The 72,089-nt window shown below is 41.3% G+C and overlaps 1 long non-coding RNA gene across 1 annotated transcript; it reads right to left on the bottom strand.

Annotated features, from left to right (window-relative positions):
• Positions 1-23,896: 23,896 nt before the first annotated feature.
• LOC139038080 (uncharacterized) lies at positions 23,897-47,762 on the bottom strand. Its single transcript, XR_011491019.1, has 3 exons — positions 47,502-47,762; positions 43,677-43,780; positions 23,897-24,432 (listed from the first exon to the last, which is right to left on the bottom strand). It is a non-coding gene; the product is annotated as an uncharacterized lncRNA (long non-coding RNA).
• Positions 47,763-72,089: the final 24,327 nt, after the last annotated feature.

The raw sequence follows: 72,089 nt of genomic DNA, 5'->3' as shown, positions 1-72,089 counted from the left end.
GTGCTGGGATTTTTTTTTTTTTTTCTTCTTTCCCTGCAACTTTCAATTGCTTGTGCAATGTAGCATAAAATGTAGAGGTCTCCCTTTTCTTTTCTCTCTTTTTTTAAAGGGGCCATAAAATTAATTACAATAAGTAGGCAACGGGCAGGGGCAGGGGGTTAACTGATGGTTCTAATGAGCTGCGGAGCTTTGGGAAAGCTGGGCCACTCATGCTGTTTGTTGGCTGTGAGGGGCCGTGGCTTCCAACAGGAGCACAGTGTAAAGAGGCCCTTTGGACTGATTCTGTCTTCATGGCAACCAAAGTAGCTTTGCTGAGCTTCGAACAAAAGGAGCCTTCCTTTCGGAAGGTGGGGACACTCTGGAATTGTTTCCTTACCATTAAGCAAGAAAAGACCCTCAAAAGGCCATTCCGTGATACACTCCCACCCCCAAACTCCTGTTTTTTACACAATTTGTGAGTGGGAAAGTTAGAGGAAAACTTGGACCTACTCTGTATTCTGAAGACCTTTCCCTTCTCAAAGGGTCTTTCATGACCCGTCCTGTACCATATTGATTTATTTCAAATGTGAATCAAAAACGTTTAGACTAGGCTCCTCTTGGAAACTAAATCGTCCTGTTAGTTTATACTATTCGGCTGACTATATCCCTTTGACACAATGAAAAGAGCTTTTGTCTGCAGGCTGGAGGGCGAGAGGTGGAAGCCACACTTGTAATTTGCTCTGTAAATTTTATTTTGCAGTGTTTCCTATCACAGGAAGAAGGGAGTGCTCAACCTGGTGAGGGGAACTGACAAAATCTTTAAAGGTAAATGAAACGGTTGGAAATAGAAAAGTTACCCCCCAAACAGCACTGTGCTATATTTCAGATGTTCCTAAGTTCCTACTTTAAAAAAGCAACATGATGGGCTTCCCTTGTGGCTCAGCTGGTAAAGAAAAAAGCAACATGATCCACATAAGAAGCACATGGGCTTTGAAGGCAGAGAGACAAACCTGGGCTTCTTCCCTGATTCAGTCACTTCTGTGCTCTGTGAAGTCACTTGTTCTCTCTAATAATCTCTTTACTTTTAACATGGAGACACTAAAGTCTACTTTGGAGGCATATCCTAAGGGTTAGCGATAATGTCAGAGCCTAGCATAGGGCCTAGCTTTAATAAGCACTCACAGATAGTATCTATAATGCAAAACTGGCTTCCTAAAAACCAGGGAGGGTCACTCAGCCTTGTTTTGTTGTCTGAGGCCAGGCAGTTCGGAAGAAAGTGTCGTTGTATTGCACACGGGGCCAGCCTCGAGGGCATACAACCTGCACAGTGACACAGTGCCTGGCATTCAGAAAGACCCCGCCGTCGCTGTCTTGAAATGCATAATTTTTGAACAGAGGACCCTGCATTTTCATTTTGCACTGGGTCCTGCAAATTATGTGGCCCATCCTGATGGCACATTCCCCTTGGCTAATGCTGTCTCTGCCAATCTTGGTCTCTTGAAGAGTCTCCTTATATGAGGTCATGTCTGTGTTGGTGGCGCACTGCTTTCACACTTATAAATCACATTCTTTCTGCCTCTTCCACAAATTAGAACCAGAGGTTTAGCCTCTCCATTCCTTTGGGCCCAGGGCCTGACTGCCATGAAAAACTATTCAAGAGCACATGCTAGTGGCCGAAGGTCAGAACGGCACCTTTGCAGTCCCATCACGGACCCACTGAGAGAGCTCCTGTCTCTTAGAGGATGGAGGCCTGAGCCAATGGATGACAATGAGGACCGAGCATCCCTTTGTTAATTCAGCATTCTTGTGGTGGATCATTTTCACTGTTAATGACATACGAGTTGAGTCCCAGGTAATTTTTTTCAAAGCAACCAGTTGTGAAATATCTTGAGAAAACACTGCCAATTTTCAATCCTAATGACAGAGACACTGAAGGTAAATAAGATGAATATTTATGGGATACCTGATTGCCTAAATGAGTTCCCTAAGGTATGAATAATTGAATGTATGGTAATTAATTGGGAAAAGCCAGTAGGTAACTCTTTTTTTATTTACGTTAGCCTCGTTTTATTTCAATTCTTAGAACTATTACAGTTCCCATTTTTTTCCTATGCTTCAGTAAAGTTGAGTGTCACTGAGAGAATTTTTAATAGACATCATGAGTCTTAATTTCAATAAATGTATAAGCTAAGGTAGAATACGTAATGATAGTTCTTAGGACATAGTTACTTGGGTTTTCCTAACAAAAGCTATTTGTTCATTGGTGCCTCATGCTAGCTAGCTTTTTGCATATGTCTCCTGACTTAAATCCTTATACTAATCCTATAAGGTTAGATATTGTACAATTGTCTCCATTTTACAGATGTGGAAACTGTGATAACAGTTAAGCGAGCTGCTCATGGCTATGTGACTATAAGTATTAGAGCGCAGATTCAAATTTGGCCTGCTTCAAAGTCAAAAGTCCTTCCAGAACGGGAACACAGACTTTCACCTGGAACAGAAGGTTTGGAAAACACAGGTTTGAAAAACATGTCATAAACATGATCCATGAAGACTTCACCCTAATGACTGATATTGTTCTCAAAGAGCCACTAAAGTCAAATCAGTCAAAGTGACTAATTTTTTTTTATAGTCTAGACTTTTAAAACAGCTTTTATTTTAAAACAGTTTTAGGTTTATTTTTAAAAATACACAGAAGGTGCAAACAGATCTTACGCCCCCCTCTTTCCGCATCCAGGTTTTCCAATTAACGTGTTGCATTCCTGTGGTGTATCTAATTGGAGAGCCGCTATTGATATACTATTACTAAGTAAAGTCCATAGAGTTCACTTTTGCCTTGTACTTTATGTGGGTTTTGACAAAGGCAAGTCCTATATCCATCATTATGGTGTCATATTGGAATAGTTATACTGCTTTTACTCCATCTATTCATTCCTCCACCCACTTTCCCACCATCCCCGCATCTGACATCCTGGCAACCACTGATCTTTTTACTGTCTCTGTAATTTTGCCTTTTCCAGAATGTCAGTTGGAATCATACACATACAGTCTTCTCCAACTGTCTTTATTCACTTAGTAAAATGCATTTGTTTCCTCCATGGTTTTCCGTGGCTTGATAGCTCATTTCTTTTTATTTCTCAATAATATTTCACTGTATGGATTATCACAGATTATTTATCTATTCACCTATCAAAGGACATCTTGGTTGCTTCCAAGCTTTGGCAATTATGAATAAAGTTGCTATAAACATTCATACACATGTTTTGTGTGGACATAAGTTTTCACCTCATTTGAGTAAATACCTGGGAGCCTGATTGCTAGATCCTGCAATAATACTATGTTCAGTTTTGTTAAAAATTGTCAAACTGTCTTCCAAAGTCTTCCAAAATGTCTTCTACCATTTTGCATTCTCGTCAGCAATAAATGAGAGTTCCTTAGCTCTGCATCTTTCACCAGCATTTCCTGTTGTCTTTGTTTCAGATTTTAGCATTCTAATGGGTATTAATAGTAGTAGTATCTCATTGTTGTTTTGATCAGCCATTTGTTCTTATTCAATTAAAAGTAAGCAGCTGTCTCCCAAGTAGGATGTGTATATTCTATCATTTGCAAAAGATAATGCATTGAAATACACAGAGAAAAATGGCAACCACATCTTTTTCATTCATTTTGTGAAATTTTATATTCTTTGCATATATTCTTAATGTATATATTTTATTAGCATAGAAATTCTGTATATTAATATTTTATAAATTAAAAATTCTTATATTGTTAAGATTCATGTCCTCTCATTTTTTTTTAAATTGACAGAAGTGTTCTGTTAAAAGAGGACCCCACTGCCATAGAGAACCCTGGATCTCTGAAGACATCAAAGATAGAGACCTAATATTTCTCTCAAAAAGTGAACCTTGATTTCCATTCAATATTGAATTTGATTTTTAAAAATTCTGAAGTATGTCAGAGCTGAAGTTTATCTATGCTATTTTGTATTGGATACATCTACTAGTGTGACAAATTAGGTGTTTTCCCAGAGTAGCAGTTTGTCTGAATTCATCTGCAGGAAGGATACATACAGGTGTGTTTTCAGAATATTGTCAGAGTGGTCTTAGCTCTTCAAAGCAGTTTCTCCTATACCATTTTCTTAGGGGAAGCACACTGATTGAAACTGCCCACCCTGGCCAGGCACCACAGTAACCACTTGCATGAGTTGTTTTATGACAGGAGGTCCTGGTAAGGAATACGGAACTAATAAGCCACCACCAACCAGAAGAGTTCAGGAAAGGTCAAAAGGAGACATCACATGTCGACCACCTCCCAGAATCCTTCTCTCTGGCATCCATCTTGGCTGAACAAGGCGTGCACCACCAGGAAGGACTCTGAGTCAGAAGGATTGGCTAAAGACAACCCGGAAACTAATCCCATCACCGTAAAACCTGCAAGCCATGTGGCAGAGCAGTTCTCCTGGGTTCCCTTATGCTACTGCTCCCCACCCGGGTGCCCTTTCCCAATAAAATCTCTTGCTTTGTCAGCACATGTGTCTCCTCGGACAATTTATTTCCAAATGTTACACAAGAGCCCAGTTTCGGGCCAAGGAAGGTTTCCCTCTTCCTGCAACAGTTTCACTTCACATATTAACAGAATGACTACTGCTGTTTTATTGATAGTTTCCTTTTCAAAACTGATTTTTTTTTTTAAAGAAAGGACCAGTGTGAACTGATAATCCTTATAGAATGAATTCTTTTGTTAATCCCATTTTATAGATGAGGCAACTGAAGCATAGAAAATTTAAATAACCTGCCAAAAGCTTCCAATTTGTAACTGGCAGAACCGTGATTCACACTCAGGTGTAAATGCCAGAGTCCAAGCTCTTACTCATTAGATTATTTTACCTAAAAACATCTATGTGCTTTATGAGGAGGCTTGTGTCTACATAATTTAGAGAAAAACTTGACGAATTTAGCAAAAGGAGAACCAAATTGTGGACTGCACCATCAGTATAGGTCTTTGTTTTTCAAGTGCAAATACACGCTTTTTTCCCAAAGCAATATGTATGCAGGGCAGACACTGGCAAAAATTTTAATCATTACACATCTTGTGTGTTTGATGGGAAATACTAAATATCTTCTGTATATACAGAGAAAATCTAAACCAAAGAGATCATATTTGCAAAAATATCACTTTTCACATCATGAAGGCAGTATGAGAACCTGTCAAAAAAATACTAAGGAACAAGATACAGCCAGTAGAGGAAGAATTCTAACTTCAGAAATTATTAATGGGCCTGATCCTTCAAAATGATATACTGGAAAACACGATCTTCAGTATGACAATTGGACTCCAGAGCGCTTTTAAGAACAAAGATCAAAAATGTTAGGTAGGATTTTCCTCCTGTTGACTAAAATGATGCACAATTTGAGAGTTGTGAGTTAAGTTTTATTTGAGGCAAAATGAGGACTGAAGCCAGGGAGGCAGTACCCCAGATAGCTCTGAAGGACTGCTGTGAAGACGGAGTGGAAGGAAGATCAATACATAAGACTTCAGTAAAGGGGGAGTTCAATACTATGAAGCACTCATTTTACAAAAGGTTTTTAGCTAGTCATGAGGATCTGATGTCACCATGCAGAGATTTAATACTTTTCTAGAAATGAGGAGATGCAAGGATTGAGATCATAAAATCTGACCCTAAAAACATCCAACTATCTAAAGACCTGTCTCACCAGATTCCCAGGAGCACAGAGTGCCCCACTCCACCCTGAATTCCCTCAGTGGGTGTTGAAGGTCAAAGGCTGCAATAGCACAGGATTCAGTCTCCAGAAGTTTCACCTGCAGAGGCAGATGGCAAATGCCCTTGTTCAATCACGGGCAATGCTCTTGGTAAGTGCCATTTGTAGTTGACGCTCCCTTCTTTCTTACTTCTCCCCCTATCTCCCTCCCTTCTTTCTGAAATAAAAGAGGATATTCATTGAGAACTACTGGTTAAGAACAACAGCTCTAAAGAAAGTTAAGGAGGAAAGTAGTTTCATAAAATACAACAGAACCTTTTTTCAACTGGACTGGCCAGAATTTTAGAGTTAGATCCACTCTTGAAACCTCAGTGAACCATGATGATTATGTGGTTGTCAGTCTTTGAGATAGCATTCAACAATCTAGTACCTTCTAATATTCTTTCCTTTCTGTAGTTTCCCTAGAGGTCTGCTAGTGAGACCTTCAAAATGAGGGAAGTGATGGTTTGATTCCCCAGGCTCAGTCACAACAGACATTGAAGCTTCTGACTTGCTCTCTTAGATTTTTTGCTCTGAGAGAAGCCAGTCACTATGCTGTTATGAGACTCAAGATGTCCTATGAAGTGACCTGCATGGAAAGGAACTGAGAACTCCTACCAACAGCCAGTTCCAACTTGTTAGCCATGTGAGCGAGTCACCTTGGAAGAGGATCCTCCAGCCACAGTCAAACCTTCAGATAACTGCAGCCCCAGCTGACATCTGACTGTGACTTCATGAGAGATCCCTAGTATAGCCCAGTCATGCTTCTCCTGCATATCTAACCCACCAAAACAAAGAAATAATAACAATTGATTTTTTACGTTACTTAAATACTAGGGTGATTTATTACGCAGCATTAGGTAACTGATGCTGTCAGAAAGCCTGGATATTTGGCCAGAAATACAAAGGAACTGAGGCTATCACTGAGTTGAAAGAATGCAGGTTGCTAAGCAGAGAACTTTTTGGTGGGGGACTTAAGATACGTGGAGCTTTGACCCTAGAGCAAAAGTATGAAGTAAAGGATGTCCTGAAGGTCGCGAATGAAATCAACTGGATCAAAAACCACATGTCAGCACAAAATTAAAGCTAAAAAGTGCCTAAACTAAAAAGTAAGTGACTAAATTAATGTAAAGGAAATGAATTTTTTTTTCAAATACTCCTTGAAACATGGTCAGTTATCAAATTAGTGAAAACAGAGAAAAAGAAAGAAAAGAAATAGAACATTCTTAGGAATATTTTAGTTTTATCAACCAAGTATTTCTCCAAGTCTGTGTTCTTTAGATAACAGTAATGATAATAAAACTACTAAATTAGTTCAAACACCAAAAATTTCTAAGGTAGAGAAGATGCAAGTTTAACTGAAGATGTTAGAATGAAATAGATACATCTATTGGGCAAGGTATACAGATTATAGTGTCATTCATTTCCCTTCTGGGGCATAGCATGTCCCAAAGATGGCTTGCCAGCATGAGATAACTAGATATAAAGCCAGACTTGACATAAACACTTTCTCCCAGATGTGACCAGAAGGGATGTTAGGTGAAGCCACCTGTTGAAGTAATAGCAGCCACAACAACAATAACAATACTAGGTAGCATTTATTTAATGCTTACTATGTGCACAAGCACTGTTCCAATTCTTTTATGAGTATAAACTCATTATTCATTTAATTAACTTAATAACCCAAACATCTGTCAGTCTGCTGTTATAGCTTCCTTCCTTTGAAGTTTGCTGCATTTCTATGTCTAAAAATATCCCTTTTAGCAAAGGGTTTCATTAATTACCATTATTCACATGCCTACTGTGTGCCAGGAATTGTACTTTACGTTTTACAACAGCATCACCATATGCAATCATCTAGGTTATGCACGTATATATGGTCCCAACTCATATTAGTATATCTCATATTTTTAAAACCTATGTCAGAATTATTATCTTTATTTTACAGAATAGTAAACCTTGACTCAGAAAGATGAACTCACTTAATATGGCCTCAGAGCATATAAATGGCAGAAATAGAATTTAATACCCAAAATTTTTAACCCTAAAATGTATGCCCTTTCCTCTCTGGCATGTGGATTTAACAAGAAAAAGACATATTATATGAGTCTCATTTTAAACAAGGGCTAGTTTTTAAAGTTAGCTACAAAAATGAAAACTGCTTTTAGTCTCAGTTAGATTCATGAAAATATATTAAATTGTTTCATAAATAATGTGGCATTTTCACATGACCATTCTTCTTCTCAGCTCTCCTACAAAAAAAAAATCTTGGTGACTGAAAACAACAACCATTTTTGTTTACTTATGATTCTGCAGTTTGGTTAGGATGTGGGGAAGGCTAATATGTAGTGTTAGTTGAGCTCAATTGGGTAACTTTTTGCTGATGCAGTATAGATTAGTATTATGCATGAAATTGCACTTTGCTGAAGCTAAGCTGGGGAGTCTTAGTGTTCCACTCTATAGCCTGTATTTCCATGTGGTCTCTCACTATTCAGTGACTTAACCTGAGATTCTTTACATGATGGCTGAATTAGAGTTTGCTAGTAGGAGATAGAAGATCTTCTAAGACTGTGGCTTGGTAGTCCAGGAGCAACATTTCAACAGTATTCTAATGATCCAAACAAGTTTAAAAGCCATCCCTGATCGAGGGAGGGGGAAACACACCCCAACTCTAGAAATAAGAATTCATATATATATTCAAGAAAGAGAGCATTTCTTTTTGGCCATTTTTGAAAAAGATCTACCACACTATGAAAGTGAATATGCTAGTCACTCAGTAGCATCCCCCCTTTGCCACCCCATGGAGCCCATCAGGCTCCTCTGTCCATGGAGTATTCAGGCAAGAATACTGAAGTGGGTTGCCATTACCTTGTCTAGGAGATCTTCCCAGCCCAGGGGTTGAACCTGGGTCTCCTGCATTGCAGACGAATTTTTTACCATTTGAGCCACCAGGGAAGCCCCCCTTACCATACTATGCATGTATTCTCAGTAGCTAAGTCATGTCTGACTCTTTGCAATCTCATGAAGCCCACCAGGCTCCTCTGTCGATGGGATTTTCCAGGCAAGAATACTGGAATAAGTTACCATTTCCTTCTCCAGGGGATCTTCCTGACTCAGGGATCAAACCTGCCTCTTCTGCATTTACTGCAATGGCAGGTGGATTCTTGACCACTGCCACCTAACCTCTAATAAAAGCTTTCATGTCTGTCACATTTGAAATACATGCACTCCTCTTTCAAAAATTTCATTCCATTATGATAACAGCTTGAAGTTGAAATCTCATCACTTGCCTCAGATCTGCATGTGTATGAGGCTCCTGTGTGTAACACTCTTGGTCTGGAGATCTGTAGGCTAAAATAATGTTATCTGTCCTCAAATGTTCAACATAAAATGGTAATACATGGATTGAAAAACTGTACAAGAAGCTTTCATTCAAAATAGGAAAAATGAAATGATATCAGCAAAATAGCAAACTAGGAACTTCCAAGCCCTTGTTTTCCCCATGAAAATATTCTAAATAACGGAATAAAGTAAGATAAAACAGAACTGACTGAACAAATATACAAGCTTTAGGAAAGAGTGGAAAATCCACAGCAACCAAATGAGCATCCAAATAAAAGTCCACATTCAAAATGGTAGGAAAATTTGTGACATAGTTATTCAAACTTTCCCTACCCTTTCTATCCGTGGTGTGGTCTTGGTCTAAAGCAAACAGTGACATAATTTCCAATTTTCACCCTTGGACTGGAAGAAGCAGAGTAACTGATACTCATAATATTCTAACCTGTCTGGGGGCTGCCTAAAAAACTGGTCTTTGTCTTATCTAACTCAGATCTTGGATGAGAAAGATCAGCAACTGCTATTTGTGAAAGTTATGCGGGTGGAGGGGGTACTATAGACCCACATATATCTGAGCAAGAGACTGTGTATGGAAACATACAGTAGTCACGTAAAGTCCCAAGGAGAGTCTAGATGAGAATGTTTGAGAAATTAAAGCATTCAAAAGCAGATGTGTGTAAAGGGAATATAGAAAGTCATATATAACCCAGGCAAGATGCATGCTCAGAAAAGACCTGAGAAGAATTTCAGATTGCACTTCAAATTTATACCTACACATAGGGCATGCCCAGCTACTCAATGAATGACTCTCCAAGCACAAAACCAGTCTGCAGATGCTATTCTTACAGATGCCCAATTTTCAACAAAAAATCACATTACAAGGCATGCAGCAAAATGAAAAATCAGAAAACAGAGTTAATTGGTAAATACCATCCATGAAGAAGCACAGACGTCAGACTTACTGGGCAAATACATTGAAAGAGCTGTTTTAAATATGTTCAGAGAGTTAAAGAAAAGACAAATAAGAAAAACTAATGAACTCAGTAAAAAAGAAAAATGAGCACAATCAGAATATCAACAAAGAGATAGAAATTATTGCGATGTGCTTAGTCACTCAGTCATGTCCAACTCTTTGTGACCCCATGGACCATAGCCCACCAGACTCCTCTGTCCATAGGATTTTCCAGGCAAGAATACTGAAGCAAGTTGCCATGCCCTCCTCTAGGGGATCGTCCTAACTCAGGGATCGAACCCAGGAGAAATTAATAAGAGGAACCAGATTCTGATACTGATAAAAAAAAAATAATTGAATTACAATAGTACTTTGCCAACAAAGGTCCGTCTAGTCAAGGCTACGGTTTTTCCAGTAGTCATGTATGGATGTGAGAGTTGGACTATAAAGAAAGCTGAGTGCAGAAGAATTGATGCTTTTGAGCTGTGGTGTTGGAGAAGACTCTTGAGAGTCCCTTGGACTTCAAGGAGATCCAGCCAGTCCATCCTAAAGGAGATCAGTCCTGGGTGTTCATTGGAAGGACTGATGCTGAAGCTGAAACTCCAATACTTTGGAGATCTGACTCATTGGAAAAGACCCTGATGCTAGGATGGATGGGGGCAGGAGGAGAAGGGGACAACAGAGGATGAGACGGCTGGATGGCATCACCGACTCGATGGACATGAGTTTGGGTAAACTCTGGGAGTTGGTGATGGACAAGGAGGCCGGGTGTGCTGCGATTCATGGGGTCGCAAAGTCGGACACGACTGAGTGACTGAACTGAACTGAACTGAACTGATGGCAGTTCTATTTTCATTTATTTTAGAATCCTCCATATTGTTTTCCATAGTGGCTGTACCAATTTACATGCCCATCAGCAATGCACAAGTGTTTCCTTTTCTCCACAGCCTTATCAACACTTGTTACTCATTATCTTTTTGATAGTAGTCATCCTAACAAGTGCAATGTGTTATCTCATTGTGGTTTTGACTTGCATTTCCCTGATGATCAGTGATGTTGAGCATCTACTCCTGTGTCTGTTGACCATCTGTATGACTTCTTTGGAAAAAATGTCTGTTTAGGTCCTCTGCTCATTTTCAATGTTTTGTTTTTACATTGAGTTGTATAAAATCTTTGTATGTTTTAGATCCTATTCCTTGATCAGAGATGTTTTAGTAGGCTGCATTTACATTTTGTTGATAGTTTGCTAACCTGTGAGAAAACTTTTTAGTTTAGTGCAGTCCTATTTGCTTGTTTTGCTTCTGCTTCCATTGCCCGAGGGAATATATCCAAAGATATAGTTAAGACTGGTGTCAGAGAGCCTATTGCCTATGCTTTCTTCTAGGAATTTTATGGTTTTTCAGGTCTTACATTTAAGCTGTAGATCTGTTTTGAGTTTATTTTCTGTATTTGGTATGAGAAAGTAGTCTGGTGTCATTCTTTTGTATATAGCTGTCAAGTTTTCCCAATACCATTCATTAAAGAGTCTTTCTTTACCCATTGTATATATTTGTTTCTTTTGCTATAGATTATGTGTGGCAGTCACTCAGTCGTGTCTGATTCTTTGCAACCCCATGGACTGTAGCCCTCCAGGCTCCTCTGTCCACGGGTTCTCCAGGCAAGAATGCTGGAGTAGGTTGCCAGGCCCACCTCCAGGGGATCTTCTTGACCCATGGATCAAACCCGCATCTTTTGTATTGCAGGTGGATTCTTTACTGCTAAGACACGGGGGAATCCCTGTGATTTTTCTTTAATCACTTACTATTGTTTATTTTTACAAGCTTATTGAAAGAGTTATTTAAGACATATTTACCCAAATTTGTATCAACTATCACTATTGTGCATACAGAAAATAAATAATAAAAGCAAAGCAAATTAGTTAAGGTATTTCCAAAATTTTCTCACATTCAGAGTCTGACTTGAGAGTCAACATTTATGTTTATCCACAGAATATCACCCTTCATGCCATCAAGTGCATATCAAGGCAGCATTTCTTAAAGATTACTCCACTGTTACATCTAGAATTTTCTTCCAAGCTGCTAACATGCATTATTCAAGTTTTGATGCTGATTTTTCTTGATTGCCTAAGAGGTAACTTGAATCAGTTACATTAGCCCTGTGTTGCTTTGAATTTCCTCCAGAGATCTGGCAGTTCTTTTGCTTTGGGTTGTATTGCTTGGACTATGATAAGTAATCCTTTTGCACATATTGCAACTGCAGACTTTTTCACAGCTTCATATGTCTGTGGGTGTCTTCCTTTTTGAGCCTCCATAAAGTACTTGGTCTTCACATTTCAGAAAGATGCAGACTTGTGGCCATTGTCCAATCATATTTGCTTTTCATTCCACTACTTTATTTCCATGTCTTCTGTCTTCACTATAACATTTTGTATCAGTATCAAATCACAGTGTAAAATGTATCTAAATTACAATTAAACTCAATAAATGTAGTGCTAGCGAAGCGCATAACTCAACTGAAGTGATGATAGTGATACAGTGATAACCAAGTTCCTGCTTGTGCAGTTAAAGGCAATTATGTCTTGAATGTTACTTGACTGATGGTGTCAAATGCTATAAATTGTAAAGTGCATCTCAATTTCAAAGATATTTAAGTGTTAAAAAATATGATATTTATTGAGTTTCTCCTGTGTATCCAGTGACGTGATAGGGACTGTCAGATATATTTAAACATTTTAAAAATAGTGCTTGTCTCAAGAAATTTAACAAAGAGAGTTGCTCAGATGAAGTAGATAACCATGACAAATGGCATAGAATAAATTTTAGAGTAAATAGCAGGACATGTTGGAGTTTGAGGGGATGTATTGAATAGTGGAGGCCATATATCATGCCTCTCCACATTTTATCACTTCTTCATATATTTCTCTATTTTCTGTATTTTGGTCATTTTATTATTAATGAAGAGAAATAAATAAATTTTACTATATTTAAAATATTAATATTTGTGAGATGAATTTTTGAAATACCTTGTTCTAGCCTGTGACTTATTTTTAAATTTGTCTAGAAGTCTTTGATCATACAGAAGTCTGCAACTATAGCACAGTAAAATGTATCCATGTTTTTCTCCATGGCATATAATTTTTATCTTATTTTAGAAATAATTCTGGATATTCTCAAATATTTCCTAAAAATTTTTAATTTTGGCTTTTCACACTTAGGTTTTTAACAGCCAGAATTTGGTTTTTGTGTATGGTGTGAGGTAAAGTTTTAATTTTCGCCACATGAATGACCAATTATCCCAAGATTGTCTGTCAAAAGTCAATCCTTCCTCACCCTCCTGATTTGGAGTGCAGTCAATTTAGGGAGTATAGCAGAGGGAATAAAACCCTGACTTGAAAAATAGAATTTTCCTTTGAGAACATAAGCTCAACATCAAATTATTATGTAAGTGCTTAAATATGGATGGAATATACTCTAAAATACTCTGATCAATTTTAATCTTTTAATGTCAGAAATAGGTTCTGATTAAACCTATGAACCTCTCTCTAAAAGGAAAAAAAAAATGCACAAACACATTAAAAATACACTTGAAGCTTGTGCACTGACCTCTTCCCCTCAGTTTAGAGTGGAGAAATTGGGAGAATGTTAATACATTAATCAAGAGCTCACAGGTACTATATGTCATAGCCAGAAAAAGAACCCATATCTCCCGTGTCTCTGATCTGTACCATTCCACATGCATACTTACAGCTGAGCCATGAAAGCAGAACAGGGAAACACCGAAGGTTGTGATCACATACTCAAAAAAATCAAAGAATCGACACCGAAACGGTAACATGAATTTTATTTCTGATCTAAATTTAACAGTTAATTGTACATGACAGGTGAAACTGTATGGTTATAAAGAAGAATTGAATTTGAGAGAAGGATTTAACTTTAATTTGTTCATTGGGTCTGCTCTGCCATTCAATGGGAAGGACTTTAGTAGCAGGTAATTTCTAGATTGATTTATGGCTTTGGCACCATATAAATAATCATTGGAAGACCTAATTTGTTTGCTATATGCAAATTACCTAGGTGAGCTTATTAAAGATAAGGTTGGACTGGTATTGAATTTAATTCAGGAAAAACCAAGAAGGATTAGGGTACTTTGTGATTGATTGAGTTGGGAAGTTGAAAGTCAGCAACTAGACAGATTGATGTGTTCAGCAGGACATTTTGAATCAAGAGCCATCACATACAATGTAGGAAGCTCAGTTAATAAATTAACCAAGAAAAGAATGATCTGACTTTGAAGGGATAGAATGATAGGAACTCCATCTAGGATATTAGAGAAATTTGAAATTGAAGGTGTTTTAAAATTGTAAAAAATTAAAACCTGTGGAAATTAACCCAGTTGGGCAGTAAATGAGGATTGAAGGTTATGACAAATCTACTGGTGGTTTTGGAGATATTGATCTAGGTATTTCTCTACCTTTATCATTCTGGGGGAAGAATCAAACTACTCAGTTCTTAGCTGAGTCCAAACTGCCAAACCCACAAAGTTCTAATTCCCATCCAAGCTGGATTGATGTGAAGTGAACCTATACCTTGAGAAGCCCTTGACCTCCATAATCCCTGAAACAGTTCCAAATTATTCCAATGAAACTGAATCACTGAAAGAATAAAGCTACATCTCTGAAGAAGTGGTTTTGTAGACTTACAACCCTGCTTCTTTGAGCCATTTGTCAGACTTGTTCATAGGCAAACAGCTTCTCCACCTTTTATAAGACTGAGGCGTTAAATGTCTTCCCACCCATGGGAATAAATTGTATTACATCATTTTTTGTGTAACACATTTTTTCTTTATGTCAGTTTAATTTCTTTTATTCCTAGCATTCTACCCCATCAGGGAATGAATCTCAGTCCCCCTTTCTTTCTCTTTCCCTCCCACAGTATTTTTTTCTCCTCCAGCTTTATTCTTTCTCTCTCAGAATTCTCCCTCTACCTGTTTTCAATACCACTACTTAATAATCCTCTTATCCCCGTTTTTTTAGAAAGTTCTGCTCACATTTTCTGCGTTTCACTTTTTTAGACACTAGCCCTTTTTAGACCTTCTTTAGAGGCCTTTTTAGACACTAGCAGTAAAGTAGTGCTGAAGTGGCAGTAGTAAAAATGGTGGTGGTGGAGTGGGTGTGTGTTAGTTGCTCAGTCCGACTGTTTGTGACCCCCCCATGGACTGTAGCCCACCAGGCTCCTCTGTCCATGGAACTCTCCAGGTGAGAATATTGGAGTGGGTAGCCATTTCCTTCTCCAGGGGATTTTCCTCTCCCAGGAATTGAACCCAGGGTCTCCTGCTTTGCAGGCAGATTGTTTACCATCTAAGCCACTGGGATCTTGTGTGTGTGTTTGTGTGTGGGTGTGTTTATGTGTGTGGATGTGCATGTGCACGCAATTGCTCAGTAGTTTCCGGCTCTTTACAACCCTATGGACTGAAGCCCACCAGGTTCCTCTGTCCATGGGAATTTTTCAGGAAAGAATACGGAACTGAATTACCATTTCCTCCTCCATGGGATCTTTCCGACCCAGGGATCAGACCTGCCTCTCCTGTGTCTCCTGCATTGGCAGGCAGATTCTTTACCCCTGAGCCGCTTGGGAAGCCTGTGTAGTAGGAATAGTAATGGTATTTGTTATTTTTATAGAAGTGCTGCAGCAGTAACATCACATTCTTGTAAAAGCGTTCAACACACTTTCCCATTGTTAACCCTTTAATCTTGCCAAAACCTACCCTCACAAATCTTTAGACAGTTAGCCATCACTAACGAAACCACATTTATTCCCCATTTAAGTCATTGGGGAGCCCATAGAAGTATAAACTGAGGTCTCCAACCAGAAAGAGCTCCCACATAGCTCAGTAAAAAGCCAGTGGACTAATAACCATGTAAGTGAACAGACCTCAGTGCTATAAAATTTTAGAGCAGGTAGATACAATGCCCGGAGGTGGTCAGGAGAGGTGTCTAAGAGGTGCCAATCTCTGCCAGGCACTGAGCTGGAACTGGGCATTCCTAATAATGGGAACACAGTCAGAAAACACACAGATATGGGGAAAGGGCCAGGGAAAACGAAGAAGACATATTAAAAATCTAGTCCTGTTATTAGTGGCAATTATGAAGATATGATAAGAAAATGAGCTCTTTGCTAATAAAGCCACAATTACATATGTGAGTTAAGTGAAGTAAGGCAGTGGAACCTACACAAATCTAACTCAGACTTCTTGCTTTCCATGGACCACTCTCTTGCTTGCACTTGGCAAGGATCCTACCTGTGGTACTGTTCAGGTTGATGTTTGTGTTCTATTGAGACAGATGTGTACAGTATCATTATGACAAGGGATAGGCACTAACTTGCAGGCAGTTGACACGATGGCTGTAGGGTACCATTTACAGAAGGATTTCAGTACTCCTTATTAATAAAGTCCCATTTGTAAGCCTAATTACACCCTTGCCAAATAATAGAGTTGACTTTTGTGCCATTTCCTCTTTGGTCTAAAATGGACATATCCTTTATTGATAGATTTGAAAAGTCAGCCAAATTTGTGTTCTGGGCTCCTGCGGCACAATTGTATATACTTGTTCCGTCTTTCCAGCACTGTTCTTTTGCCTCACCCCGTTATCCTTCCAGATTCAGTGGCTACAGAGGATCAAGGATCCCTCTGAAGGGAGAAAGTCACTCACATGTAGGTGGAACTCTTTGAAGACAGTTTTATTGTCTAGTCGTCTTGTAGGAACGTGCTCTTATGAAGAGGATACTGGTCAAAGTCATGCTTGGCTCTCCACATGCCTGCAATGCACAGCCAGCCATCCTACCCCACTCCACAGCAAGAATTATCCAGTCCAAAATGTCCATAGTGCCAAAGTTGAGAAACCCTGCTCTAACCAAAAGAATGTTCTATAAGACTATTTTTGGTTTTTTATTCATTTATTCAACAAATATTTACTGAGTGTGTACTATGTAGCCAGTGGTCTTCCTTGGAGGCTCAGCAGGAAAGAATTCACCTGCAATGCAGGAGATGAAGGTTTCATCTCAGGTTGGGGAAGATTCCCTGCAGAAGGAAATGGCAACCTACCCAGTATTCTTGCCTGGAAAATCCCATGGACAGAGGAGCCTGGAGCACCACAGGCCATGAGGTTGCAAAAGAGTCAGACATGACTTAGCGACTAAATAACCACAGCAACAATGTACCAGGCATGTATGGAGTTTTATACACATGTCGTTAATGCACACAAAAGATCACAACATGGATGTTATCATTACCCCCATTTTACAGATAAAAAAATCTGAAGTCCAAAAAGGTTAATTTACCTGGAATCATCCAACTGTGGTGAAAAGGGAAATTTTAGTAGCAAAGGGGGATTTTTAATGCAGTGCTTGACAAGTACCCTCTACTTTGATATACAAGGATGTTAATGGAAAAAGTAGCATTCTGAAGCCAGCCAGACCTGCACTGAAATGTTGGTGCTTCTACTTACTTGCATATTTACTGGAGACAAGACTACCTTCTCTGAAAGAGCTGTGAGGATTGAAATAGGTGCTGAAAGCATTGTATGACAGAGCCTGTAATAGTGGGTGCAACCAAAATGCTAGTTTCAATTATTTCATTTTCAGCCTGTAATGTTGGGGACATCTGGAAACCACCTCACTCAGCCACATGCTAGAATTCTTGAGTGCTGAAATGAAAGAAGGAGGGGTGGGGAGTGATTTTTCCACTGAAACATGAGCAGGTTTTCTTGAGTATTTCAGGCCCAGGGGACAATGTGGCTTCTTTGCCAGGTGGCAGGACACCTTCCCTAAAGTGGACTCTAGGGTGAGGAGAAGGCTGCTTTCTGTGGAGGGCCTTCTCACGTCTCTCCAGCGCTTCCTCCTGCAGAATTGCTGGGCAGGGATTAACCCAGGAGTGACAGACTGTCAGCCAACCCTGCTGCAAAGACTCCCACCAAGCACTCGCAACTGTCAAGAAGGTTTTCTCCTGACGGGAGAACACAATTTCACATTTTCAGAGTTAAGGGTTAAACGCACCAGGCAGCTGGAAATGCAGAGCCTGCTGCCCTCAGAGCGGAACTTCACAAAGCATCAGTAGACAGGACACTCTACCTGACTTTAAGCAGCACACTTTTGTTTTTCTTTTTTTCTTAGTCTCTTTTATTTCTCTTTTTGCCCCAAGGCTTGACACTTTACAAAGTCTATTGCCTTGGCTATATTCTTACTGGGAAAACAAAACAGCTTTTTTGGCTCTGGGATAATTAGAGCATCACAACCTGGCCTCCAGTTTGAAGAGGGAGAATTCACCAGGGCTTTTCTCCTCGGCTCAGCTCTGCATCACTCCTCAAGTTTTCCCCCTCCTCTGAAGGTCCTTTCTTTTCTCACCCACACCATAATCATTCAATCTTCTACTACAGATCTCTGTGCTTAATTCAAAATTAAAAAAGAACACCAAGGATCAGCAGATATTTGAGAAAACCAACAATAGAGATGGAAAGGATTAGAGAATACTAGGCTTCACAGGAAAGGGAAGTTTTTTTTTTTTTTCCATTTATTTTTATTAGTTGGAGGCTAATTACTTTACAACATTGCAGTGGTTTTTGTCATACATTGAAATGAATTAGCCATGGATTTACATGTATTCCCCATCCCGGTCCCCCCTCCCACCTCCCTCTCCACCCGATCCCTCTGGGTCTTCCCAGTGCACCAGGCCCGAGCACTTGTCTCATGCAAATATCCGCAGACTGAAAGGGAAGTTTTAAGAATAATATGCTCAAAGGAATTTGCAAAACAAGAGTAGCTTACAACTAAACAGGAGCAATAAAATTTTATTTCAAGTAAGTTTCAAAATTAAAAATAAGATGGCCTAAATAAAAACATACCCAAGTATTAAAAGAATTTATATCAGAAACCTGCTCAGAAAAGAACTGCCAAAGAACAAGGAAATAGAAATCTGAGATTTAAAAAAGGTAAGAAGCATAGAGAAATAATGCAGGAAGTCATCACTCTCTAGTTAGGTGTTACAGGTTAAAAAGAAAAGAGAACATGAGGGGGAGAAAATAGCCAGTGAAAGAACAAAGGATAAATTTTCCAGACCTAAGAAAAGATATTGAATCAAGATTGACTGGATACTGGGGGATAACAGAGCAATTTTTTCAACGTTCTGAAGAAAAATTATATTGAGACTCAAATTCTATACCCAGAAAAACTATCAAAAAGAGAGTGAAGATAGGTATTCTCAAGTCTTCCCTAGCGACTCAGCAGTTGAGAATCCACCTGCAATGCAGGAGACACAAGTCCAATCGCAGGGTCAGGAAGATCCCCTGGAGAAGAGAAGGGCAAGCCTCTCCAGTATTCTTGCCTGGGAATACCCCTGGACAGAGGAACCTGGTGGGCCACAGTCTATGGGGTTGCAAGAGTTCGACACAACTTAGTGACTAAACCACCACCAGATATTCTCAATCATACAAGGCCATGAGGTTTACCCACCTCACACTATGGGAAAAAAAAAAAAAAAAAACTGCTTAAGGAGATACTTCAATACATAGGAAAAAGAGTCTAGGAAATATGAAGTGATGGGTTCTAAGAAGAGACAAAAACGAGACTACTGCCGAGAGCAACGAAAGCAATACCAGCTTCATGTGAGTTGGAACTAGTCTTTGGAGGGTTTAAAGGAAAGTTTCTTCAAAAGTAATACATTTTATTCAACAAAAATTGATTTTGAAACTGAAAGATCCAAGTACCATGCGAAAACAGTACAGCTTTTTTTCTCAAAAAAGAAAAAATATATAAATATAAGCCTAGTAAAAATAAAAATGTCCAGGAATATTATGAATTATAAGGAAAACATGCTAAATTATGGCATTAATTTAAGTACTTTATAGCATATTTAAAAAGAGAATCTAAAAAAAATAAATAAATAAAAAAGAATCTCATTGGCCTTGACACTTGGAATATTCTTTTATAAACAGCACATTTTTGATGATATGAAATTACTTTTATCTTCTCCAAGGATCTAATCACACTACTTAGTTCTGTAGTAAGCAATGATTACAGATAATTATACTATAAATTTTATTTATAAATTTTTAATGTTTGTAGTAAACCCATGGACAAAGCACTTAGCACATAATAATAATTACAGAAAAGAATATTAATGCCAAAACCTTGATAATATTTTTAAAAAATTATAAAGCTGATGGAGAATGGGAAGTGGGCCAGGGGTAAAAAATGGAATGTAACACAAAGGTAGTTTATTTCTGAATAATGTTGAATCAAGAAAGTGTGTGTCTAAAACAGATAAAACCAAAAGTAGAGGTTTCATTACATTAACAAACATTTTAAAGATCATCAGTACAACTGAAAATAACAACTTAACCAACAAATTCAGAAGACACATAGAAACAAAGATAGAGTTATTACGTATAAGTGAGTTTTTAAATACTTCATCTTCAAAATGAGGGAGTCTATAAATCAAAAACTGGTTTATCATTTAGAATTATCATGGACCCAATGGAAAAAAATTTTTTAAAAAAACTTCTAGGAACTGAAAGTAGGGGTAGGATGACTATTCTCAATTATTACTATTCTGTACTATATCAATTTTCTTCTAGGTTTATTATTTCTATATGCTTACTTAACTTATATGCCAAGTACATCATGAAAATTCTGGGCTGGATGAATCACAAACTGGAATCAAGATTCTCAGGAAAAATATCAGCAACCTCAGACATGCAGATGATACCACTCTAATGGAGAAAGTGAATCAGGAATTAAAGAGCCACTTGATGAGGGTGAAAGAGATTGAAAAAGCAGGCTTGAAACTCAACATTCAAAAAACGAAGATCATGGAATCTGGTCCCATCGTTTCATGGCAAATGGCAGGGAGAAAAGTGGAAGCAGTGACAGATCTTATTATCTTGGGCTCCAAAATCACTGCGGCTAGTGCTTCAGCCACGAAATTAAGAAACACTTGCTTCTAGGAAGGAAAGCGATAACAAACCTAAACAGTGTATTAAAAAGTAGAGACATCACTTTACTGACAAAGGTCCATATAGTCAAAGCTGTGTTTTTCCAGTAGTCATGTGTGGATGTGAGAGTTGGGCCACAAAGAAGGCCGAGTGCCAAAGAATTGATGCTTTCGAACTGTGGTGCTGGAGAAGACTCTTGACTTGGACTACAAGGAGATCAAACCAGTCAATCCTAAAGGAAATAAACCCTGATTATCCATTGGAAGGACTGATGCTGAAGCTGAAGCTCCAGTACTTTGGCCACCTGATGCAAAGAGCTGAAAAGACCCTTGTGCTGAGAAAGACTGAAGGCAAAAGGAGAAGCGGGGTAGCAGAGGATGAGATGGTTAGATAGCATCACTGACTCAATAGATATGAATCTGAACAAACTCCGGAAGATAGTGGAGGACAGAGGAGCCTGGTAAGCTGCAGTCCATGGGCTCACAAAGAGTAACACACAAAAAGTCACAAATTATTTCTATAATTTATAAACTAGGGTGTAACAACAAAGTAAATGCACTTCTTAAGATGTGAATGTGGAGACATTTTGGATTAGTGCAAGTGTTGGACTGCCTTGCATAGCTCTTATCCACATGTTTAAAGTTTATCATGCTTAACTTAAACTTTCATAATGACTCTATAAGAAGATAAAACTAAAATCCCACTGGCATAAGCCCAGGAGCCGCGAAGTAGGTCCAATGGTATAACAAGCAATAATACTAGAATTTGCAAAGTTGTATAAGAGGCTTTGCATTCATTCTATAATTGGGTTATGGAACACTAGCAAACAAGAAATTATGAACCCTGATGATAGATCAGGAGACATAACTTAGGTATATAACATGTATCAGACTTAGCATTATTATTTGTTGTCATCAGCAACAGGTACCTCAGTCCCAGTAACAACTGTTCCCCTCCACTGAACATGTCTAAATTTATATAAGATGCATTTAGTGCCCTTTACCATCTGCCAGCACTCACCCCCTCCAAACACTTCTGCTACTCCCATTGTGAGCTGGAGGTAAAACTGAACCAAAACAGCATCCAGATCCAGGGGCAATAAAAGGACTCAAGTGAGATCTTTTTTTTTTTTTTTTTAATATTCTCTAGTATCTAGATTATTTTTTTAAAATACCACTTCCACAACAAAAATAAATAAATAAATAAATGAAATACCACTTCCCTGTGGCTCAGACAGTAAAGAATTTGCCTGCAATGCAGGAGACCTGGGTTCCATCCCTGGGTCAGGAAGGTCCCCCTGGAGAAGGGAATGGCAGCCCACTCCAGTGTTCTTGCCTGGAGAATCCCATGGACAGAGGAGCCTGACTGGCTACAGTCCATGGGGTCACAAGAGTCAGACAGGACTGAGTAACTTCTACTTTCACTTTTCCTCTGTGAGGAACCAGAAGCTGTTGGAGAAATGCCTGATTCTAGGTTTAGGGCAACTGGTATAAGAAGAGAACTAGGCATGTCTTGTTGTGCACGAGTGTGCTAAGTTGGCTTCAACAGTGTCCAACTCTTTGTGACCCCAAGGACTGCACCCTGCCAGGCTCTTCTGTCCATGGGATTCTCCAGACAAGCATACTGGAGTGGGTTGCCATGCCTTCCTCCAGGGGATCTTTTCCACCCAGGGATCAAACATGTGTCTCTTATGTCTCCTGCATCAGCAGGCAGATTCTTTACCATTAGCACCACCTGGGAGCTACATTTCTTTCCTCTTATATGGAAAATCTTGTCTCTTGACAACAGTGGTATAACTTATTTGCTTTACCCCATGATCTCCATTAAATAATCTTTAAAATTATAACATCAGTATTACTTCTAACATGAAAATACTGAATGAATTCATTTCTATTTGTTCTAAGAATATATACTCTATGCTGGCTCAGTCAGAAGCCAGTGTTCAAATGTCCCTGGGGACTATTCTTTAATTTTAGGTATAATTATATTATTTTCTTTATTTTTGACTTTAATGTTAACTTTTTCTTAATTTAAGACATTCAAATTTCAAAAGTAAAACTGTACAAAAGGACACATGCAGAATAGTATAGTTTCCATCTACTACCCTCCACTTTTCTCCTCTACCCTGTCCCAAAAATAAGCATTTTTTTATTACTTTCTGGTTTATCCTTTCAGTGTTTCTTATTAAATAGCTAGACTACTTCTACCTGTCACTTTGCTTTCTTTTCCTAAAAATATGCCATGGAGATCGATTTATATCAATTCAAAGAGATCTTGAGAGATTACGTCCTAGAGTCTTTCTTAAAGCAATGTTATTATTACTTTTTTTAATGCTAGTGTACATATATATAACAAAATAGCCTAGGGTCGTTTATAGTTGTATCCTGAGAACACATAGGTTTTTCACTGGAGCCATGTTTTCTTAAGCCACAGATGAAAATCTTCCCCTCTGACTCAGAGGGTCTATTTATCATGGGCTAAGCCCAGGGACGGGGGAGCCTGGTGGGCTGCCGTCTATGGATCGCTCAGACACACGACTGACATGACTTAGCAGCAGCAGCAGGAGCGAGCTGGTCCTAGTCTCTGTATCCATACTCACGCTTCTTTGCATGCTTGGCATGTGATCCTCCTTCATTTGAGGCAAGGCCAAGTTCAAATCCTAACTCCTTTCTTCTGAGGAGCTGTGCCTGTGCACCCCAGTATCTAACATGATGGCCAGCACATTGGAAATGTTCAGTAATGTTAGGGATGACTTTACGGTAATGTGGAAAGAAGATAGTTTTAGAGGTCAGCTTAGTTATCAGTTTAAATTCTAGCTTAGCCACTTTGTAACGGTGTTAGTTATGTATTGCTACATAACAAATTGACCTCAAGCATAGCATATTAAAATGACACACATTTATTATTCCACAGTTTTTGTGGGTCAGGAGTCTGACACACTCCCTGGGTCTCTCACAGGCCACAATCAAGGTGTTGTTCTCTTCGGAACGCTCACCTGGGGACGCTTCTTTCAAGTTCACGCCTGTGGTTGTAGGAAGAGTTCCGTTCCTTGCGATCGTGGGACTGAGTCCTCAGCTTCCCTGAGCTGTTAGCTGGATGCTTCCCCCAGCTCCTCGTCACATGAGCCTCTCTACATCGTCTTTGGCAGCGTGGAAGTTACTTCATCAGAGTGAGCAAGCAGAGAGGGAAGAGAAGTACCGGAGAGAGAAAAAGCAGAAATCACAGACTCCGTAACCTCATCTGGAAGTGATAGGCTGTCACTTTGACCACATGATGTTCCTTAGAAGAACAGCAGCGGTCCAGCCCAGAATCAGGCGAGTGGGGTTGCACAAGGCACTGAACGCCGCGATGCAAGACGGAGACTGTCCGCCACGGGCCCATTTAAATTCAGCTAACGTGCTCCAGCTCTCTGTTTTCGCCTGCAATATGGGAATAATAATAGCAACATTGTGATGTTAGTGTGAAAAACCAAAAATAAAGCATATAAATCACTTGACACTAGCAAGAGCTCCATATATGGTAATCATTGCAATATTAACTAGGTTGTCTGATCAGCTACATTTTTATCCTTTCTACCCAGTCTTGTCTTCTCGTCCTTCTGCTCCTCAGAATCTAAATGTTTTCACTTCTCCTCCTTAACATTTTAATAACATCATGCTTTAAGTGACCAGTGTGATAGGGTAATTTCTAAGACAAAATATGTTTTCACAAGGTGTATTTACCAGTTGAACTTTATGAAATTACTTTTACTCTTTCCATGACTTCCTATTTGAATCTAATACCTCTAGAAAAAGACAAACCACGTACACCGACACACCAGGAAATACTGATTTATAAACTAGAATGCTCTTTACTTTTTTTGTATATCTAGGTTTACAAATTTACTCACTATAGATCTGCTAGAGAGATCACAGTTTTGCAAGAGTAGTATTATATTTCATAATTGTGTGACATTCTAAGAGATTTTTGCTAGATTTTGTTTTATCTTTTTTTTCTTTCTTTTTTCTATTATGGCAAGAACTTTTCCTGTTAAGCCTCAATAGTTTACCTTTGTTAGAGTCCGAGAAACTCTTGAGAAACACATGTCCGAAGAAAAAATTTAAGGAAACTCCCACCACCTGTGTGAATCTATTCTAATGTGTCCTGAAATATTTTGCTTATGATACATACAGGAAACTGTCTCCATTCCAATTCTTCTTCCTAATCTCCTATGAATCAGAGCACTGACTTGGGGAGTTAAGGTGATTCACTCCATGATCTTTCCAAGTAAAATTTCTCACCCATAGAATGATCCCCATGACACTATCCTCATGACCTGTCACTTGATCCCTTTTGCAGGATAAGTAGAACTGGGCAATGTTCTAGGGCCTCCTGAGAAGAGACCCTAGAGACCCAGCGGTGGAAAGAGGGTGCTGTGTCTCTTTTAACTGTGATCAGAGAGACTGATGTTGGAAAAAAAAAAAAAAATCAACTCACGGGAGTAAGTATCAAGTTAGAGATTAGCAGTTAGAACTGAGTTCCTAATCACTGGGGACATGGGGAAAAGAGGGGGAGTCCAGATGCAAAATTCACATAAAAGACAGCAAGAAACAAAATGGAAAAATGAGGAAAGATAAGTTAGCTCTACAAAACTAGAATGACCTGGAGCTGAAAAACTGGGCAGTGATTTTCTCCTGTTTCTTTAGCTCCATGGGGGCCTGCTGGAAACATTTAAAGGGAAATCCTTGGAACAGACATCTACCACCTGTGGCTATTGAAAAGATATATATCATTTAGATACCACTGCATTAAAAAAAAAAAAATGCCTTAGAAGGAAACATCTTGACTAACAGCAAGGTGCAAAATTAATTCATTTTGCTCAGCATTTTTGGAAACAATTGACTTCAAACCTCCATAACTTTGTGCCTGAAAGTCTCCATCACAGCTGTGGAGAAATTCTTCATGTTCTCTGCTCTGACACTGGAGATTTTTGCAACCATGAATGGACACAAAAAGATGTCAATCATATCCAGTAATGAAAAGTTCATTTCTCACTCCCTATTGTGAAGGCAGTGCCTTTGTGATAGCTATTGTATGAGTCTGCGTTCAAGCTCATTTACCTTCACATAGAGAATATCTGTTTTATATTAAAAGTTTAGACTATAGTCACCCCAGATCACACCTAATGCATTAGAATTGTAATACCATTATCCTCTATTAAATCTGTGACGACGTTATAATATCTGTGTCAGAAATAATGAAGAGATTAATGTGGAGAAAGAGATCCTGATGTCACCTCCTTCTGCATTTCAACATCAAATATTCTTGGCACTAAAAACTAGTCTCTGTCAGCCAGTGAGAATGGGGACTTTGACAATGGAGAATCCACTGAGAGATGTAAGGGGAGTTTTCCGTCATGTAGAGAGCTGCTGAAGTGATAATTTTGAATAAAAGTGAAAGTCCTTCCTTTTTCTCCTATTCTAGAAAAATCTATATTTCTTCACTTAACTTCACAGAACATACCCTCCTCAGGGGGTGGTGATATATGCTGAGAAAGGTTTATTTGAAGTGGTTCCTCCACAGCTGGATTTACGAATGGATACAATAAAGACACTTGAGGAGAAGGAAAGGCAACGCTAAACATGCTGGTCCCAGATTGTGAAGCAGCAGCCCCCTCCAATTTAAGGCGCTAGAAATGGCCTCCCCTACTGGTTTGCCTCACTGCCATCCAGTGGGTTCGAACGGGGGAACAGAGTGGCAGAGGCAATTCATTTATCCCCTCAGAAGGTAGGTATTGAGCAGTGGATTATTATTATTCCTTACTTCATAAAGCACTTTACATTATATATAACTGATGATATTTCCCCCCTCATTACAAAATAGAAAGGGCACGCATTATCATTCTCACTTTATAGGTGAAGAAACTAAGTCTCAGAATATCTCGTGTATATTTATGTAGCTATTAAAGAGAAGATCAGAAATATGAATCATGCTTCAGAGTTTGAGCTTCATTCCATAGTCAGCTGGGGCCAGTAATGGACTCAAAGTGGAGGTACGGAAGTGGAGTTTCATTTCAAAAGCTTTCTCTGTCTGTGGAATGTGGGCTGAGTCTTGGGGAAGGAAGATGGAATTATGAAGGCTGGAAGCTGCCATGATAATCCAGGCAAACCATGATGGTGACCTGAACTATCAAAAGAGAATCAACTAACTAGAGATTTAGGGAGTACGCAGTAGCGATTGGATGTTGGAAATCGGAAGGTGAGGAAGCACAAACTACTGAAGATGTCTTGGGTTTGTCATCTGGACAACTGGTCCTACAGGAACGTCATCATCTGAGATGAGGACTACTGGGTGAAGAGCTGGTTATGAAAGGAAAGGGAGGATTGTAAGCTCCATTGTAGATCATTTGGTGAAAATAGTTTGTACACAGATTTTGAGCTAAGAGAAGGCATCCTGCTTAGGTTGGGACGTGGGGACATGGATTATTCTAGAAATAGAGTTTCCAGGTACCTACAGCAGGAGAATTTCCAGGGAGTGATGGAGGCAGAAGTCAGACTGCAGGAAGTGGGGAGTGAATGGACTGAGGCTATAGGGAAGACAACATTCTGGAAAAAAATGTATGACTGAAGAAATAGAAAAAGAGCAGCAGCTGAAGGGAGCATGGAGTACAGGGAGAGTTACCTTATTTTTTAATAAAAGAACTTGTTTAAATGTTGATAAGAAGGAAGCAATTGAGAAGGAGATACTAAAAACACAGGAAATTCATTCTGTGAACAAAAAGCTATTGAACCTCCATCACTGAGATGGCAACGCAACAGCAAGCAAGAACGACAACATCCCCACTTTGTGGAAATTATGATCTCTGTTCATTTCCAAGGCAAACCATTCACTATCATGGTAATGCCCTGACCAGTAACGCTGAAGAAGCTGAAGTTGAACAGTTCTATGAAGACCTACTGGACCTTCTAGAACTAACACCCAAAAAAGATGTCCTTTTCATTTCACGGCACTGGAATACAAAAGTAGGAAGTCAAGAAATACCTGGAGTAGCAGGCAAATTTGGCCTTGGAGTACAGAATGAAGCAGGACAAAAGCTAATAGAATTTTGCCAACAGAACGCACTGGTCATAGCAAACACCGTCTTCCAACAACACAAGAGAAGCCTCTACACATGGACATCACCAGATGGTCAACACTGAAATCAGATTGATTATATCCTTTGCAGCCAAAGATGGAGAAGCTCTATACAGTCAGCAAAAACAAGACTGGGAGCAGACTGTGGCTAAGATCACGAATTCCTTATTGCCAAATTCAGACTTAAATTGAAGAAAGAGGAGAAAACCACTAGACCATTCAGGTATGACCTAAATCAAATCCCTTATGGCTATACAGTGGAAGTGAGAAATAGATTTAAGGGACTAGATCTGATAGACAGAGTGCCTGATGAACTATGGACATTGTACAGGAGACAGGAATCAAGACCATCCCCAAGAAAAAGAAATGCAAAAAAGCAAAATGGCTGTCTGAGGAGGACTTACAAATAGCTGTGAAAAGAAGAGAAGCAAAAAGCAACGGAGAAAAGGAAAGATACCCATTTGAATGCAGAGTTCCAAAGAATAGCAAAGAGAAATAAGAAAGCCTTCCTCAGTGATCAGTGCAAAGAAATAGAGTAAAACAATAGAATGGGAAAGACTAGAGATTTCTTCAAGAAAATTAGAGATACCAAGGGAACATTTCATGCAAAGATGGTCTCAATAAAGGACAGAAATGGTAGGGACCTAATAGAAGCAGAAGATATTAAGAACAGGTGGCAAGAATACACAGAAGAACTGTACAAAAAAGATCTTCACCAACCAGATAATCATGATGGTGTGATCATTCACCTAGAGCCAGACATCCTGGAATGTGAAGTCAAGTAGGCCTTAGGAAGCATCACTACAAACAAAGCTGGTAGAGGTGATGGAATTACAGTTGAGCTATTTCAAATCCTGAAAGATGATGCTGTGAAAGTGATGCACTCAATATGCCAGCAAATTTAGAAAACTCAGCAGTGGCCACAGGACTGGAAAAGGTCAATTTTCATTCCAATCCCAAAGAAAGGCAATCCCAAAGAATGCTCAAACTACCGCACAGTTGCACTCATCTCACACGATAGTAAAGTGATGCTTAAAATTCTCCAAGCCAAGCTTCATCAATACATGGACCATCAACTTCCAGATGTTCAAGCTGGTTTTAGAAAAGGCAGAGGAACCAGAGATCAAATTGACAACATCCACTGGATCATCAAAAAAGCAAGAAAGTTCCAGAAAAACATCTATTTCTGCTTTATTGACTATGCCAAAGCCTTTGACTGTGTGGATCACAGAAAAACTGTGGAAAATTCTGAAAGAGATGGGAATACCACACCACCTGACCTGCCTCTTGAGAAACCTGTATACAGGTCAGGAAGCAGAAGTTAGAACTGGACATGGAAAAACAGACTGGTTCCAAATAGGAAAAGGAGTATGTCAAGGCTGTATATTGTCACCCTGCATATTTAACTTATATGCAGAGTGCATCATGAGGAACGCTGGGCTGGATGAAGCACAACCTGAAATCAAGATTGCCGGGAGAAATACCAATAACCTCAGATATGCAGATGACACCACCCTTAGGCCAGAAAGTGAAGAGGAACTAAAAAGCCTCTTGATGAAAGTGAAAGAGGAGACTGAAAAAATTGGCTTAACACTCAACATTCAGAAAACTAAGATCATGGCATCCAGTCCCATCACTTCATGGGAAATAGATGAGGAAACAGTGGAAACAGTGGCTGACTTTATTTTGGGGGGGCTCCAAAATCACTGCAGATGGTGACTGCAGCCCTGAAATTAAGACACTTACTCCTTGGAAGGAAAGTTATGACAAACCTAGACAGCATAATAAAAAGCAGAGACATTACTTTGTCAACAATGGTCCGTCTAGTCAAGGCTATGGTTTTTCCAGTGGTCATGTATGGATGTGAGAGTTGGACTATAAAGAAAGCTGAGGGCCAAAGAATGGATGCTTTTGAACCATGATGTTGGAGAAGACTCTTGAGGGTCCTATGGACTGCAAGGAGATCCAACCAGTCCATCCTAAAGGAGATCAGTCCTGGGTGTTCATTGGAAGGACTGATGTTGAAGCTGCAGCTCCAATACTTTGGCCACCTGATGCAAAGAACTGACTCATTTGAAAAGACCCTGACGCTGGGAAAGATTGAGGGCAGGAGGAGAAGGGGACAACAGAGGATGAGATGGTTGGACAGCATGACCGATTCAATGGACAGGGGTTTGGGTGGATTCCAGGAGTTGGTGATGGACAGGGAGGCCTGGTGTGCTGTGTTTCATGGGGTTGCAAGGACTTGAACACAACTGAGCGACTGAAGTGAACTGAACTGAAGGAGACAAGAAATAAGCAAACACAACAATAGCCTCTATTAAGTATAAACTGTAACATAAAGCTATAATGTTCGAAACCCTATGGCAGTGACACAAGAATAGACAAGAGATGCATAGTGAGAAAGACTCCTCTTGTCCAAAATCTAGGCAGGCTTCTCTGAGCCCTTTTCTTGACTAGACCTCAACCTTTGCCAATAGTGACTTGGGCAAACCATAACATACCTTCTAACTGCTCAAGGCCTCATCCCTGGGATGACCTTGGCCCTCCTTCAAGTGCATTCTTGGGAAAACTGAAGGCTGCCCAAAAGAATCTACTGTCTGTTCCAACCAACACCTGCAGATGAAGTCCCAGTCTCCCAACCTCTATGGGAGGATAGAGGCAAACTTCAGTAAGGGCCAGGTAGCAAACCCAGAGAATTTCACAAGAACAAAACCCTTGTCTTGCAGTTTGTGTTCACTTCCCTGACTCTACTGAGTCCCTGCTTACATGGAGCCCTAAATGATCATTCTCCCTTAAAAACACCAAGTCTCCTCTGTACAAATCAAAATTGAGTTCAGTTCATCCTGGACTGTTTTCTCTATTACAATAGCATATTACTGATTAAAATCTGTCTTTAGCACTTGTCTCCAGCTTTCTTTGTCCCTGATAATCAAACAAAATCGTTTAAATTTTGTAAATATATGGAGTTTAGTATATGGTAAAAGTTGACATCTTAAGTCTTCAATGGGGGAAAAAATGGACATATTTAATAAATGGTGTAAAGAAAATTGGATAATTTGGGGGAAACAAAATGAAAAATAGTTATTTAGGAGGCAGAGGAAAAGTAGCCTTAAACAGGAAGAGGGCCACCTCTCCAATATTTTCATTGGAGAAAAAGAGAAGGGTGAGCACAAAGCAAGAACATTTCTGTGGTGGGGAAGCATAAGGAGAGAGACATCCCACCCTTTGGCTCCTCTGTTTTCCTTGTGACACAGAATCTGGTATTTTTGCCTAGAGTAAAGAGGATTAGAAAAATTAGGAACCTGGTGGAGATGGGAGTGGGGTAGTGAAAAGAGAATATAATGAATGAAGTTCAAGGCACAGCTGGGGACTATTCATTTGGAATAATTGAAATAGAATGTAGAATTGGGCCAAGATGAAAAGTTTGCAGAGCAGGTAATGGGTAGAGTTCAAAGAAGTGACAATTACTCCCTAGCTCTGCAGATCATGGGGCAACAGAGTCATGTAATTCCAGTTTAGGAACCAAACAGGAAATATATTCCCTGGAGCCCTGGGACAGCAGGGCAGACCCACTCAGGCATCCTAACATCAATACAACCTATTTAAGAATCACAACAAGTTTTTCTTCATAAAACCAGACAAACTTCCAAAAAGGTTGATTTCTCTACCAGTATATCTTCCTCAATATTTATTCAGTGGACTCTACAGTCCAACCTATCTTCTACTGAATATGTTATTTTTACTTACCTCGTTTTGAATGGCAGTGCTCATAGACAAAAAGAGGGTGCTGATGGGTGTTAGAAATCAAGGGAGGAGGGACTTCCCTGCTGATCCAATAGTTAAGACTTTACCTTCCAATGCAGGCAGTATGGGTTCCATCTACCCCCAAGAAAAAGAAATGCAAAAAGGCAAAATGGTTGTCTGAGAAGACCTTACAAATAGCTAAGAAAAGAAGAGAAATGAAGGCAAAGGAGAAAAAGAAAGATATACCCATTTGGATGCAGAGTTCCAAAGAATAGCAAGGAGAGATAAGAAAACCTTCCTAAGTGATCAATGCAAAGAAATAAAGGAAAACAATAGAGATCTCTTCAAGAAAATTAAAGGTGTCAAGGAATATTTCATGCAAAGACAAGTGCAATAAAAGATAGAAATGGTATGGACCTAACAGAAGCAGAAGATATCAAGAAGAGATGGCAAGAATATACAGAAGAACTATTAAAAAAAGATATTGATGATAGCCACCATGGTGTGATCACTCACCTGGAGCCGGACATATTGGAGTTCAAAGTCAGTTAGGAAGCATCACTACAAACAAAGCTAGGGAAGGTGATGGAATTCCAGCTGAGCTATTTCAAATCCTAAAAGATGATGCTGTGAAAGTGCAGCACTTAATATGCCAGCAAATTTGGAAAACTTAGCAGTGGCCACAGGATTTGAAAAAGTCAGTTTTCATTCCAATCCCCAAAAAAAGGCAATGCCAAAGAATGCTCAAACTACCACACAATTGCACTCATTTCACAGGCTAGCAAAGTAATGCTCAAAATTCTCCAAGCAAGGCTTCAATAGTACACAAACCAAGAACTTGCAGATATTCAAGCTGGATTTAGAAAAGGCAGAGGAACCAGAGATCAAATTGCCAACATCCACTGGATCATTGAGAAAGCAGAAGAGTTCCAGAAAAACATCTACTTCTGTTTCACTGACTAAAGCCTCTGACTGTGGGAACCACAACAAACTGTGGAAAATTCTTAAAGACATGGGAATACCAGACCTCCTTACCTTCTTCCTGAGAAATTGTATGCAGGTCAAGAAGCAACAGTTACATGGAACAACAGACTGGTTTCAAACTGAGAAAAGAGTGCATCAAGGGTGTATATTATCACCCTGCTTATTTAACATCCATACAGAGTATATCATGAGAAATCCTAGGCTGGATGAAGCACAAGCTGGAATCAAAATTGCCAGAACAAATATCAATAACCTCAGATATGCAGATAACACCACCCTTATGGCAGAAAGTGAAGAGGAACTAAAGAGTCTCTTGATGAAAGTGAAAGAGGAGAGTGAAAAAGATGGTTTAAAACTAAAAGATCATGGCATCCGGTCCCATCACATCATAGCAAATAGATGGGGAAACAGTGGAAACAGTGACAGGCTTTATTTTCTTGCACTCCAAAATCACTGCAGATGGTGACTGCAGCCATGATATTAAAAAACACTTGCTTCTCAGAAGAAAAGCTATTACAAAATTAGATAGCATATTAAAAATCAGAGGCATTACTTTACCAACAAAGGTCCATCTAGTCAAAACTGTTGTTTTTCCAGTAGTCAGGTATAAATGTGAGAGCTGGACTATAAAGAAAGCTGAGCAATGAAGAATTGATGCTTTTGAACTGTGGTGTTGGAGAAGACTCTTGAGAGTCCCTTGGACTGCAAGGAGATCCAACCAGTCCATCCTAAAGGAAATCAGTCCTGAATATTTATCAGAAGGACTGATGCTAAAGATGAAACTCCAAAACTTTGGCCACCTAATATGAAGAACTGACTCATTAGAAAAGATCCTGATGCTGGGAAAGATTGAAGACAGGAGGAGAAGGGGACGACAGAGGATGAGATGGTTGGATGACATCACTGACTTGATGAACATGAGTTTGAACATGCTCCAGGAGTTGGTGATGGACAGGGAAGTCTGGAGTGCTGCAGTCCATGGGGTTGCAAAGAGTCAGACATGATTGAGTGACTGAACTGAACAGAATATATTATTTTCACTTTCCTCATTTCAAATGGCAGGCCTCAAAAATAAAAAGAGGGTGCTGACGGCTGTTAAAAATCAAGGGAGGAGGGACTTCATTTGCGGTCCAGTAGTTAAGACTTCACCTTTCAATGAAGGGGTATGGGTTCAATCCCTGGTTAAAGTGCTGAGATCCCATGTGCCTCTTGGCCAAGAAACCAAAACAAAACAGAAACAATTTTTATATTTTATTGTAACAAATTCAATAAAGACTTTAAAAATGGTCCACATCAAAAAAAACCTTAAAAAAAAGAAAAGAAGTCAAGGGAGGGAACCAGGGCCTGATGTAGAAAAGACTTGGAATTGAGCAGAGCTGAGGCTGGAACTAGAAGCTGGTAGTCACTGTGACTCAAGAATTTAGGGCCAAACACCAATTTCTCATGGTAAGTAAGGAATCTAATATGCAAAAAAAAAAAAAAAAACTTGAAAAATCAAGCACATAGAATTCCAGGTAGTCTAGTAGTGAGAATTCAAAAAATCAAAGAGGCTGATTTGTCTGAAACTAGATAAAGAATCTAGAAAAGAGTCTAGAAAACTGGTAGAGAAATAACAGGGACCACAGACTAGGCTACAGACAATCAGAGTCCAAGTTGTCCACTTATCGTCCTCTCTGCCTAGAGCAGTGGCTAGAGTTGAGCCGAGGAAAGGACAATTTCTGACATTGATTTTGTTGAGAAAAGCAACCCAAATGCAGGCCTCCCTGCCAGGCAGTCACTTATGAGACATGTGGAGAAGAAAGTGTTGTCTCTTTGCAAACAGAGTTGTTTCTGAGCGTGTTCACATTACTATAACTAAATACCATAGACTGTGTACTTATCAAACTACAGATTATTTATTTCTCTCAAGTCTAGAGGCTGGGAAGTCCAAGATCAAGTTGCTAGCAGATTAAGTGCCTGATGAGAGCCCACTCCCTTCTTAAATGGCTTGGTCCCTATGTCCTCACACAACAGAAGAGACAAGGGAACTCTCTGGGTCTCTTCTATAAAGGCACCAATCCTATTTATGAGGTCTCTAACCTCATGACCTAATCACCTCATGAAGGCTCCACCTCCAAATACCATCACACTGGGGATTAGGTTTTCATATATGAATTTGGGGGACATAAACATTTAGTCTATAATGGTTTGCTAGCACACTCAGTTCAGTTGCTCAGTTGTGTTCGACTCTTTGCAACCCCACGAACTGCAGCACGCCAGGCTTCCCTGTCCATCATCAACTCCTGGAGCTTATTCAAATGCACGTCCATTGAGTCAGTGATACCATCCAACCATCTCATCCTCTGTCATCCCCTTTTCCTCTAGCCTTCAATCTTTCCAAGCATAAGGGTTGTTTCAAATGAGTCAGCTCTTCGCATCAAGTGGCCAAAGTATTGGAATTTCAGCTTCAGCATCAGTCCTTCCAATGAATATTCAGGACTGATTTCCCTTAGGATGGACTGGATTGATCTCCTTGCTGTCCAAGAGACTCTCAAGAGTCTTCTCCAACACCACAGTTCAAAAGCATCAATTCTTCAGTGCTCAGCTTTCTTTATAGTCCAACTATCTCATCCATACCTGACTACTGGAAAAACCATAGTTTTGACTAGACGGACCTTTGTTGGCAAAGTCATGTCTCTGCTTTTTTAATATGCTGTCTAGGTTGGTTACAACTTTTCTTCCAAGGAGCAAGCGTCTTTTAATTTCATGGCTGCAGTCACCATCTGGAGGGACTTTGGAGCCCAAAAATGTATAGTCTGTCACTGTTTCCACTGTTTCCCCATCTATTTGTCATGAAGTGATGGGGCCAGATGCCATGATCTTAGTTTGCTGAATGTTGAGCTTTAAGCCAACTTTTTCAGACTCCTCTTTCACTTTCATCAAGAGGCTCTTTAGTTCCTCTTCACTTTCTGCCATAAGGGTGGTGTCATCTGCATATCTGAGGTTATTGATATTTCTCCTGGCAATCTTGATTCCAGCTTGAGCTTCTTCCAGTCCAGTGTTTCTCATGATGCACTCTGCATATAAGTTAAATAAGCAGGGTGACAATATACAGCCTTGACGTACTCCTTTCCCAATTTGAAAGCAGTCTGTTGTTTCACATCCAGTTTTAACTGTTACTTCTGACCTGCATATAGATTTCTCAGGAAGCAGGTGAGGTGGCCTAGTATTCCCATGTCTTTAAAATTTTCCAGCTTGTTGTGGCTCCCACAGTCAGAGGCTTTAGACAATGAAACAGAAGCAGATGTTTTTCTGGAACACTCTTACTTTTTCAATGATCCAGTGGATGTTGGCAATATGATCTCTGGTTCCTCTGCCTTTTCTAAATCCAGCTTGAACATCTGCAAGTTCTTGGTTCACATACTATTGAAGCCTCGCTTGGAGAATTTTGAGCATTACTTCGCTAGCCTGTGAAATGAGTGCGATTGTGTGGTAGTTTGAGCATTCTTTGGCATTGCCTTTTTTGGGGATTGGAATGAAAACTGACCTTTCCCAGTCCTGTGGTCACTGCTGAGTTTTCCAAATTTGCTGGCATATTGAATGCAGCAATTTCGCAGCATCATCTTATAGATTTGAAATACCTCAACTGGCATTCCATCACCTGCACTAGCTTTGTCCATAGTGATGCTTCCTAAGGCCCACTTGACTTGACAGTTCAGGATGTCTGGCTCTAGGTGAGTGATCACACCTTCGTTGTTATCTGGATCATGAAGACCTTTTTTTAATAGTTCTTCTATGTATTCTTGCACCACTTCTTAATATCTTCTGCTTTTGTTAGGTCCATACCGTTTCTGTCCTTTATTGTGCCCATCTTTGCATGAAATGTTCCCTTGGTATCTCTAATTTTCTTGAAGAGATCTCTAGTCTTCCCCCTTATATTGTTTTCCTCTATTTCTTTCCGTTGATCACTGAAGAAGGCTTTCTTATCTCTCCTTGCTATTCTTGGGAACTCTGCATTCAAATGGGTCTATCTTTCCTTTTCTCCTTTGCCTTTCACTTCTCTTCTTTTCATAGCTGTTTGTAAGGCCTGCTCAGATAATCATTTTGCCTTTTTGCATTTCTTTTTCTTGGGGACAGTCCTGATCCCTGCCTCCTGTACAGTGTCATGAACCTCTGTCCATAGTCTATCAGAGCTAATCCCTTGAATCTATTTGTTATTTCCACTGTATAGTTGTGAGGGATTTGATTTAGGTCATACCTGAATGGTCTAGTGGTTTTCCCTACTTTCTTCAATTTAAGTCTGAATATGGCAATAAAGAGTTCATGATCTGAGCCACAGTCAGCTCTTGTTTTTGCTGACTGTATAGAGCTTCTCCATCTTCGGCTGCAAAGAATATAGTTAATCCAATTTCGGTTTGGACCATCTGGTGATGCCCATGTGTAGAGTCTTCTCTTGTGTTGTTGGAAGAGGGTGTTTGCTATGACCAGTGCATTCTCTTGGCAAAACTCTGTTAGCCTTTGTCCTGTTTCATTCTGTAATCCAAGGCCAAACTTTCCTGTTACTCCAAGTATTTCTTTATCTCCTACTTTTGCATTCCAGTCCCCTATAGTAAAAAGGATGTATTTTTTGGGTGTTACTTCTAGAAGGTCTTGTAGGTCTTCATAGAACCGTTCAACTTTAGCTTCTTCAACATTTCTGGTCGGGGCATAGACTTGGATTACTGTGATATTGAATGGTTTGCCTTGATCATTGAATGGTTTGCCAGATCATTCTGTCGTTTTTGAGACTACATCCAAGTACTACTTTTCAGACTCTTTTGTTGACTGTGATGGCTGCTCCACTTTTCCTAAGGGATTCTTGCCCACAGTAGTAGATACAATGGTCAGCTGAGTTAAATTCACCCATTCCAGCCCATTTTAGTTCACTGATTCCTAAAATATCGATGTTTACTCTTGCCATCTCCTGTTTGGTCACTTCCAATTTACCTTGATTCATGGACCTAACATTCCAGGTTCCTATGCAATATTGCTCTTTTCAACATCAGACTTTACTTCCATCACCAGTCACATCCACAACTGGGTGTTGATTTTGCTTTGGCTCCATCTCTTCATTCTTTCTGGAGTTATTTCTCCACTGATCTCCAGTAGCATATTGGGCACCTACTCACTGGGGAGCTCATCTTTCAGTGTCCTATCTTTTTGCTTTTTCATGCTGTTCATGGGGTTCTCAAGGCAAGAATACTGAAGTGATTTGCCATTCCCTTCTCCAGTGGACCACATTTTGTCAGAACTCTCCACCATGACCCATCTGTCTTGGGTGGCCCTACAAGGCATGGCTCATAGTTTCATTGAGTTAGACAAGGTTGTGGTCTATGTGATCAGATCGGTTAGTTGTCTGTGATTGTGGTTTTCAGTCTGTCTGTCCTCTGATGGAAAAGGACAAGAGGCTTATGGAAGTTTCCTGATGGGAGAGACTGACTGAGGGGGAAACTGGGTCTTGTTCTGATGGGCGGGGCCATGCTCAGTAAATCTTTAATCCAATTTTCTGTTGAAGGGTGGGGCCGTGTCCCCTCCCTGTTATTTGACCTCTGCCAAACTATGGTGGAGGTAATGCAGATAATGGCGACCTCCTTCAAAAGGTCCCATACGGACACTGCTACATTCAGTGCCCCCGACCCCTCAGGAGGCCACCGCCAACCCAAGCCTCTGCCGGAGACTCCTGGACACTCACGGGCAAGTCTGGGCCAGTCTCTTGTGGGGTCACTGCTTCTTCCTCTGGGTCCTGGTGCTCACAAGGTTCTGTCTGTGCCCTCCCAGAGTCTGTTTCCCAGTCCTGTGTATGTTCTGGCAGCTCTATGGTGGGTTAATGGTGACCTCCTCCAACAGGGCTTCTGCCATGCCCAGGTCTACTGCACCCAGAGCCCCTGTCCCCACAGCAGTCCACTGCTGACCTGTACATCCTCAGGAGACACCCAGACACAGCTCTGTCTCAGTCTCTGTGGGGTCTCTGAGCCCTGATGCTCACAAGGTTTGTTTGCGCCCTCTGAGCATCGCTGGCAGGTATGGGGTTTGAGTCTAAATGCGATTTTGCCCCTCCTACCATCTTTCTGGGTCTTCTCTGTCCTGGGACGTGAGGTATCTCCTCACAGTCACTCCAGTGCTAGGCAGCTGCCGTTCCAGGCTTGCTAAAAGTAGAGGTGAACCATCTTTGTGATTCAGAGTGGGAAAGATTTCTAGGCCACATTAATCTTCAGTAACGTCAGCGTACTCACTCAGAAGTCTAACCATCATCATTCACTAATTCTAAGAAATCAGTGTGTTCTGGCTAGAGTGAAGGACAGGGAGACTACATTTAGGAACATCAATAATTGGGTCACTTTTCCCACTTTCCCAATTTTCAGATAAACCTTTTCCTCCATGGTTTCTTACTATGCCAAATTTACATGAACTGGTCCAGTATCTTTAAGAGCCCTATTCTTCTATGACCCGGTGAGGACCAAGACATCCCATAAACTCCTTTCTTCTCTACTCTGGGGCTTTATAAAGTTTTTCTAAGTACTAATACCTGAGCCTCTTTCTTCATCTCACCACTTCCAGTGTTTCTCTGGTTGCCTGTACCCGCTTTCACATTTGTGGTTGGCCTCGTTTAGCCCGGATCCATGGTGTGCACCCTGTGTTTGACTTTGCCCCCAGCCACCTGACTGGTCCATGCTCTGCATCCTCTGGGGATTTTCAGATCCTCTGTGTGTGCAGCCCCAGCTCTTGCAGCCCCTTATCCTCCAGTTATCCAGATAGAATTCAGACAATAGTCAGTCTCCTCCCCAGTCCCTTTCCTTTCTCTCCCTGAACTGCTCACTAACCAGAGTCACTTTCTCACAGACCTGGGTTCCATGAGGGCCATTTGATATAATAATAGGACATATAGGCTACTCATTCTTAATTCTACTTTCTTACAAGGAACACTGTCCAGCCTGCTGTCCCTCTGAGAGAGAGAAATGGAGAAAGCTAGCAAGCAAGAAAAAAAAAGCAGGCCTTCACATTGAGAAGTTGACCTGGCACAGCTAGTCATTGTTAGCTGTTAGTCTCCTCTCAGATGTAAACTCACAGAACACCAATCACAGCAAGGCAATCCCAAGGTCACAATAACATGAGACCAAGCAAGGTCACGTCATAATAGCATTTGAGAAAAGACACCAGCAAGGTCACTGTGCCATGCACGACACACCCAGCACCTCCATCTCTGGGCAGGAGTGACTGCTGCTTCTTCATCAGTTACAGTTTTATTCTTACTCTTGTCTCCCCTGCTTACAGATCAGATTTATTGAGATACTCGATTATAGAATTACTCCCATTTTCTGACTAAATCAAACTTCCACTTCCTTAGACTTTCTCCCAAATCACTCAGCTAAAGCCCAAATCCTATTGTAGGTTCACCCTCTTAGTGAGACAATCCACAGTTCCCAGAATCTATGCACTCCATCACCACAATTAGTAATAAGCTCAGCTTTCTCAACCATGGTCTTGTCCCTGGTGGCCTTTGGTTGAAAGACATTGACTCTATCCAACATGAAAGGGCCCCTCCTATGTGCCAGGTCCAGGACTGGGCCATGTGGATTCAGGGAAAATATGGCATGATCTTCTTAAATTCTTACAGCTGCTTTGTCAGATGAATTTTACCATCTTCACTATACTGAAGAGGGAATGCCTAAAGAGACCCAAGACCAGACAACTAAGAAGTGGTAGGGTCAGGAATAATTTACCAATCTGTGGGTTTCCAAAATTCCTCTCTTTCCTTTAATCGGGAGCAGCAGCATTTAGCTATTCCCCATCACTGGGATCAGAAGCAGATGTCACCCAACACCTCCAGGAGCAGCAAAGAGGAAAACCAGGCCAGGCTGGCCCGGAAAACAAAAGACACCAACAGCCTAGGAATAGCATAGTGGCAAAACTCGGTAAACTCATAGAGATGTAGTTTTTGAGCCAAAGAGCCTAAAAGGCAGTATGGGTTTGAGAATGAAACAGAGTTCCACTACTTTCAGACAATCGGCAACATCTCAGTTAATAAAAACAAAAACCAAAAAGAGTAAATGGATTGGCTCGCGATGAGCTCATCTGAAGGAACAAAGGTACAATAGAAGCTGCATATATTCTGAGCAATGAGCAGAGCCGGGGAATCAACGCTCCTTGGGTAATGAGAGCAAACAAAAGGATCAGAAATAGAGAAAATAAAAACAGCAAGGAAACAGCCATCATTATCATGGGATTACTGAACCAGTGTTCCCTGGGGAAGGGCGAAAGCTAGATCTTGGGCACAGTTTCAGCCTGACAGTGTACATTGTCGGGAGTTGCCTTACACTGGTGGAAGACCATCTGTGTTTGCCTCACTTACGTTCCTGCCTCCAGGGTTGAGGATCCTGAAGTCTGAATCCCTTTTCTGTTGGCAGAACGGATCTGTCTTCTCCTCTAAGCAGAGATGTAGAGGAGAGAGGGCCTAGAAAGCTTATTGCATGTCACATTACTCTTAAAAATTGCATTTTTATGGGTGTAAATGAATCAGAAACATATGGATAAAATTTCCTGGCTTGCCACAAGCAGTCTCAAACCCCGTCACTGTGCCCTCCGAGAGGATGCTTGGAATGTCAACGCTGGTGCCAGAATCCTGGGTGGAAAGGTCAGGGGAGAGGCCCTCCCTTATCCTTGTACACCTCCTCTATGGCATAGACCCTGCAGCTGGACCTCATCGGACCCCTGAGAGACATTCCTGCACCAGACCACTGCCCACCCCCTAATTAGTTCTCATCCAATAATGAGAGCAGAAGATGTGAGCATGCACACGCACACATTACAAACACAAGCCTGTGCTCCCCCAACAAACATCATGAACAGGCCAAGATGTACACAAAGTTGTGAAATAGCAATGTCTATTTCTGAATGATGAAACTTCCCTGCAGAAAAAGTAACTTAAATATAGAGACTAGAACTAGATAGTTGAGCTATTGCAGCAAAATTCAGCCATGTGACTGTGGTGTAAAAATCCATGGATATGAACAGAGAATATTTATTGAATTTCCTTTTAAAGCCTGGAGACATCCACCTCCCAAGGTTTTGGACCTGGCTGGCTTTGTGTTCAGTATCTACATTTTAGGTAAAAGCAGAGAAACATAACTAGGCTATGTCATATTCCTCACGTGCAGATTAAGTCAAAAATTAGGATGACTGGGATGAAAATAGATACAGATGCCTCTTTGTCAACACAAAGTCTGAAAATTTGCATGGATATAACCCAAATAAGTGGACAAAGGCTTTAAGTGCCGCTGCACAAGGGCTGGACCCTAAACTTGCTATTTGCTTCCCTTGTGGCTCAGCTGGTAAAGAATCCACCTGCGATGCGGGAGACCTGGGTTCGATCCCTGGGTTGGGAAGATTCCCTGGAGAATGGATAAGCTACCCACTCCAGTATTCTGGCTTGGAAAATTCCATGAACTGTATAGTCCATGGGGTTGCAGAGTCGGATATGACTGAGTGACACTCACTTTCACTTTCTTTTCACTTTACCTTGGCCAAGTAAGTCAACCTCTCTGAAATGTTTCATTATACTTTATAACATACCCCAAACTCTCATTAGAATAAAAATTTCTCATTTACCTTTTAAAACTGGACCTTCAAAATCATCCAGATTTTGAGCTGAATTTAGAAATGCATTTCTTCAATTCAGGTGCAAGGACAAGCCATCCCAGATGCTGGTTCAATTTTTCATTCTCTGCCCCTGGGCCCACCTCCTTGACATGGCTACCAAATTGGGCAACTCAAAAAAGTGCTATCTGATCCCCTGACACATTCAGAGCACTCACTCTGGCTTCCCTCATCGCACCAGCTCACATAGCTTGTTATCTGCATTGCACTCCTACCAGCCTCCAGAGGCCTCAAAACACACCACTCTAAGCACACCTTCTATGCTGGGTCCAAGCTCCAGATCTCTGCCATTATTTCTAAAGAACAATAGGAACATTAGGAAAACTTTCCCCTGCTACTTGCGTCTTCCTGTCGTACCAGCTGACTGCACCATATTCAGGTTGACTCTGCCTGTTCCTCCACCCTGGTTTTTGTTTGGTTAGCAAATAAAATCCACATTCTTTGTCCTGCCACAGTCTCATACCCACTTCCCTCAGCAGCCCCATCCCAACATCCTTTCAACTCCAGCCGAACAGGTTATTCATCATTGTCCAACCACACCCAACTGATACAACTCTGTGTCTTTCCCTGGGAAGTTTTCTCTACTGCTATCCTCTTCTGGATGTTTGACTAAATTCCAGGCCTCCTTGAAAGGCCTCTCTTGCCTCTAGTTGACCTTCTCCTCCTCTAATACAGGGAGTCTTCCCCACCCGCTCCAGCCCATGTGACCTTCCTTTCCCTAGCACATCTACTTCCAATGCCAGTATGTGGTCCAGCATGCAGAGCCTGCTATGGCAATTAGCTTTTTCCACACACATCCTATCTCCCTACTCTGGGTGGAAGTCCCTGCTGGGCATGACCTGTGCCTTCATTATACAGGATCTTCAATGGGAGATAAGTTCGTATTTTAATACCTTAAAGCAAGACTGGAGCAGTTAGAAGTTGACGTGAAATCTGATTCTATTGATAAAAGAGTTGTTTATTTACTACTGTAAGTTTTTACCATTTTATTCTCTTTGAACAATGTGGTCCCTGGAATCCTTGTCAGGGAAAGAAAAACTCCAACACCCTCAGCTGTCTGAGGCGTAGGCTATAAATGGACACATGGTGCCCTCTGAGGAACGGAATCAAATGTCCCATCAGAGGAGTGTTGTTTCTCTGAATTTACCCTCCAATCCAGACGATGGTCCCAGGTTATGTTGCAAAACTGCAGAGCTCAGGGAATGGGGTGGGTCCAGGACTTCTCCTGAAGGCAGAGTGTGAAGTGGAGTCCTGAGATGAAAAAGAAGAACTCCGGGTGAGGTGAACCTATGCGAAGCCTTTGTGAAACAAGTATTCGTCCTATATCCATGGTACATGAATGTTCCAAGCCTCATCCGTCTTCTGCTAGGGACAGACAATAAGCAATTTACACTGAAAATACAGATGCAAAATAATTATATTTCACAGACTTTTCCTAGAATATGACCTAAAGCGAATTATTGAGTCTCTCTATGGTTTTACCTCATTGGAAAAGACCCTGATCCTGGGAAAGACTGACGGTAAAAGGAGAAGGGAGTGGCAGAGGATGAGATGGTTAAATAGCACCGCTGATCAATGGACATGAATTTGAGCAAAATCTAGGAGATAGTGGAGGACAGGGAAGCCTGGTGTACTGTAGACCATGGGGTCCCAAAGAGTCAGGCACGACCTAGTAACTGAACAACACCAATGGCTTCATCTATGTTTATTTATGGAGATGACACCTGCAGCTCCCTCATAGGGTGGTAGAGAAAGTCATGGTAAAAAAAAAGAAGAAGAAAAGAAAAAGGTGATACTTTCTGGCAGTGGAGTATTATTTGGTCATCCTAAGGAATGAAGTACTGATACATGCTACAACTGGATCTTGAAAACATGCTGAGTGAAAGAACCCAGATGCAAAGATGCAAAAAGCATGCCACATATTGCATGATTCCATTTATATGAGACGTTCAAAATTAGCAACTCCGTAGAGACAAAAAAGGAGATCAGTGGTTGTCAGAGGTTAGAGAGAGGGAGGAATGAACAGTAACTGCTAAGGGGTATGGGACTTCTCTTAGAGAAGATAAAAATACTGTGGAATTAGAAAGTAGTGATAGCTGAACAACCTTGAAAATGCACTTAAAAGCACCGAATTGTATACTTTAAAAGAAAAAGCGTGAATTTTGTGGCCTATAAGTCATATCTCAATTTTTTAAGTGTAAAACAGCATATAGACAACCTGTTTGTCAGACAGCCTGGCAGATACAAGCACTCAGCAAATGGTGCTGTGATTGGGATAAGGATTATTGAAAAGTATAAGATAGGAGGAAAAAAGTTAGATGAGGGTAAATCCTGGTTCTTCCACTCACTAGCTCTGCTGAGTAACCTTACTTGGGCAAGGTTGCTGTCTTCAATTCAGGTTCTGAAAAGTTTAAATGGGACCCATACCACTATCTATCTTGTTATATTAGGTAACATATATAAAATTCCCTTTCATAGCCCCTGGCATGGTAGATCTGCTGCATATGCCATAGTCCTCTTCTTTAGTTCCTACTAAATCTCATACCTGCAATAACTCTCAGAACACAGCTGGAGTTGGCTGGGAGTTGGGATGCCAACTCTGGAACTAACAAGACCCCAGAAGGGATTCTAAGTAGGGATCATGCAACGTGCTTCCCCAGAGAGCCCCAAAACAGAATCACCAGAAAAGCTGGTAAGAATTGCAGTCCAAAGGGAAGCCAGAAGTCAGCACTGGGAATGTGAACCCACAAACTGAGTCTCAGCCGAGTCTGAGCCTCTGGGCTTAGCTATAGAGTAAGTCAAGGGGTCAGAGGCCAAGCAATGAGAAGTGGGAGCTGAGACACAGGGTCCAGGAGAAAGGCCATGAGGAAGCAATGGTGTTAGGGCCCAAGGCAAGGCCTGTTTATTTAAGAGACATTAAACTATACCGGACCTAAGACCTGATATCTGTTATTCTCAACTAGTCAGTAAATCATTCTCCTTGTCACAGAAACCTACATAGGAGGAGGGGAGGGACGGGAGAGAGGGGGAGGGGAGAGGGGTTCTAGGGAACTGGGCGTGATTAATCATCACGGCCTCTCCCTGGACAACGCTATTCAGCGCGCAGCAGCTGGGGGTGGGAAATCCTTCGTCTTCTTAGCCCACAGTCTAACAGTCCTGCCAAAATATTGCCACTGGGTAAATTTAAGGACAAAATACAGTGATTTGTTAGATGCAAAATTTCTGGGATAGGAGACTTTTTGCTCAAGAGTTGAAATTATTGCATTGAAAAATGCTGGTGTTTACTGCTGCCGGCTGTCTCAGGGGGTAGGGAAAGGGGAGAATTTGATTCCAAGAAGAAATTCCTCCTAGCTGTCTCTTAATCTATTCTGTGATCAATACTAACACTATCATAATACTTAAACTCTTCTCCCTTGTTGTCACTCGTGTACGTATGAATTCATTACCAAGGCCAGACGGAGGACAATAATGGGTCTGCAGATAAAACAAGGGCACATTATTTTATTATAATCTATAGAGAAGCCACCTGGTCAGAATAATAAATGATGCCAGGCACCTTCCCTGCAAACCGTGGGGCCCTTGCAATTCTTCCCCCTTTCCTCTTGCACAGAGATAGATCCATTTCCTTAAAGGCCATTGGACTCCAAGGCAGAGACGTGCACATATGTTTTTGCTTAGGGCCTGCATGTCCAGTGATGTCCAGGCTGTTTCTCTGGGACCTGGCCAACACAACTTAGTGAGTCTGGGTTTGCAACTGCAGCCATTCTGCATTTCAAAGATTTCTCCTTTCGGGGAAGTATACTGCACCTCAAGGCAGAGGCTGAGGTCTGGAGCCCACTGGGAATGTGATTAACAAAGAGCTCTGAAAGCCTTTGGCTGCTGAGACAATACTAGGATTCTTCCAGGATGTGCTCCACATCCCGATTTGCACACTTAAGGGCTTTACACACGGACCCACTTACACAAATTTAGGTCCATGCATTCAAGTGTCCATCAACATGCATATCCCATGTGCATATGCATCTCACACACTTATGCATATGTACACAAGTACCCTTGTGCATTCAGTTGAAAATACACACACATGCACACGTATGCATTGATCATATATTCAAGCACACTCATAACCCACAGATATACTTATGCATGTCCACACATACATGCACACTCACACTCTCTTTATGCATATGGATGTGTAGGTCCTCATATTCATGGCAGGAATTCTGTAACAATCTTGTGGTGTTCAAGTTATAGCCATATAACCTTCCAGACAATTGCACCCCATTATAAAAGTGATATATATTAGGAGACATAGTGAAAACAATTACAGTATTTGCTCCACCACAGGAAGTCTATAAATCACTGTGCCTTGCATTCAGCAAAAGCAAGAAACAAAGCATCATTCAGAACATAACCAAAATGTGACCAGGTATTAACATTGCACAGACCTTCAAGTAGAAACATTAAGGTGCTGATATTAGCACAGGCTAGCTGACTTCGCCATCAGCAGTTTCTGAATACATTCTAATTTGAGATGAATGAGGATCTGAGGGTGAGGACCATACACATCTCTGTGGCTTTCAAATAGAGACAGGCTTGGGGATATTATTCTTGCTAGTGGCGTTTCTAGGGTCCAAACAGGCCATTTGATTACACAAGAAATGCACTGGAAAAGAGCAACATCTTTTTCATTGTCATTTTTCTTGGCAAAAGGAAAGCTTGGCAAAACCACATCTTGGAAATAAAGCAGAAATTTTGGAGGCAGTTAGCCTAAAATCCCAAACCAGATTCACAACCAGATATATTCTTTAATGGGACTCTGTCTGCTTGTAAATAGGTGGCAATGAGAATTAACTACTTTCCTAGAGTCAGCCTGAACAAGTGTTGACTCTTCCACCCCTCCCCATCCTACATGGCAACCCCCACCTCCCGCTGCCCATCTTAAACCCTAAGAAACAAATCTCTCTCTTACACCATCAGACTCAGAGAAACTTGAAGCCAGTTGTTCTGGAGTTGAGTTTACAGATGCTCTCTCGGGACTAGAGTAGTGCCCTGGAAGAACTGGAAATCCGGTGGCCAGAGAAAGGGGAATAGGAGCAGATTAGGGGTGGGTCAGGAGGTGGGGGTGGGGGAAAGTTGGGCAAAAACTTCAAGTCTGAGAAATCAGAGCCCATGGTGCTGCCTGGAATTCCAAAATGGGGAAAGAGATCTCAGCTGCTTTCATATGGAAATTGACCTGGAAGCGGACTTTGTCTCCGAGTGGAACTGAAACCAAGACCAAGTTCAGTGAACCTGACACAACGTTCAATCAAGCATTGAAACCCAGGAGAAGAGAAGGCAGGAAAAGGAAGGCAGAGGGTCAAAGAGGCTCCCTTTCATTTGGACTTGGTTATGGAGGTGGCCATCGGAGGAATTAAACACCGCCAACAACTTGAAGGCAAAATCCCGTCTATCCGGAGGATGTGTTCAGCTGGGCTTTAAGTGAGAGAAAAGAAAAGGAGAGAAGAAGGAAAGAGAGGAAAGCAAGCAAACAAGGCAAGAGGGAGAGAACAAAAGAAAGGAAGGAAGAAGAAGAGAAAGAAAGGTAACAATGACAATCACTCAAAGAAATGATTCTGAAATTGGCAAAAATAAGCACAAATGCATAATATGGTGGGTGTAACAGAAAGAAGGAAAGAACTTGAACTTGTCTATATTCTGCCAAGATTCCCCTACCCAGCCCCACCATAGATAAAGGCTTTCAGAGATAAGAAGATTCTTAAGAAAATACAAATAGGACTTTTGAGGGCTTACTATTGCTTTTAGTTGTTGTTGTTGTTGTTGTTTTGTTAATTGCATCTTCAAAAGAAAGTTAAGAAGCCTCTACTCTTTGCAAAAATACACTAATATAGTTTATTCCTGGATATTTTGGGGGGGGAAGGGGGGCTAGTTTCCTGTCTTTTGTCCTTGATTTATTATTGCCTTTATTTGTTCTCCCCGATTTGGTCCATTTTATTCTTATTTTAAAAGAACAGCTCCAAAGACCCTTCTATTTTCATGGAAATTGCTCAGTAGTAACAATTTCAGATAGCTTCCAGAAGAATAATCATCATGCTGGCTGTTTCACCCAAGATGCTTTGCAGCATTTCACATAACAATTTACTAATTAATGACAAATTAAATGGAATTTGGTAAGAAGAATCAGAGGTTAGAGTACTGGTGTATATCATGTGTAAAAAGGTATGCAAATATCTTCAGCCCATTTGTGGTTCATCACTGGGAAATAATAGCTATTCTACTTGAAAATTTCAAATGCAGGATGGCTGCTGCATAGAATTTGGAAATTATTCATCATTTTAATTTTTGAACAGTTTCTTAGATTAGACACTGTTCCTTCATTTTAGAGGCACAATGAACATAGTCTTTTGTTTTAATAACTTTAAAATCATAGAAAGTCTGCCATACTTTACTGCTTATATTAATTATATATTAGGAGTTAGGAGGTAAAGAGCAGTTTTTGGAAATCAGCAGCTGAAGTTTTCATCTTTCAGAGCCCTGACTCCATTCTAATAAGCAGGTACTGGCAAACTACAGCCTGCAGATGAAACCCAGTTTGCCTGTTTTTGTAAATAAAGTTTCATTGGAACATAACCTCACCCAATCCTCAGCATGTTGTCTTTGCCGGCTCCACACTTTCATGGCAGAGTTGCAAGAGCCATTTGTAGCCAGCAAAGCCTAAAATAGTTACAGAAAATTTTGCTAACCCCTGTCCTAGAGGATAGAGCTGGAGAGAGAAGATTTATCCCAAAGAGAGAATAAAGATTTTTAACTGAGAACATACTAAAATCATTTTAATGTTTCCTACCACTACCTAAAGCCCACAAATGGTCATTATCAATATAGCTGTCATAAAATTTGTCACAATTGTTTCTTGCTCAGTATACATTGTGGGGGTGTGGGGTGGGGAGTGAATGCTTGCTTTAGTCAGTTCTTCTGTAGCCCAACGGAGCAGGTGACTCACCACAGGGAAACACCAGTCACTCCTCATAAGACAAGGTTTGCAAAGAGTGAAACTGTCTGCTCTATGTGGAAGATCCTGGGGAACAAAGAAGATTTCCTACATCAAATAAAGTGATTGCTTTGGGCATATGTCAGTTAACTTATTTTTATTGTTTCTAATTTTGGGAGTGAGACAAAGTATCTTTAGTTTTCATTTGCAATTCATCTTCTTTTCAAATTATTAATGTTCAAAAGATTTTTGGAAAATGAAGATTTTTACTGCTTTTAATATGCTCCTCCCTGGGATACAGGGTGCTGTAAACACACATTAATTCAACTCCAGAACATATGGGATGTGTCATGTTGATGAGGGCAGAGACAAAGCCCAAGACAGAACAGCCCTTGCACGTCCCCAGCTTGGCACCACCCAAAGGCTCCTATCACAGCTTAACCAAATGTCAGCTTAAAGTGAGAAGTTTCAGGATCATTATTTTCATGTAAACTGATCACTATTTTTCCCCATCAGTAGCTTAATTATGTGTCTGAATTGGCTGGCTGCACAGTCTGTCTGCACAGTCTCAGCCCCTTTCCTCCTGGAGCTTACAGTCTCTTATGATCTCAGCCTTATACATCTGGTGGGTTAGAAGATGCACTGAACTAGGAGCAATGTGAGCAAGTAATGTGACCTGACAACTCCATAGTGCAGGAAGAAATGAGATTGGTTTGGGATATCCAAACTTGGTATCTGTATCAATCTCTCTATCACTGAGAGACAGATACATAGATAAATACTACTGAGAACCTACTGTGCCCCAGCACTGTGCCAGGTGCTGGGTAAACAGCTGGGGAAAACAGATATGCCCTTGCCCTCAGGAAGCTTGCTGTTGCATGAATATATTGTGAGAAGGGAGTCAAGGAAGGTTATTTAAACACACACAAATACAGAATAACAAATTATGACAAGAGCAATGAAGAGGCATCAACAGGAGTGGTTCTACTTTAGCAGGAAAGACTCTCCAGGGAAGGGACATGAAGGATGAGCCAACTAGAAAACTGTGGTTGGGTGGGGTTCCAGATAGTCTGTGTAGCTGCCAGGATAAAGTGCTGAGACAGGAAAGAGCTCTGCACAATAGAGTAATTGAAGTAAGACTGCACTCATGGCAGACATTACTAATCTATCACAGCTCTCCTTCCTGTTGAAAATAGACAATGCCTCAGAATTCTCAACAAAGCATTCCAGGCAGCCACCACCAATCAACTGGAATTGGTGAATGATGGAATCCATTTGTCATCCCTGGACCACATGGTTTTGGAAGGTCCTCTCAGCCCTGGAATTTTCTGATACTCTGATTCTTATTTTAGTCAGTATTTGAATACTAACTTTTTTTTTAGCAATGAATTTCACATTTTTAATAAGGCTAAGGATTTTACTACATAGCAAATTAAGTAATTTTGTTTCTATCTGGCACAGCATTAAAATTGTTTTATCATGCAAACTGTAGACTTTTGATGATGGCCATTCTGACCGGTGTGAGGTGATATCTCATTGTAGTTTTGATTTGCATTTCTCTGATAGTGAGTGATATTGAGCATCTTTTCATGTGTTTTTTAGCCATCTGCATGTCTTCTTTGATGAAATGTCTGTTTAGGTCTTTTTCCCACTCTTTGATTGGGTTGCTTGTTTTTCTGGTATTGAGCTGCATGAGCTTATCATGCAAACTGCATTGAATACATATTATCCATCACCGCAAATTATTGGAAGCTCCTGGAGGATGGGGACCGTATCTCCTGTACATGCAGCCTCTGCATCCAAGGTGTTATCTTACATGTGGTCAATGTTGGCTTAGTATCTGCTGGGTAAAGCCTGAACTTAGAAGTGATTTAGCTTTTTCTTTTTTCTTTTTATTAATTTTTTTTGAGTATAGTTGATTTACAGTGATATGTTAGTTTCTTTTGTACTAACTGAATACTAACATCCTTCATGTTCCTGTTTTCTTCCAACTTTATAAACTTCCTGGAGATAATGAAATTTCTCTTTCATCTCATTCCATTCAAATTCCTATACCCAAAGCCCATTTCTATACCTGCATTCTAAAGGAAATTCCCTTTCCATGGTGAACTCTCACCCATGTGTGGCAGAATCTATCACTGTGCAATCAATCACATCAAGACCTAGTGACTTTAACAATTTACTTTGACCTGAGGTTCTGTGGGTTGGTTGGTCAGTTCTCACTCCCCCAGCAGTGGTTGGATGGAGTCTGGATTCAGCCAGGGCACTTGAGAGAGCAGAGGTGGTAGGACCTCACTCTCCAAGTGATCCTTCACTCCAGCTTCCTCTTGGCGTGGCAGACTGAAGAAGTATCATGAGAAGGAGGAACAGATGTGGCAGGGCCCCTTATGTCTGAGTCTCAGAAACTTGCATCATGCCAATGCTTCCTATTGGTCAAGGCAAATCACAAGCCAGACCACATTCAAGCATCAAAGGCACATTTTCAAGGGGCATGTACACAGGAAAGGGGAGAATTCATGGCCATATTTTTTTATCCAGGCCAACAAAACTATTTCAAAACTGCTGAGGTGGAACAAACAACGCAGCTGCCTAAATCCTAACCCATTTTTCTCTCTCCTTTTCAACACTCTCAGGTTTCAAGGCATTACTTTCCTATAGGTAACTGGGAGGTTGAAGGAAATCATGATAAAAACTCTGAAAAGCATGGCTGGCCATGAAACTCATGCAGCTAAAGACAAACAAAAATGTTCAATTTTGAATAGACCTGTTTATTGCTATAATGAAACCATACATTGACAAGGAAGTGCCCGATTAACTCAGTTTCCACAGAGGGAGCGAAATCACTCACCTCTGAACCACCTGTACTTTTCCTTTATGGCTTATCTACTTACCAGGTTCTACCTTGTAGAGATGACATTGATTTTTATAGACATCAGAGTAGAAAGATCTTGAACTCAGGGTAAACAGACAATTTGCATCCAAATGTACCTCATACTAGCTCCTTGGAATTCTCTAGGCCAGAACACTGGAGTGGGTAACCTTTCCCTTCTCTAGTGGATCTTCCCAACCCAGGGATCAAACCCAGGTCTCCCACATTGTAGGCAGATTCTTTACCAGCTGAGCCAAAGGGAAGCCGAAGAATACTGGAGAGGGTAGCCTATCCCTTCTCCAGCGGATCTTTCTGACCCAGGAATCAAACTGGGGTCTCCCACGTTGCAGGCAGACTCTTTACCAACTGAGCTATCAGGCAAGCCCGATAGAGAAAGTATCAGAAAAAAAACACAATATGACTCATTTAGGCGATAATAAGCATCCCAATCTAGGGGAGGGTCTTATCCTTAAATTCAGCTTCCTTTCATTAGGCTTCCCAGGCGGCACTAGTGGTAAAGAACCCACTTGCCAATGCAGGAGACCTAAGAGACACTGGTTAGATCCCTAGGGGGGAAGGATCCCCAGGGAAGGAAATGGCAGCCCACTCCAGTGTTCTTGCCTGGAGAATCCCATGGACAGAGGAGTCTGACAGGCTACAGTTCACAGGGTCACAAAAAGTCAGACACGACTGAAGTGACTTAGCACTTTAGCACATCATTAGTTTAGGAAATAAAGTAGGAAAGGATTTTCTTGGGCAGCAAAATCACCTTAGATGGTGATTGCAGCCATGAAATTAAAAGACACCTGCTACTTGGAAGGAAAGCTATGACAAACCTAGACAGTGTATTAAAAAGCAGAGACATCACTTTGCCCACATAGGTCCATATAGTCAAAGCTATCGTTTTTCCAGTAGTCATTTACGGATGTGAGAGTTGGACCCTAAAGAAGGCTGAGCACCAAAGATTTGATGCTTTTGAATTGTGGTGCTGGAGAAGACTCTTGAGAGTCCCTTGGACAGCAAGGAGATCAAACAAGTCAATACTAAAGGAAATCAACCCTGAATACTCATTGAAAGGACAGATGCTAAAGCTGAAGCTCCAATACTTTGGTCACCTGATGTGAAGCAGTGACTCAGTGGAAAAGACCCTGATGCTGGGAAAAATTAAAGGCAGGAGGAGAAGGGGACAACAGAGGATAAGAGGGTTGGATGACATCACCAACTCAATGGATATGAGTTAGAGCAAATCCTGGGAGATAGTGAAGGACAGGGAAGCCTGGCTTGCTATAGTCCATGGGGTCACAAAGAGTCAGACACAACTTAGCAACTGAACTACAATGAAGAAGGAGGCTGAGGTCAAGTACATGAGGATTTTAATTGTCTTGATAAGGAGCCTTGGCTTTTTCTGACAGACTACTGAAGGTCACTGAGGGAGAGAGTGACAAAATGAGAAACTAGCAATCAGAAGAAGACTGAGGCCCTGCTTGGCCGTGGTGAGAGGGCAAGACTAGAAAGACCAGAGGGAAGAGACCCAGTTGGGAGGGGAGATGGTGTGTGGAGCTGCAGTGCTCTTGGGAGCATCTTCCAAATGGGCGCTTCATATCTCATCCACTGCGGAGGTGTGTGGTTTAGAAAAGTGTCCACAAATTCTTTGGCACTCCTCCTATGGAAAGACAGGCTTTATTTACACTCTCTTGAATGCAGGTCTCTCTCTGTGACTTGTCTCTAATCAGCAGAATGCAGCACAGTGATGGCATGGGACGTCAAAGCCTGGGTTAAGGCACCAGAGCTTCTGTCTTGTTCCCTTTCTCTGAGGACGCTTGCCCTTGCAAACAGTCCCCAGGCCATGAGGAAGCCTAGCAGCCCCAGCCCCAGCAGAGGTCCCAGCTGAGAATCAGTCAGCATTAGCCTCCCACAGGCAAAGGGGGGAACCTCCAGATGGCCCAGCGTCAGCCTCTGATCCCCTCACTGAACCCCGCCCAAGGTGGTGATCTCTGAGCAAAGTGAAAGTTGTTGATGCTTTAAACCATTAAGTTTTGAGGTGTTTTGTCTCTCAGTAATAGCTAACCAGAACTGTAGCCAGGTACTCCTCTTTCCATTTGTGCAGAAGGTCAATCATTCAGGAATCATAGGACGTTCCCTATCACATCACCCTATCATGTTTTTTTCCATAACATTTTTCACAATTTGCAATTACAGTCTTTATTTGCTCATTCACATATTTTCTTCTCCTCTTCCCCTGGAACAGAAGCTGCCTGGGTATTCTGATCTTATTTCTGTATCCCACCACCTAGCTCAGCACCTGGCATGTGGTGAGCCCATTAAACATACCTGTGAAAAGTAATGAGCAGATCAGCATCATGAAATTTGGGTACATTCAATTCCACTACACTGGACCCGCTTACAAAAGATGTGTGCCAAAGTTTTAAGAAAAGAAAAAAAAATCTATGCAGTTTGGCATTTTTAAATTGAAATGATTTGCATTATTTTTTTAATCTCTTACAAATTGTTAACAGGCAGCCATGACCCATCATTTCTACACATACCTCATCAAGATCACAGGACAAGAGTCATCTTAGATGCTTCTTCTGAAACATCAACACACAGCATCAGCACAGAGCCTCAGTAGCTCCATGTGGCAGGCTTTCCCATTCCCAGTTAGGGAATGAAGAAGTGGAGGCTTAGAAGGATTCAGAAACTCTCTCAAGATCCACAGCTATGCAGTGAAGAAGCCAGGCACAGACTCAGGTATGACTCCATGCTTGCGTCACATGGGGCTAGTAGGTTCCAGTGGACCAAGAAGGTCGGAGGGATTCGCTCTTCCCGTGTGAAGGCAATCCATGGATGTGCTATATTTGTTCACAGGCATTTCTTCAATGTATGCAGTGATGTGGGTTAAGATTATAATGCTGATCCTCCAGTCATTCCTTTTATTATTCAACAAACCCTTTCTGGGCACATTCAATGTCTGGGGACACAAACAGAAGCAGGTCCTGTCCTCAAGGAGCACGTTGTTCCTGGAGGAAGGAAAAGTGGAGGCAGGCTCAGGGAGTTATAAGGCAACGTTTAAATGAGTACCAGACGTGTAGAGTAGATGGAGCAGCAGGAAAAAGGATGCTCGCAGACATGTCCGAGGGCTTCAGGGTAAATCTCAGCCTTTCTCCACCCGACTCTTCAGTCCCCAGGCCTCCTGGGCTGGACAGAGTGAGCATGCTCATGTTCTCAGACACGGCCAACACAGAGACGCCAGGAAGCTCACCAATGACAGGGCCAAAATCAATTTTAATTGGGTCCCATGACAGGATAAAATGCTTTTGTTGTAATATTGTCTCGAGAAAAACCATTGTAATATTTAAAATGCAGTACCGATCCTTCTGCGAGGACCATAAATCCTAGCAGATCTGAGAGGCTGACCACAGAGGATGGGCTGTCTGCTGGGAGGCCATCAGAAACGCAGTGCCCTTGGACTCCACCTTTGTCCGCGAGAGTGGCGGAAGCCCAGTGGGGCCGGCACTTCCCTTGCTCCCACATCAAAGCAGAGATGCCAAGATCCCTGAGCTGACACAGGAGAACTTGAGAGAAACTGTTTAAACACAGGAATCAAAATATGAAACTAAATCACCTGCTCGTGTTTTATTAGGCCTTGTTCTGAATCAATACAAGACCCAGGGCCCATGACTCTTCCTGCTGAAAGGGAATACTTTGTCATCCTAAAACTGGATCAGGCCACTTAAGTAAAACAGATGTTACGCCTTGAGCTGGGCGATTCCTAGCCCTCCCCCAGCCCAAGCTCTCTCCCTGCAACAGGCCAGAGGGAGCCCTCCCATGCCCTGAAATCCAAATCAGGGCTGCAAAATCCGAAGCCTTGGAATTTCTCAACCCTGAGCCCACAAAAGTTTTCTGTTTACCGGTGAGGGAGACGGAGAGGGGAAAGCAAGTCTGTTTGCAGAGGATTTGAAGATACAGTGGCAACGTGAAAGGCAGGGAAGATTTTCATTTCCTGTGTTATGGGCTGAAATAATATCAGTATAAAAAACCTGGCAGCGAGATGGGAGATAGCAGTTTTTACATTGATAAGTATTTGTTCATTTCCTGACAACAAAAAAATATAAATCTCTTCAGAAATTAAATGCCCCGGCTTGTTGGAGCACTTTTGTGGCGCTCCGTGCAAGGCCGGCTCCCTTTCTCCAGGCCGCCGCGGGCCCGGGTAATCACAGCATCAGTCATTATCCCTGGATCACGCGGGCGGCGGCAGCCGGGCTGCGCAGGGCCCAATTCTCCCACTTTTTTGTGTCACTTATTTTCTCGGCGGGCCCGATTTGCATTTTAATGGAAGTAGTTTATAGACTTCTCCGCTGCCTTCAGAGTGCCACAAGTGGCATCATTAAGTGAGCTAAGCCGGATTAATGCTGATAGTAAAGTCAGATAATACAATAACAGAGCCCTCCTGCCATTTGCATTAGGTGAGGAGCGCGGGGCTGCCTGGAGCCTGGCGATAATTTGTAAGCGCGATATGTTGTACTTGAGAGGATAAGATTAAATTTAGTGGGTTTAACTGTCATCCCAGTAAGTCAATTACTTCATCTTTTCAGCCTTTGAATTTCTTTTATAAATAAAATAAATGGAATATTGAGCTGCTCCGCAGCCATTTCGAGCTCCCATGAAGAAGAATTACACAGGCTGGGCCAAAAAAATAAAAGGCTTCGGATTCAGCTCCATAAACAAAATATAAACTCCATTCAGGTGCCAGCATGGCAGCAGCTTCGAAATATTGTCCATCTCTCATATCACAAGCATGACAGATTCCATTGTGACTTTAGTTTCTCCATAATAGGAAATATTTATGTAGTGCCTGGATCTTTTCTATTCCAATCCCTCCCATTGTGGGAGGCAAACACTCCAACGCAGAACCTTGGACCGCTCCACTCCCTCCCTCTCGAGCTTCTTGTGGCCTGGTGCTAAATATTTAGTGTTGGGGACGGATATTAAGAAAGCCTCATGACCCGGCTGAGAGAGAGGAGACGCATCTGATTTCAGGCAGGTCTCAGATAAAGAGAAGGGTTCAACTTGTTTCACAACCTCTTCCTCTCCCCAATCCTGGGTTGTTGCCAGTGAAGATGACATCTCTGGATGAGAAGTTGAGCTATCTATCAAGAGCACTGGCAAGTGAGATCTTGATAGAAGGCCGTCAGCATCTTTACTTATTCAAAGATGGGACGGGGAGAGGGTAGAATCAAGGAAAAGAAAGAAAATCAAGCAGTGAAACCTCAGTACCCACAAGTGCAAGTTGTGTCATAGGAGACCTGACTCTGCTGTCTTCTGAACTGACTTAGAAGCAGACTTCAAAAAAAAAAAAAAATAGGTAGTCTGTGTGACTGCTGTTCTTAATCATGGATAGATGGATGGATGGATGGATGGGTGAGTGAGTGATAGAAAGAGACAAAGGGCACAATCTTTGCCAAGACCCTATAAAACTGGTAGCTAAAAAGCACAGTATGACGTATAGATAACCCACCCCTGGGGAGAACCAGGATTCCAGCCAAATGGATTTGACTTGCGTGCTCTGTGTCCTGACCTATTTTTTTACAGAAAAAAAAAAAAAAGAAGCATAAAAGACTGTCCTCAGAGAGATGCAGGAAAATATTCAAGCAGCCAGTCATTAATAAGGAACCCACGGTGATTCATAGATGAGAATGAGGAACCATATATCTCTCTGGTTTCTGCTAAGCCTCTCACCCTCTGTTCCCATTCCTCCTGCACACAGATCTACTTCAGCACACCTTGCATCTGCATGGGCTATGCCTCCTTTTGGGGGAGCCTTCCTCAGTCTTTCTTTGCCTAGCTAAACCCTAGTCTTCTGCAAGATCCTGGCTATGCATTTCCTCTTCACTGAGCCTTGCCCAGCCCATGCAAACAAGGAGGACTCTTCTTCTGAGCAGCCCCTGAAAAGGGCACTGTGTGAACTGCTGTACAGACATTTATTAACATGTGCTGCCTCTAAAAAGCGACAGGGTCCTTAAGAAAATGACACTGTGTCTCCATCTCCCTCAGTCATTCATTTCTTCATTCTTATACCCATGAAGTACCATTAAGTTCTTGGTATGTTTTTCTGGTCATAGACATCTGTTGTTTCTGGGTAAAATATCTTGAGTAGACCAATAGACTCCATCACTCTTAACCACTGGATGAAGTTTCCGGTGTGGAGATCTGTGTGTAGGGCAGTGCTACATACTATACTGTGTACTGGGGACACAGAGATGAACACGTCGTGGTTCTAGCCCGAGAAGAGCTGAGAGCAGGAGGTAAAACAGGCTTGTAAGCAGTTCAAATACAGTGTGTGCCTATCTGTTCTCCTGGTGTTGAGCTCGAGATATGACCTGCAAGAGATGCTAAACAAATGTTGGTTACACGAATGAAGTTTCAATGAGATGTGGGGAATTAGCCTGGGAGATTCTTGAAAGTCTTTAATCTCACCACATTTTTCTCTGCTTATTGGTCTCTAGTCCTCTCCATCTTCACTGTCCCTGTCCAGTATTTCAGCAAAAGAACTAAATAACCTCTCCAGAAGGTGTTGTGAGCCTTAGAAAGGTAAAAACTGAAACCATCTCAGGTGAACGGGGCTGTTTGTGTTTTCTGAGAGTTCTCTGGAGGATCCATCTCAAGTCTACAGGCCACATCACCTTGACGGAAATCTCCCTAAAAGACCCCAATTCTCACCTGAATGCTTTTTGACTTCTTAGTATATGACAGCCCTGTTACTCATAGTTAAATACTTCAGAGGAATCTAAGAGTGAACCATATACTGTAGCTCACAGTTCTACTTCACCTGGGTGATGTGTGGCAGCTAGCACATGGTTTGTCACAGGGAGCTGTGAGGGAGAACAACCTGCCTCCTGGATTCTGATTTATGCCTTCAGTCAACTGTCAAAAATCTGCAAGTCAACTCTTATCAATAACAGTAATGGCAACTACATTTGTATATGATGCATGTCTTTAAAAATTTAAAAATACTTTACATATCATTTATCTCCTTAAGTAAGTGCCAAGTGTACCTTCCTTCCTTTCCCCGAGAAAAGGAGCTCTAAAGGATTCCACTTGGGAAGACTTTGCCAGGAAAGAGAATGATGTGTGTGTGTGTACATGTGCCCACAGCATATGTGTCTTTCTCTGATTTGATTCCAAAGCCAAAGATATAAATGACTTTTAAATTACTCCTTGTTTTGTATTATCCACGCCTCTGCCCTTCACTAGTGCAGATAATCGAGAGCTCACTGTGCTGTGATTAATTATACGGCAGGGCTGAGCGCCAGCAGTCACCAAAGTGCTAGGACTGATTCCAGGCACAAAGCCTCCTTATCCTTTACTTTTTAGCCGGGATGAGGATTTTATTTGTTTACTTGCTGAATTGTTTAACTAGACCTGGTGAGTGCCCAACCTGTGCCAAGCACTCCATTAAGTACACTTATATACATCATATAATGGTGGGTACTATTATTATTCCCATTTTAGAGCTGAGAAAACAGAGTGTGAGAGAAATTAAGTGATTTTACCAAGATCACACAGCTAGCAAGGGCTAGAGCCAGGCTGTCTGCAAATACCTTACAAAATATGATTAATGACTTAATCAGTGACTTTGATGTATGGTTTAAGAACCACTAAGAATTGGGCTTCCCTGGTGGCTCAGATGGTAAAGCATCTGCCCGCAATGTGGGAGACCCAGGTTTGATCCCTGGGTTGGGAAGATCCCCTGGAGAAGGCAACCCACTCCAATATTCTTGTCTGGAAAATCCCATGGCCAGATGACCCTGGTAGGCTACAGTCCATGGGGTCGCAAAGAGTCAGACATGACTAAGTGACTTCACTTTCTTTCTAAGACTCACAGCTGTTACACATATGTCTGTTTTAGCCTAATGCACCAATGATTTCTCTCCAATATCTTCAGCATGAAGTCTGAAACACTTTGCAGGATTCATGTTCAGTTTTCTCGAGTCCACGAACAGTTCAAGAAAACAAGTTCTGATCTTTCAGAGCCATATTCAAGGCATAAACCTTAGAGGTTAGAATTGAGGCTCATGGCCTAGGCATTTAAGGTGATGGCAACATAGCGCCATTGTAGGTTCCCTTTTTTAAGTAGTTTCCCTTCAAGTAAAGGAAAAGAGGAGGCACTCACAAGGGTGGAATATGTGCCAACATGCTGTACACACAAGGCCTCATGAATCACAGCAACCCTGAAAGGTTAACACTCTTATTCCCTTTACTCAGACGGACAGGGGAACAGGGAAATAAAGTGTGTAGGATCACACAGACCAAACCCAGCTCCGTTTGGCTCCAAAGTTCATGTTCTTTCCAGCCCTCTTGGAAACTAAACTTGTAACCAGAAAACTGCACTATTAACAATACAATGTTAGAGAACTTGATAAGATTTTAGCCTACATCTTTGTAATGTAACATATTTTTGTCAAATTAGTTTCAGGCTACCGTCCTGAAGAACAATGATCAATGTCAGCTCTTTGCATATGGATTATTCTCTGTCTTAGTCAAAATAAGCAAATAACCCTTTGCATTATTCACTCCAGGCCTAAATATTGTTCACTTCATTTTTTTCTCTCTTAACCATATTCTTGTTTACAGTATTTTTAAATGTGGTCTTAAAACTGTCCCATTGTTTCTGTTTTCAGATGAAGGTATCTTGATCTTTGATGGCGGATTCCTGTGTCTCACTTTCTGCCCACAAATTTTCCTATATATTTAGCCTATAGTCTCAACTTGCAGCTTTCTTTCACTTTTTAAAATTTGTTTTCCTATGCCAAATGGGAACTACTTAGTCAGCATATCCCATATTATGTAGTCCTTCATGGATTTGAGAAGCTCACTTACACAACTATGTTTTACTAATTTATTTTTACATTTTAACCAAAAAAGAATGTGCCAAAGGAGAACAGACTTCAAATGGAATTCATCATTTCGGAGCACAGTTCCATAACCAATTTGACTTCCAGTTGTTTTATTATTCCAATTAATCTCTTTAAACCTCTCTAAAGAGTTGGCATTTACATTTTTCATTTCCATAGTTAGGAACATTCTTCTAATAATAATATTTCCTAATGCCTACACTATTTCTGGGTTTGATTCCGAGATACATGGTAGCACTAATCAGCAACCTGAGCCAGAGTGTTCGTACAGATATCAGTGTCCCATTTTCTCTAAAATTAGCAATGTCACGCAAGCTTTCAGATGCTGTAATTACAACCCCAACAGAGCAGAAAAGCTCCCAACAGCCGCCCAGACTCCAGCAGCCCCAGCATCAGCCCACCCCATCTGGAAATCCACGTGTTCCTTCCTCTCTTTCACCCCTGGCTTTCAAAATTGCTCCCTTCTGCTTGAGTCCCTGCTCCGAACCCCTGATATGATGCAAGTTCTGTTTCCAAACATGTCATGAGCTTCTCTCTGAATATCTGTGGGTGTTAGCATCTGGACTGACCTTAGATCACTATCTAGGGCCCCAGGTCACAGGGTACTTAGTCCTTAAATGAATCAGCCGGGAAGAGGCCAGACCAAGTCCAGTGAGAGGCAGAGGGGACAGATGTCTGCCCTTGGACTGAAGGCAGTGGTGTCAGGGTTCTTGCCCCTCCTCTTTGTGGAGCCTCACCCCTGTGGGCGCTCAGACAAATGTCCCACCTCCTTCCTGTCTGAAGACTCCCCTCTCATCCCTCCCTCCTGTCCTCGGCTGTGAGCAGTGCTGGGCAACGGGGAAGAAACCCCTCCCCTCCTCTCTCAGTCCTTGTCCCCGTTACTCCTTCGAAAAGGGCAGTACTGGTCGCTTATCAGCTGTGTGTCCTTGGGCCACGTGTCATAACCTCCCCCCAGGTGCTCTCCTGAAGAATGGAAGCCCCATTAAAACATAAGTTAGATGAGCTCAAAACCAGATCTTATTTAGCTCTGTACCCTGGCACCCAGCTGAGAGCTTGAAATGTCGCGTGCATCAAAAAACTACTTGCTGAGTGAATGACTAAACTTCATAACTGAGGACGCTGCCTGCCTTGGGGAGTTTTGAAGGGATAGCTGCTTAAGGGTTAGCTAATAAAATCAGCGTTGTGTTAGTTTGTTTCCATCTCTTAAAATTAATGGTGATTTATAAGCAAAAAAAAAAACAAACTCAAAACAAAACAAAAAAAATCCACAAATCCCAGAGGTATAAGGTGACTGGGAGAAAGAGAAGAGGTTAAAAAAGAAGGTATTCAAAAAGGCCTATGTGATTATTTTTAAATGTCCACAAATTCCTTTATATTCCTTACTTCAAAAGTGGAGCCAAATTTTCCTCCTATGAATAATCTGAACCTAATGACTCATTTCTAACCAATAAAATAAATCATTTCTAACAAATAAAATAAATTTTTCCACTAGTCATGTATGGATCTGAGAGGTGGACCATAAAGAAGGCTGGGCACTGAAGAACTGATGCTTTCGAGTTGTGATGCTGAAGAAGATGCTTGAGAGTCCCTTGGACAGTTAATCCTAAAGGAAATCAACCCTGAATAGTTATTGGAAGGACTGATGCTGAAGCTGAAGTTCTGACACTTTGGCCACCTGATGCGAAGAGCTGGCTCTTCCCAGCACCTGATGCTGGGAAGGATTGAGGGCAGGAGGAGAAGAGGGAACAGAGGATGAGATGGTTGGATGGCATCATTGACTCAATGAACATGAGTTTGAGCAAACTTAGGGAGATAGTGAAGGACAGGGAAGCCTGGTGTGCTGCAGTTCAGGGGGTCACAGGGTCAGTTACAACTTAGTGACTGAACAATTACAACAAAAATAAATCAGAAGTAATGATGTTTGACTTTGGAGACAAGGTCATAAAAGGTACCACAGCTTCCTGCTTTCTCTATAGGATCACTTACTCAGCAGAAACCAGTTGTTACGTCATGGATTCAGGCCCATAGAGGTGAAAGTAAGGCCTCCAACCAACAGTCAGAGAGGACCTGGTGTGTCATGCAAACAGCCATGCAAGTGTGGAAGTGGATCCTCCAGCCCTGGGAAAGCCTGCAGCCCTTGGCTGACCTCTGGTCTGAGCCAGAGCCACTCAGCTAAATTGCTTTTGAATTCCTGACCCTTAGACTGTGAGATGATTCGTGTTTATTGTTTTAAGCCACTAAATTCTAGGATAGTTTGTAATGCAAAAATAGATAACTGCTACAACCTCATAAAACCTCTCACCAAGAGGCCTCCCTGGCACTCAGGACTCCCTCACTTCCTTGGCAGGGAAGCTCTAGGTCTGCTGGTGTCAGGTCCTGGGCAGGGAAGCACCCACCATTCCTTTTCTCCCTCAAACTAGCAGGTTTGCCCCTCCTTCCAGGATTTTCCTGATATTGGCAGGTCTAGTTGTCATTGACATGACAGCGTTAGGCCCCTGTCTCTGTTTTGGCCTCCACAGTAAGCCCTTGGGAGAGATCAAACATCCACAGGCCAAATAGGTCCCTAACTCTTCTTTGTCTGACTTGCATCTTGTTTTGTTTTACTTTACGATGTGAGCTATTCTTTGAAAATTGGAAGGGTACGTTCAATTAACATATGTATTTAGTCTGTCTCCCACAAATTAAAAATAACAGCAAAAGAAATACTGTAAAATTTTTAAGCTACAAAGACCAAAAAACATGGAGATTAGACAACAGCAGAATAGAGATTTCAACAGAAATCTTTTTAGAGGCAGTTGAAAGTGTGACATTGGACTTTGAGGGAAGGAAATCTCTACATGGGGATATATGGAGGATTATTGTGATTAAAAGTGGACCCAAATTTGCCCTGAACACTCTTGGAAAGCTCAGAGTTTCTGAACATGAAACGTCATAAGAAGACATGAGGTATAAGGTTGAAAACAAGATAATTGGTTGCATAGCTATATATGGAGGGGATTCCCTGGTAGCACAGACGGTTAAGAATCTGCCTGCAATGCAGGAGACCTGGGTTCAATCCCTGGGTGGGGAAGATCCCATGGAGAAGGGAATGGCACCCCACTGCAATATTCTTGCCTGGGAAATCCCATGAACAGAAGAGCCTGGCAGGTTACAGTTGATGAGTTTGATGAGTTGGAGTTCATGCCTTACAAGCATCTAAGCAGCCTGGCAACCAGCACCCCCACCTTGCCAAGTACTTTGGCCTTGGCAGGAGACTGTGGCTTTTTCTTTGGGGAAACTGAATCTGAGAATCTCCAGACTTGGGTACACAAGCCAAATTTGGTGTGGGAGATACTGTGACCTAGGACTGATGAAGGTGCTTTCAATATTTTCCCGTCCTGTTTTTAAAATCTCAGTAGCTTCATTTATGATTACCATGCCATGCCTGCTGCTCAATCATATCCAACTCTTTGCAACACAATGAACTATAGCCCATCAGACTCCTCTTACCAAGTAGGAGGTAATCTTGAAATAAATAGTTTCATGGAAATAAATAAATCTTGTGGATAATTCTTGAACTAAACTGAATAGTTTCATGGAAATGCCATAGTAATAGGCTGGGATTAAGATTCCCCCTCACAGATTACCTGCCCTATAGCATAGAGAAGTGTGTGTTAGTCACTCAGTCATGTCCAACTCTTTGTGACTCCATGGACTGTAGCCCACAAGGCTGTTCCGTCCATGGAATTCTCCAGGCAAGAATAGTAGAGTGGGTTGCCATTTCTGTCTCCCATAGTATAGAGAAGCCCACTAGTTAACAAGTCTTATCCAATGCATGGAGCTTCCAACTTTCAGTACTCTGCTCCAAAATGTGAAAGCCAGATAAGGATCACCAGTAATTTGAGGAAATGCTGACAGAAAAGTCAGAGACCAAAAAAATAAAAACCAAAACCAACTCACACACAGAAGAAAGGAATCAGAAGTAAACTTAAAAAATACAATAAATCTAAAACGAGAAAAGATACTACATAAGGCTACTACAAAAAAATTACCCACAGATTGCTTGGTTTAAACATGGATATTTATTACCTCATCTTTCAGCAGCTGGAAGTCTAAAATCAAGATGTCATCTGGGTTGGTTCTTCCATTGGCTGTGAGGAAGAATATGGTCCATGCCCACCCCCTAGCTTCTGGTGGTTGCCAACAATCCTTGGTATCTCTTGGTTTGTGGTTGCATCACTCCAGTCTCTGCCTGTTCTGGAATATGGCCTTCTTCCATGTGACTCTCTCTGCATCTTCAGATGACCTTCTTATAAAGACATAATACATTAAACTTGAGTTCCATCCTACTCCAAAATGACCTCATCTTATTGAATAACTCAGCTAATTACATCTGCAAAGATGATATTTACAAATGAGTTTACATTCTGAGATTCCTGGTAGACCTGAACTGGGTCAGGACAGTATTCAACCCAGTACAGACACTATACTGAAACAGCAACAAGAACAAAGGAATCAGCATACCTGGGAATTGAACTTAGACTAGTTAAAGTAAAATGTCAAATAAATATTATATTAGGGTTCACATAGAGAAGCAGAACTACTATGAACATTATGGATTAAGAAATTTTTATAGGAATTTAGACTTTACCCATTGTGGAAAGAGCTGGAAAAGTAGAGAATCCAGGAACAGCCCTAACCAGCCCTCCTAAAGCACAAGTGCAGGTGAACAGACTGGTGATTTCAGCCACGTTGAGCTTCTGGAGTGGGACTGTGAAGGGTTTCTGGGTAAAAGTCCATGGAAACTGCTTATTCATAGCTCCTGCTGCAGAGAGTTTACAGCCACGCATCTAATGGGGGCCTGGAGTCACCACTGGGCAGCAGAGTTAACATGATGGGAAAGAGCTGGACCAGAGAGGAGAAGACTATGCAAGTGGGCAAGACAAATTGGAATCTGCTGGCACCTTTGTCTATGTCTCACCACTCACCACTTCTAACCACAATGAGCTCCAGTAGTAATAACTACTTTCTGTCTACTTCCCAAGTCTTATACAAACTTCTCTTTGGGTCGGCTAAAACACCAAACCACACAGAGTAGGTGATCTGGGGGAAATGCAGTTCGATATTAGCCAAGTTCACACAGTAGGAAATCAACACTGTGGGACAGACAATTCATGGTAGAGGATTCTAGAAAATATAGATCAGATTAACCAAGCTAATATGGTACAAAATGGCATAGAGACGAGGGAATTGTGCAGAAAGCAGAACAAAAAGATAAAGATAAAACAGGAAAGTTAAGAAAGCTTGAGATTTAGTCTAAGAGGTCCAATATTCAATTTATAGAAATTCTGGGAAAAGAGAACAAATAAACCAGAGAAAATGAAATTATTTTTAAAATTAAGAAAATGCCGTGGAAATGAAGAGAGCTAGTTTCCAAATTGAAAATTGAAAGGGCTCCTCTGGTACAAAGTGTAATGAGTACAAGACAGTCAAGATTCATAACTGAATTTTCAGGATATCCTAGGCAAAGATAAGATACTAAATGTCTATAGAAAACAAACTACCAGATCACATAATGAAGTCTTAGAGTCAAAAATGATAACATTGAATACTCAAAGACAATGGAACAATGCTTTCAATATTCTGAGGACATTTAGCTTGAATTTTCAACCTAGAATTCTATACCTAGCCAAAATATTCAAGTATATAGATAGAATAAAGGAATTTTTAGACACACAAGTATAAAAAAATTACTTCTCATTCATCCTTTGTGGAAAAGCTACTGGAGTCCAGGAAACCAAAATATGGGATAAATCAAGAAAACATATTGGAGTATGACACTTTAAAGTCACAAAGAGAAATCTCAGGATGAAAGCTATGTGGAAAGGCTAAGAACTAATTCATACAAATGGGGCATGAAGAACATGGATAGTTCTTCGAAGAAAAAGTGGAATCAACATATTTGATAATTTATAAAAATATAAATAGGTATTTGAGGGTTGCCAAAATCTTTAGGGAAAAAATGACCCCCCCCAAAAAAAAATCACCTCCCAAAACTCATAGAAAATCAAAGAAATTAAATCATCAAGCAACATTTAATTTCAAGAAAGACAAAAAATAAAAATTATTTGAAGAAGGACGTGTAATCAGAGTAAACTACTTAGCCTACTGGTTTTTATACAAGGATAATTTTGACTATTGATTTAACCAACAACTAGGACCTAACAGTACTGAGATGATAAGAAAGAGGAAGTAGGAAAGTAAGCTCATATAACTACCATTAAAAAGTTAAGAGTTGATAGATAATGTTGAAAATTGGTAAATTAAGAAACAGTGGTGGGAAAGAGTGGGGCAGAAGAGTACTATGTTGTTAATGTAAATCTTTAATACTACCGAAAAGTGAAAGTGTTAGTCACACAGTTGGGTCTGACTCTTTGTGACCCCGTGGACTGTAGCCTGCCTGCCAGGCTCCTCTGTCCATGGAATTCTCCAAGCAAGAGTACTGGAATGGTAGCTATTCCTTTCTCCAGGGCATCTTCCCAACCTAGGGATCAGACTCCTGCATTGCGGCAGATTCTTTACCATCTGAGCCACCAGGGAACTTTTTTAACATGTATACATATTAACTTGATAAAATATTATAATGAAACATTTATATAAAATTCATATTTCTGATTTTTCTTTGAAAATATGAAAATCTGGCATCACAAAGACTGCATTCCAGAAGACAACAAGCTCTGGAGTTGATGTACCCTTACATTTTCTCTGGCCACCATCTCTCCCACATGTCTGCCTAATTGCTATCCTAATTTAGGACCTGTTGAACCTAGAGTATGAAGACATATCTATATTATTACTGAAGGAGAAGAGAAGAAAAAGTTGTAGAAGAATTGGACACCCTCGCAAGTTACTCCAGGCAAATAACAAGGAAATCCTTGGGCACTGTCAGGAGAGGTAAATATCACTGGTGGAGGCTGGAAAGGAAGACAGCTAAAGAGTAAAAGAGACCTGGGAGGGTGGGGGGTGAAATGTATCTGAGGAAGAAAGCAAAGTCTGCACCAGAGGGAGCAGATGGAGAATGTAAAAAAAAAGCAAGGGCCAAGTGTAGGTTCTAGGCTCCAGAAAAAGTGGAGGAGAGTCCAAGCTTGGCAAAGCAATGTGTGAAGGATATAGGCTATGATCCAGAAGGATGTTGAGCATTTGCCCCATAGGCTGCTATCCCAGGGCACAAACCAGGGTAACTTGCTTAGTAACCACGCTGGACAATGATCAATGTATAAAGACCCTGGAAGCTACAAAGAAAAAGCAGCCTTTGCTACATTGATCTGATAAATGATCAGCTTTGATTTTTATATAATCTTCATGTATAGACCCCTTTGCTCCTCACTAAGAGGTAGAAAGCAAGGATCTGAGTAGCATCCCAGATGTCTGAAGCATGCAAGGCATCCCCCAGCCTTGAGAGTTGCCGGGAAGGAGTGACACTGGGTGGGCTTTGCAGACCAGATGTCCTGGGAGGCCTCAGGAGCGTGTCTCAGTCTCTAAAGCTCTCTGGGAGCCAAGGTCTGCTTTAAAGCATCGTCTCCTCCAAAAGTGACACCAAGCCATCATTTTCTGCTCTTGGCAGCAGCACAAACCTTTCACTTAGACCTGATGTACTGTGTGAAAACAGGAGCCTGCAGGCCATTCATTCCCAGCCCTGTCAGCCTGGAGAGCAGTGTCTCCCTCAGGAACCATCAAGAGGAAAGTCATACATTCAGTTCACCACATCGTACCAGGTCCTTAGCCCTGACCTCTCTGACTGGTTGATTTGGTCCTTCTTCAAGACCAGATTCAAACAGGGTAATGCCATTCACAGGGGTGACACATGGAGAGATGGGGCCTCTTGATCTACAGGCTCTCCTGCCATGTAGGTACAGCAAAAAAGGGACTCACCAAGCTGCAAGGAAGATGGCCTCAACAGCTCTCAGGGCAACGCAGGGGCACCATCATCCCCTGTGGATCTGGACTGCTGAGTACTTTTGCAGAGTTTGGGGGGGAACACATTGTTCAGTAAATGTTGCAATGCATATTCTTTCCAGATGTGAGGGTGATATGCCTCCAACATCTGCCACCCAATACATATTTGTAATGCTTTATGGCACTTTTTGTTTCTAAGTCAGACCTTCCCCATTGGATGGTTAGCCCCTCATGGGCCAGCATCATGTCTTATACTGAGCATATGGTAAGTAAGTAAAAGTTTGTAGAATAAATGGGCCATGCTTACTAATTGATTTATTAAGTATAGGAAAGGTCAGCATTTCTGGGGGGGGCGGGGGGAGAAACACTTGATGTGCATTCCCATTTAGAGAATCCTGGAATATCATAGCAGGACTTAGGTTATCGTCTCCCCTACCCTTGGCTTCCTGGACAAAATGAGAAAGGGTTTGAAGATGTACAGTTTGGATTCCAAAGCTTTGAGATTTGGTTTAAAATTTGAAAGTGAAGAGAGACCAATGGAAAGAGGAGAATTGATTGAGCACCTACTGAATATTTTAATACTCTGGGCATTATTGTCCCTATGAAATCTGTATTATTATTTCTGTTTACAGATGGGGAAAGTAAGGCTGAGAGAATAACTTCTCTTTGGTGAAGTAGGCAGAAATGGTGGTCTGCACTGACCTCTTGCCAGTGGCAAGCTCACTCTTAGCCTGCCATAGACGCTAGCCAGTAAATTGCAAGTTGAAACCACAATAATGAAGAGCCAAAAAACAGAAGTACTGATGCCAACCAGAGGAACCATTTGTGTCCTGGTGTGTGACATGCTTGGAGAACTTGGGGGAGGGGATAAAGAATGACCTAGCTATCCTCTTAAGACATTGGTTAAACAATGCTTTTAAAATGGTCAACTCAAGGCACCTTAAGTTAAAACCACTTGGGTCTATTACCCACACCCTTAACTATATCACAAGATGGCTGTGACCTAGAGGAGCAAAGATTTATAAGCACGTGAACAGATATGTAAAGTGGAGTCGCTCAGTTGTGTCCTACTCTTTGCGACCCCATGGACTGTAGCCTACCAGGTTCTTCCATTTTCCAGGCAAGAATACTGGAGTGGGCTGCCATTTCCTTCTCCAGGAGGTCTTCCCAACCCAGGGATTGAACCTGGGTCTCCCACATTGTAGGCAGACGCTTTACTGTCTGAGCCACATGTGAAGTCCCCAAACAGATATGTAAACTCATTGCCAAATGCAAAGGGGCTTCCCAGGTGATGGAATAGTAAAGAATCCGCCTGCCAATGCGAGAGAGACGATGAGTTGACCCCTGGGTCGGGAACAGCCCATGGAGCAGGAAATGGCAACCCACTCCAGCATTCTTGCCTGGAAAATTCTGTGGACAGAGGAGCCTGGCGGGCTACAGTCCATGGAGTTGCGGAGAGTCAGACATGGCCGAGTGACTGAGCATACACCAAATACAAATCTCCTCTTTCTGAGAATATCATTCCTTTCACCTGAACACACAGTTTAGAAGAAATCTGTGCTGCCATTAGGAAGCAAATAGTCTTGCTTGGTTCCTTCATTTGTCCTAACATTCAACTAAACCACACTTTATCTCCATTTCATATTCAGAAATCTTCCTGAATATTCTCCAAAGAAACATCTAAAGACTGCCTCAAACTTTCAAAGTTGTGACTGCGGAAATTTTATCTTGGCTGTTGGATTTTTCCTAAATTACATTTCCAACTAGAACCACATGTTGCCTATATAGTCTCCACCAAATGTTCACCACTTTACAACTTAAACTACATGCAACCATTCCTCACAAAATAAGTGTGTTTACTTTTTCTGAATCACAAGGATTGCACATTGAGGTAAGTAGAGAGCTACGAAGCCCTGTTGTAATGTGGGCGCTCTATACTTGGCCTCAGTCGCTCCCTAGCTCTGCATACCAGCAGCTGTGATTCAGATTTATATCTCAGGGCAATTAGAAATTCCTCCATTTCGTTGACCTTTCAGGCTACTCTCCTCCTCCACTAATCATCAAAACAGCTAAATCTGATACCTTCAAGGATCTATGTCAGAGGCTACAAACTAGGAGTTCATGGGCTAGGTCCATCCCGCTGACGTATTTTATTTGGCCAACATAGTATTTGAAAACACTGGCTTGGTTACCAGCACATAAAGAGTTTCCCATAAACTATCTGAATTTCTGACTTCTCCTGGGAACTTGGAGGATCTAGACCTACAGTTGGAGGCATCAATTGGAGGAGTGGGATGGTAGCTACCCACTGAGGTGAGTCATCCTCACCTCTTAGATCCACCGTCCTCATCATTCTCTATTGTCTTATAGCCAGTCCTCTTCTCTCATTTACCTGGCATGCCTGGCATTGGTGGACTTTTAAGATGTTGGCCTCCAATCTATATAGTTATCTAAAGTTTTTCTGGGTATGACATACATGCTTATATTGAGTTCAGCTAAATTCAAGACCATTTTCTTTTCTCTTTCTACATTCTCTATGTTAGCCCATTTAGTCCCATGGTTTTCAGTGCTTTCTATGTGTTTCTGACATGAATTTATGCTAAAGCCTAGAGATTTACTCTGAACTCCAAACTCATACATGCACTTAACTACTTCACTAAGTCATAGACATTGACTATGTCATAGGCATATCATCTCTACCATATCCAAAGCAGAACTCCTCATCCCTCCTGCCCCTCAAAAACGTATACCATCCATTTTGTACACTTTAATAAATGATACTAACCCCCATGGGGTTCCCAGGTGGCGCTAGTGGTAAAGAACCCACTTGCCAATGAAGGAAACATAAGAGACAAG

This window comes from Odocoileus virginianus, chromosome 13 (assembly GCF_023699985.2).
Source record: "Odocoileus virginianus isolate 20LAN1187 ecotype Illinois chromosome 13, Ovbor_1.2, whole genome shotgun sequence".
NCBI classification, from domain to species: Eukaryota; Metazoa; Chordata; class Mammalia; order Artiodactyla; family Cervidae; genus Odocoileus; species Odocoileus virginianus.
Note: the sequence above shows the minus strand (reverse complement) of the source record. Positions and strands in the feature narration are given on the sequence as shown.